The following is a 66245-nucleotide window of genomic DNA, read 5'->3' on the forward strand; positions in this document are numbered from 1 at the left end:
GTCTCTGTCTCAAAAAAATGAAAAAGAAGAATTCTATGCATTGGGAAGAATTAACAAGCTAAGTGTACACAGCAACACGGAGGGATCACCCAAACAGAGTGTAGATGAAGAAACAGAATGAGATTTGCAACATGCTACTATTTATGCATATTTAAAACACAGCTCAAACTGTGCTAAGGACACACCAATAGATAGATATACATACATACACACACACACACACACACACACCCCTCACATACATAAACACAGACATATCTAAGAACAGATATCAAATACATCATGGTGGGTGCCTGCTGGGGAGAGGGCAATGGGAGAGGAGATTAAGGATAAAGGGGGAGAATAAAATAATGCCTGGCACGGAAGGGCTTTGCACAGACTGATAACTGCACCAAGAACAGAAACGTGGTCAGCTTCCTCTTCTGCTCCTGCAGTCCAGCACAAGATAAGGCAATGCAAAACCAGCCCATGAACCTGTGCAAAGCCTGACTGCATGGGCACGGTGATTTCATTCCATTCATTTCAGGGAACTTACAAATGACTCCAACCCAATTTCCCACTTTTGGGTTAAGTAACTCAGGGCCCAGAGAGGGCACGTGAGTTGCCCCAGTCACACGGCTCCTTGGTGGCAGGAGGAGAAGGTTCTAGGCCCCAGCTGGCACTCTATGTTCCATGCTCTGCCTGGTTCCATTTTCTGACCGCTCTGCCTAACATTTCCACAGTGCTTGTTTAAAGGGCTTGGCCATGTTTATCTTAGCACATGGGCGCCAGCTCTGAAGTAATGCACTGGCATTAGCTGGCCTTTCCTATGTGAAGTTCAAGGTGAAGGCCTCCCAGGGGGCGGGACGCTCAGGTACTACTTTGTTTGTTGTTTAGTGTTTTTTCTCTTTCCAAGACAACCGCCTGAAACCTCAGATGAGCTCATCGACTCACCTGGGCAGGTAAGCGCAGAACCTGGACAGGCTGTAAAGGGCGCGCATGCTGGCTGGAGGAAATGACATCGCTGTGGGGCTGAGGGCCTTTAGAGGCCCCATCTTACCACAGCCTGTTCAGCATTCGCTCCGAGCACAACCTGTCCAGAAGCCCCTGCACAGGGTGGGGTATGCTGTGTTGAGGTCAACAGTTTTGCTGGAACCCATGGACCCATAAAGCTGCTGGCAAGAAAATTGAACAGCGTATTAATGTGGGCAGCTGGTCAAGGATGATGACAGGACTTTTCCTGAAGTGAGGGTCTGAATGCCTCTCAAAGAAGCAGCCTACAGAATGCGTTTCCATCATGACTGCCCCCAAATCCTGCATGGCCCTATTGTGTTTTTGTTTGTTTGTTTTTGTTTTTTGGAGATGGAGTCTTGCTCTGTCTCCAGGCTGGAGTGCAGTGGCGTAATCTTGGCTCACTGCAGCCTCTGTCTCCCAGGTTCAAGTGACTCTCCTGACTCAGCCTTCCGAGTAGCTGAGACTACAGGCGTGCACCACCACGCCCAGCTAATTTTTGTACTTTTAGTAGAGATGGGGTTTCACCATGTTGGCCAGGCTGGTCTCGATCTCTTGACCTTGTGATCCATCCACTTCAGCCTCCCAAAGTGCTGGGATTACAGGCGTGAGTCACTGTACCCAGCCGTGTGTGTGTGTGTGTGTGTGTGTGTATGTGTGTGTTTTAAATTAAACCATTGTATATATACATAGAAAAAATACTGTACATATTGTAAGGATGAAGTTTCATGAATTGCACATGCCGAAGTAATCAGCACCCAGGTCGTGACACAAAACATTCCAGACCACAGAACCCCTCCCCCCACATCCCTCTTTCCCTGCCCTGTGTTCTTTTCAGGTCGCCACCTGCCCTCCTGACTTCTAACAGCTCCGATGAGTTTTGCATTCCTAGTTTGAACTCCCTGGACACCAGGGTCAGTAGACGTCAGCAGACAAGAAAACCTGTGCTACCTGATGTAGCTCCAAATGTTTGGGGTTCCAACTGACTCGGAGTCTGAAGCTCTAGAAATTCCATCCTGACATGGATGGGTCATGCCACCAGTTCTACTGGTTACTAGACTGAGTTGGAATTGAGGGCTTGGAAAATTTCTCAGGGAGGCCAATTTATCAACCAGCAGAATGAAGAAGGAAACAACTCGGTAGGCTGGGCGCAGTGGCTCACGCCTGTAATCCCAGCAGTTTGGGAGGCCGAGGCAGGTGGATCACCTGAGGTGAGGTCAGGAGTTTGAGACCAGCCTGGCCAATATGGGGAAACACCATCTCTACTAAAAATACAAAAAAATTAGCTGGCATGGTGGTGCTCACCTGTAATCCCAGTTACTCTGGAGGCTGAGACAAGAGAATCCTGTGAACCTGGGAGGCAGAGGTTGGAGTGAGCCGAGATTGTGCCATTGCACTCCAACCTGGGCAACAAGAGCAAGGCTCTGTCTCAAAAAAAAAAAAAAAGAAACAACCTTTTTTCCTGATGGCTGTGTTTATATTCAGGTTTATAAACGTCTGAGCATATGTTTATAAATATATGCTATAAACATATAAATATCTGAATAATGTTATTTTGAATCTACAGCAAAATAACATTCAGGGTTAGCTCCTAGAAAGAATATTATATGGTTAAAACCACTATTCAGTTCCAATATGTCACCTGTCACTCAAGATTAAAGCCCTTTTAAAACAAGTTCCCTTGATCCTACTACACTCTAGTGAGATAGGCAGGTGACGAGCTGTCTTTCCATTCTGGGCTGCAGAGGCACAAAGGGGACAAGTGGCCTGCTTAGTCACTAAGTCCCAGAATGACTTAGCAGAAACCTGGACAATCAGCCAGGAACCCAGGCTGGCTCCCAGCTCACCCTGCACCATCTGACGTCTGTGAGCAGCATCCACAGGCTGAAGCTCTAGGCTGAGCCACCCAAGCCATGCTGGCGGGGCTGCAGTTTTGAAACATCATAGAGGTCCCTGGGAGATCCCTGGCCCTTTTCTCCAAGAGACCTCCGTGGTGACAAGCCTTAGAGACATGTTTGATTGTTAGGAACAGCCAAACAGTGAAGCTCCATGTGAGAAGCCATGGTCTGGTATGCTCCAAGTGCTTGGAGAATTTCTCTTTTGGAAATTCCTCTGGTGTCAGATGATAAGCCATCATTATTTTACCTACAGCTGTATCTCATTTGTGATGGAACAGGGGTGTAAGCCTGTTTGACTACCCACCATTTTTCTGATATGTGTCCCCATCAGGGAACAAAGCACCAGCCATTGTCATGAAGCATTCAGGAAATAGTCACAGAACAGACTTCCTTAATAATTCAATTAACCGTTTATTGAGCACCTCCTATGCACTTAACCACCCCAAAAGGTAGGCATGGTTTTTACTATTTTACAGATGAGAACTTGTGACTCCCCAAGATAACCCCGTCAGTAGGTGCAAAGTTGAGATTTGAACCACGTCTGTCTGGTTCTAAAGCTCATGCTGTCACCCATCAGTATTCCCAAGTCCTCAAAGGGGTCCTAGGGTTCTGGGAGGGACCACAAAGATCAGCAAGGGGAGGGCTCTTTGAGCCCCTTCTAGGAGACGGGTGGAGGCTACTGCCGTAAGCTTTAAGCCCTGGAGCAGAGTGGTGGGCTGCGGTGTGGGTCAACATCCCAATACTCTTAAAAAGAACTGTGCCATGAGAATCAAAGCCCTGATGCGAACTTGGGCATTGAGCCCACCTCCCATGGAGGAACGAGGAAACAGACACTCAGAGAGCATGTGTGACTGCCCAGGTCTGCCCAGGACAAGGCCAGGAGGTTTCATGAACTCCAGGCCTCTGCTCCTTCCCTAACATCTTGTGGCCTCTTTGCTAGTGTTCTTCAGTCTCTGGGGCACTGGATGTCTCCTCCTCTCCTGCCTGGTCTTCTTCACAGCTAGGGTGGCAGTGTCAGCGTGGGCAGAGGACACACCAGTGCAGGTGGTGTCTGGGAAGCAGGTAATGCCAAGGTGAAGTCAGGGAAGAGAGTCCTGGGGCCCAGAGACAGAGCCTCCTTGTTCTTCCTGCTTCTGCTGGGCTTTGTTGACCTTAAGAGAGAACTCTGGGCGCAGTGCGTTCCCTTGACCTTTTCTTGAAGGGACACGGTGCCTGCTGCTATGTAGTTAGCACCTTCCATTCTTATAAGTGTTGGGCAAACATTCTCCGGGAGGGAGGGATGCCAGGAGTCCTAGATGGGAGGGACTCCCACCTGAAGCCTGAAGACTTTGGCCTTGAAGATGAGATCATGGGCTTTGGAAACAGATGCATTTTATAGATCCAATAAATTAGACACAATCTGGCTATTTATATGCTGTCAGGTGTCATGGAACCCTGCCTTGCTTTCTCCAGTGGAGGAGGAAGCAGAAATAGAGGCATAGCTGGGTTCAGTGACCTACCTGAGGTCACCAAGCAGATAGGGGTGACATCAAGGCATCCAAGGTCATTGCCCTGAGTCATCAGGCGGCTGTGACTCCCCACCTGATGCACACGAGTCTCTGCAGCCATTTCTCTCTGGCAGGCAGAACTCCAGGGGCCCCTTTCCAAATGAGAAGCTGCCATGCCTGGGCTACGACCTGGAAGAGTGAGAATGGCAAACACTTATACTATTTCAACACATTTAGTCATTTAACCCTGTCAGTTGCTCTGAGATTATATACAGCTATGGTTCCCAAGCAGAGATGTTCAGCAATTTGCCCAAGGCCAAATAGCTAATAAATGGCTAAGCTGGTCCTACCTAGCTGCTGGTAGAGGGCAGGCACCCAGCTTGTCCATTTCCCAATATCCCCTGGAATATATTGAGCCCTCTGCAAACCAGGGATGTAGGACAGGCCTTGAAATGCACGATGGCTGCTCCTTGCTGCTCAGGGCCTGAGGGTGTGGCGTCCAGGCATTCAGAACAGGTGGAGGCAGCCGCCTGCAGTGGGGCTGTGGCTATTCCCACTGCCTCCTGACAAGCCTGAGGGTTTCTGGGATGCCATGAGTTTGCCATTCCTCTCCGTGTAAAGCCTAGGTCAGGTGCCTGGGGCACTCGGTTCTCTCTTTATCTTTACTCTTGTTCCTTTTCTAGCCTCTAAGAACCCTCCTCTACCAGAATCCTTTTTTTCCCTCTGTGGGACCTTTCACCAGAAGCCCTGGGTGCTGTCACCTTTTCCTGCCAAGGCCAAGCCCAGGCAGAGGCAGAGATCTGATCTTTGGGCAGTGGGTCTTGATCCTGTGTTCCCCCAGGGCCAGGGAGATCCCAGCATCTTCCTTTTGTTTATTTAATTCCATCAGCCTGCACATGGTGAGCACCCAGTTAATGCTGGCCCTCACTGGGTCCTGGAGGGCTCCACAGATGAAAAAATAGACCCCTTAAACACACACGCCCTGAGGAGGTCACTGCCCAGTTCAGCAGCCAAACAAACAAGAACAGTTGAGCCAGGCAAGTGGGGATCAGTGGAATGACCCCAGGTGCTACAAGAGCTCAAGAGAGGGGAAGATCTATTTCAAGGCCAGTGGTCAGAGGAAGGTTGATGGGGGGAAGCATTTGAGTTGGTGGATGGTTTTAATGTTGCTTCTTTGCGCTTTCACTTGTCATTATTGTAAAATGTCATTATAAGAGTCCATGCTTTCTTACAATCTAATTCATTGTGTTTGTAATTGCCAGTTTCAGTTGGCTTTAAAAAACCACACCATCCATTTTTTTTTGTAAATGCGCGGCTCCCCTGGGCCCTCGCTACTAACGAGTTGCATTTTGTTAATGCCATTTTTAACATTATTTCTATTCTCCAACTTTTAAAAATTAAACTGTAGTTCTCATAAGAACCTGTGGTAAGTAGAGACAGTTCTGTGTTTTTGTTGCTTTCATTATTGGTGTCTAGATTCTTTACAGATCATTTTCTTTGGTGTTTGCATCTACTGATTATGAAACTAATTATTTAGTTTGCTTCCATCTTTGGTTGTTGCTATTATAACCAAATGTGGTAATATTTAAAGCAGAAGTTGTTTTCATGTGTATAATATACTTTTTTCTTTTTCTTTTTTTTTGTGGGAGGCGGATGCAGTCTCACTCTGTTACCCAGGCTGGAGTGTAGTGGTGCGGCCTCAGCTCACTGCAACCACTACCTCCCAAGCTCAAGCAACTCTCCTGCCTCAGCCTCCTGAGTAGCTAGGACTACAGTAGCACACCACCACACCCAGTAATTTTTTTTTTTTTTTTTTTAAGTAGAGATAGGGTTTCACCTTGTTGGTCAGGCTGGTCTCAAACTCCTGACCTCAAATGATCCACCCGCCTCGGCCTCCCAAAGTGCTGGGATAACAGGTGTGCGTCACCACGCCTGGCCTTCATTTGTATCAGGCATGAGAACGTAATGCTGCTTTATTTGCATACACTCTAAGTTTTTTCAAATTAAGATTTGTAGTCTTAGAAAATTATAGACTCACATACATGAAGCTGCAAGAAATAGTACACAGAGTCTGTGCACCCTTCACCTAGTTTCCCCCAGTGGTAACATATTGCAAAACCAGAGTACAATCTTATAATCGGGATGTTGGTGTTGACGTAGTCAAGCTACGGAACATTTCCATCAATACAAGGATCCATCATGTCGCCCTTTTATAGCCACTACTTTGTTCTCCATTTCTATAATTTTGTCATTTTAAGGATGCTATATAAATGGAATTATGCAGTATGTAACTTCTTGCCATTGGCTTTTTTTCACTTAGCATAATTCTGTGGAAATTAACCCAGATGTTTGCATGTATCCACAGTTCATTTCTTGCTATTGCTGAGTAGTATTCCATTATATGAATATACCACAGTTTATTTACCCATTCACCTGTTGTAGGACTTCTGGATTGTTTCCTGTTATTAGCTATTATGAATAAATTTGCTATAAAAGTGTACATGCTTTTGCATGAACTTAGATCTTCATTTCTCTAGCATAAATGCCAAGTAGAAAAATTGCTGTGTTTTATAGTTGCATATAAGAAATTGTCTTGATTTGCAGTACCTTTGAAATAATAATAATAAAGAAATTGTCAAACTGCTGTTCAGAGAGGCTCTTTCATTTTAAATTCCCACCAGCCAATGTATAAGTGATCCTGTTTTTCTTTACCTTCTCCAACATTTGATGCTGTCCCTGTTTTTTTGTTTTGTTTTGGTTTGCTTTGGTTTGGTTTTTTTGAGATGCAGTCTTGCTCCGTCGCCCAGGCTGGAGTTCAGTAGCGTGATCTGGGCTCACCGCAACCTCTGCTGCCTAGGTTCAAGTGCTCCTCCCACCTCAGCCTCCTGAGTAGCAGGGACTACAGGTGTGTACCGCCATGCCCGGCTAATTGTTGTATTTTTTGGTAGAGATGGGGTTTCTCTATCTTGGCCAAACAGGTCTCCAATCCCTGGACTCAAGTGATCCGCTCACCTTGGCCTCCCAAGGCGCCGGCTGTGGGAGGCGTGAACCACCATGCCCTGCCTCTCATTGTTTTTTTTTAGCCATTCTGATAGATGTATGATGCTATCTGATTGTGATTTTAATTTGCATTTCCCCAATGACTAATGACCAGGAGCTTCTTATCATGTGCTTATTTGCTGTCCATATCTCCTCTTTGGTGAAATGATACTTCTCTACTTTTATGTATCTTCAAATTTCTCCTCAATAAAATGTTTAAAAATTTTAAAAAAAGTATTCAAGCTGGGATGGAGGAAGTATTCAAGCTGGGATGGAGGAAGTATTCAAGCAAGCTGGGATGGAGGAAGTATTCAAGCTGGGATGGAGGAAGTATTCAAGCTGGGATGGAGGAAGTATTCAAGCTGGGATGGAGGAAGTATTCAAGCTGGCATGGAGGAAGTATTCAAGCTGGGATGGAGGAAGAAGTATTCAAGCTGGGATGGAGGAAGTATTCAAGCTGGGATGGAGGAAGTATTCAAGCTGGGATGGAGGAAGTATTCAAGCTGGGATGGAGGAAGAAGTATTCAAGCTGGGATGGAGGAAGTGTTCAAGCTGGGATGGAGGAAGTGTTCAAGCTGGGATGGAGGAAGTATTCAAGCTGGGATGGAGGAAGAAGTATTCAAACTGGGATGGAGGAAGTATTCAAGCTGGGATGGAGGAAGTGTTCAAGCTGGGATGGAGGAAGTATTCAAGCTGGGATGGAGGAAGAAGTATTCAAGCTGGGATGGAGGAAGAAGTATTCAAGCTGGGATGGAGGAAGTATTCAAGCTGGGATGGAGGAAGTATTCAAGCTGGGATGGAGGAAGTATTCAAGCTGGGATGGAGGAAGTATTCAAGCTGGGATGGAGGAAGAAGTATTCAAGCTGGGATGGAGGAAGTATTCAAGCTGGGATGGAGGAAGTATTCAAGCTGGGATGGAGGAAGAAGTATTCAAGCTGGGATGGAGGAAGAAGTATTCAAGCTGGGATGGAGGAAGTATTCAAGCTGGGATGGAGGAAGTATTCAAGCTGGGATGGAGGAAGTATTCAAGCTGGGATGGAGGAAGTATTCAAGCTGGGATGGAGGAAGTATTCAAGCTGGGATGGAGGAAGTATTCAAGCTGGGATGGAGGAAGTATTCAAGCTGGGACTCTGAGGAGCCATCAGGCAACATATACCTGAGCACTCCATTTCCAGAATCCCTGCAAAACTCAGTGCTTCCCGGAGTCACACACTTTCCTGAACTCCCATTACAAATCTGTTATAAGGTGACAGTCCTTGTGCTCCAGAGCCCTGCCTTGTGGGTGAATCCAAAAGGAATATACAAATGCTGTTCAAGGTGACAGTGGGCCCTACACCTAGGAACTGCTCAAGAAACACTTTTGGGCCAGGCCGGTGGCTCACACCTGTAATCCCAACACTTTGGGATTACAGGCCAAGGTGGGCAGATCACCTGAGGTCAGGAGTTCGAGACCAGCCTGACCAACATGGTAAAAACCCATCTCTACTAAAAACACAAAAATTACCTGGGCGTGATGGTAGGTGGCTGTGATCCCAGCTACTCAGGAGGCTGAGGCAGAAGAATCACTTGAACCCAGGAGGCAGAGGCTGCAATGAGCCAAGATTGCACCACTGTACTCCAGCCTGGGAGACAGAGTGAGACATCATCTCAAAAAAAAAAAGAGAAGTGCTTTCGCTTTTGATGTGATGATGATGATGGTAACAGCCAGGAGGCTTCTTCTCATGGCATGCTAAGGTGCAGCTGGCCCTCCTAGGAGGTGACCCCACAAAGGGCAAGTGTCCTTCAGGGCCTACTTGATCACCACAGCAACTGAGTTTGGGCAGTCATTTCACAAGTTCAAGTCTCCCAGTGGAAGGGACTTTGAGGCCTCCAGCCTAGGAAGGTGGGTAGATGTGCAGCTTTGGTGTGAGCTCATCCTGACCCTGAGGATTTATTTTTGTTGTGTTTTGGAACAATTCACAACAAGAATAAGATTAGTTCTACCACCAGGTTCTTATTAGCCTTTTTTAAGCTTAAATGGTCTCGGCAGCCTCAGCTCCTCCTCCTCAAGCATGGCGCCCACACACTGACTGCCTGGTCATTCTTCTCCGTCTTACTCCAGCTCATCAGGTTCCTCCTGAAAGGGAAGTTCCAGGGCCAAGGACAGTGTCCAGAGACCAGGTGGGCCTCATTCTGGTGCTGGCATTCCAGGAACATGGTCAATGGTAGCCACATGGAACCACTGGCTCACAAGCTTCCCCTTCACATCTCCTGGAAGGGATTCCTCCACTGACAAGTGGGGATGATGTTTACAAGTGGTAATGACCTTTTGTCTCCTGCTTGGACACTGGGAATGTGGTGAGTAACTGTGCAAAGACACGCTCTAGCCAGAGTTCAACCCATTGTGAGCTGGTTGAGAAAAGCAGGGGCTTGAGAAAGAGCTGAGAACAATTAGGCACTTTACCCCACTGCTTATCCAGTGACTCCTCGTTCTATTGTATTGGAATCAATCTTGAACTTGGGAGTAGGAGGCCCTATGGGGGTGGGGAGGCTGTTCTGCTGCCTCTGTGTCTCAGCAGTGGTGAAGAAGCCTGCCCAAAGGCAGCCCACCTCTTTCCTCTCCTCCCTGGGGATGAATCAGCTGGTGGGAACCTCTCGTGCCTTGGGAAAGAAGGAAATACAGCCAATAGTAAGCAGATGGCTTCACTCAGCCATACCTGAATGGAGGCACTGTTCTTTCTGCTGAGGCAGCTTCCAAAGCTGAATCATCATTTTCTTTTTTCTTTTAGATGGGGTCTCACTAGGTTTCCCAGGCTGGTCGCAAACTCCTGGGTTCCAAGTAGCTAGGATTACAGGCATGTTCACTGAGGCTGGCTGAGCCATTGTTTTCATTTAAATATAGCTCAAACCCTTCTTTAGCACTTGGGTAGACTGGCAAAATATTCTTGAAAGTAACAAGACTGTCTAGATTCTTCTAACAACCTTCACAGACTGATGAGCAGCCATTCACAGCACAGAAGTGGGGAAACGATCAGTTCGTCTATGCTGGCCACTTTGGAAAGAACCAGGCTCAGTCCTCTTTCCAGGGAGGGTTTCCATATCCCAAAATGGGAAGGGAGGCTGGCTTCCTGCGTCCCTTCTTCTGCCTGCATTCTGAGTCAGCACCCTGGAGAGCTGCACCCCACCCCCTTCCTGACCGGTGAGGTCAGTGCAGATGCCCGCCCGCCTGGCCCCAGCACAGAGCAAGAGGGAAGGAACTGCAGCCGCTAGACGAGGCTCCCGAGGCCCGAGTTGAAGTGATCCTCGTGAAGGCTGTGGAAAGCTCCAAGATCCAAAAGGTCCAGAGAACAGGGTTCCAAAGAATAGCTTTGCTGACAAATACTGTGGGTACTCAGACAGGGGTGTGGCATTGTTCAGCACTTATTAGTAAAACGCTTCACACACACTAAATTATAATCTATCTAAAGGGCAGCTGTGGCAAGATGCTAGTCAAGTGTCACTTCCAATGTTGCCCCCAGGAGCTGTTGTTATGGAAGCTCTAACACTGTGTGACTGAGAGCTCCAGACTCAGAGTGGCCATGCATACGACTGGAAGTCCTTATGTTTTAAGATCTAAGTTAGATCAGCTCCTCAGGCTCCTTCGAGGCAGCTCTCCCCTTAATCAGGTGCTGAGCTCAGAGTAAATGCCTGTCTCGCTTGCTCAGAGTGAAACACACCTACAAGGCCCAGACACAGGCTCCAAGAGGGGCCCAGCATGGGGAATAGCTCATGAGCCCGCATGGGAATCCCGGAATTCTTACCGGTCTGCCTTCTTGCCTCTCTCCAGCCCAGTGGGTCTCAACAGCATGTTGGAAAATGAACCAGTGCAAATCTGGGGGCTCATCAGAAAGATCCTGGCTTGTAAGTCTGGGATGGGACTAGGAATCACCACACCTGAGTAATTCCGCTGCGCACAGGACCACTCCATGCTGTGGTGCCGCTGGATGCTGCAACACTGTCAAGTTAGGAGCACCGAGGGAGCTCACCCCTGCAGTGAACATCCTGGCTCTCACCAAGGAGGCTCACTTGCCCAGCTACCAGCTGGCCTTGGCTCATGGGCCCACGGCCCTGGCCACACCTGTGGCCTCCCCACAGCCTCTGCTGTCTTCCCATTAGTTGTCTAGCAGACTAGGGCTGAATCCAGTCTCCCACCCAGAAAATGAAAGCAGAGGGCATGCACCCTTCTGTTGGCCCAGTGTGCCCTCTATTAGGAAGAACAGTCAAAAGACAATTACAGATGGGAAATGACCCATGTTTCCTGGAGTTGGCCTGGGAGATGGAAACTCCTGTGTCTGCCTCTGCACTCAGCTTGACCTCTAGAGCAGAGAGGTCTTTTCTTCTCTAGCAGTGGAGAGTGGACATCACTCCTCCGGTCACCAATGTCCTGAAGCCGCAGTGCCTTGGCCTCCACTTGATGGCATGAAGTAGAAGAGAAATGTTCCTGGCACTCCTGGCCTTTTCCCTCAGGAATGCTGCTGTGAGTGAGCTTCTCTTCTGTAGAAATTCTGGTGCCGCAGTCTACCCACACATGGTGTCTGAGGCTGCTCGGGCTGCTGTACAGAATACCACAGACCTAAGGTCTTACGAACAACAGAAATGTATTTCTCACAGTTCTGGAGGCTGGGAAGCTTAAGATCGGAGAACCAACAAATCCAGTGTTTGGTGAGAACCCGTTCATAGACGGTACCTTCTTAATGTGTCCTCACATGGTGGAAGGAATGCACGCACATCCTCAGGCCTTTTTTTTTTTTTTTTGAAAGAGAGCCTCCCTCTGTCACCCAAGCTGGACTGCAATGGCATGATCTCGGCTCACTGCAACCTCTGCCTCCCGCTTCAAGCAATTCTCCTGCCTCAACCTCCTGAGTAGCTGGGAATACAGGCACGACCACCATGCCCAGCTAATTTTTGTATTTTTAGTAAAGACAGGGTTTTTCCATGTTGGTCAGGCTGGACTAGAACTCCTGACATCATGATACACCCGCCTTGGCCTCCCAAAGTGCTGGGATTACAGGTGTGAGCCACATGCCCAGCCCTCGGGCCTTCTTTATTAGGGCATTAATCCCATTCATGAGGGCTCCAGGCTCAGGACCTAATCACTCCCCAAAAGCCCCCTCTCCTAATCCTACCTCCTTGGATTTAGGATTTCAACACAAAAATTTGAGAGGGGACAAACATGTAGACCACAGCAGATGGGCTAAATAGTTTTCTAATGTGCTACCCTGAAAACATACCCGTAATGCATGACATGGCTGCTCTGGGAAAGTGCATTCTTCTGAAATCCTCACATCTCACTGCAAGCAAACTTGGGGAACATCTTCTGCTTGTGAGCTGCGGACCGCCTGCATGACTCGGCCCATTAGTATGTTTCTGAGGCAGACAGGGGAAAGCCCAGGACCCGACTCCAAGAGCCTGACATGATTCCATCAGTGGGCACCTGGAACGGGCATCCTCACTGAAAGGCTCCGGTGCCTCCCTCCACAGTTTGCAGTCAGGGATGTCAGGCTCCCGGTGGGCGCTTGGTAAAGGGTCTGTAAATAAACATCTGTGAATGCTGCTTGGGCCAGTCCAATTGTCCTACCTACCAATCAGGAAGCCAAAAGCCCCATGGCAGGGCTCTGACCCAGCAGACAGAAGAGCCGTTTTCTTCAACTCTTGTCTTCACTGACGTGATCTAGTGTGCTGTGGGACGTCCAAACCAGGAGATATTTGTGGATGAAAAGCCCCAGGGAACAGGTGCTCTGGGTTATGTTTTCAATCCTGCCACAGATTGAGCTATGCATTCTTACCCCACAGACGCTGAGCAGAGTGCTTTCACAGAGACCCCGGTGCCCCAGTTCATGTATGATGCTCATTGCCCAAATTATTTTACACAGCACTTAATGAGTGGTCAGACGCAGTGTCCCTTATTCAAATTTGGTTTATACATTGTGATGCTTATATGTGTTTGGGGACTTACACCAAAAAAAAATCTCTCTTTTTTGACAGGGTTGGAGCATGCAGCAAAAATATAATGAAGAATTAAGTTTCAATGGAAAATTCTGCAAAATTGCAAAATGTCATCATTGCCATATGGGAGGAGGTAAGGATACTGCACCCTTAGAGGCAGAAGTTCACGAATGTACACACCCCGAAAGGTGAATTAATAGTTCTACCAAAGTCTTCTGGGGTCCCTCACCGTAGCACATAAATATGCAGAGTCTTGAGTGAACAATTAGGAAATGGTGGCCCCTTTAATTTAATGAATTTCTTTAGAAGACTGGGACCACAGGTTTTTTATGAAAGCCATAAAAGGGAAGAAGAAACAGAAAATTACTTGAGACCTATTAGAAAAATAAAAAGCTTTCTTGGGGGGTGGGGGCATGCATGTCAGTAATCCCTTGAACAGCAGCACTGAAGGTTGAGAGAGGAGTCTGGTGTCCCAAACCGCTTACAACACAGACAAGACCGGCTCCTAAATGTCCAGGGAGCAAGCAGCAACACCCAACAAGAACATCATCTACTCTCATCTACTGATGTCTGACCCAGGGATGTCCCTCTAACTCACTTGAGTTAAAGCAGGAGAGTAGCTAGGACTGAAACATGACATCATTTGAGGTATGAGGTGCATCTGAGGCACAATCCCAGTTCCTTTTCAAATATGCACAACGCTGGTCATATAAAGCCATCTCCTCTCTGCTCACTCCTGAGTCAGCCATGAGATGAGTTGTGATTTCCTAATGGTGTCCTGAACCAAAATGCAGGAGGACACCCAGGACACCATCTAGACTTGCCAGGCCCACAGAGATGACATAAAACCCAGCTTGGCATGAAATAATGTGAGCCGTGCACTCCACTCACAAGCTGTGTGTCAGAGGCGGGCGGCATTTCATCCCCACTGCCTGGGGCAAGGCTCACTCCCTAAGCCCTCAGTTATGAGCAGGTTCTGTGCTAGCAAGAAGACACACAGTCAACAGCCTCATTTGGGCTCTTGAGCCTTTGGAGGACAAGTCAGCTGCATCCCAACGCTCCCTCCCCTCCTGGATCCTTGCTTCTCTCTGGGCCGGAAATCAAATGCTCTCCCAGCAAGATCACACAAGCACATCCATGGAAGAAGCTGAGATGAAACACAACTCTCATAAACAGGAACTTTATTAAACTACATGTTACATAAAAGAACATATAAATGGACCATTAAATACATTCAGTTTACCTTAAACAAATTTACATAGAAACTTATTTACATTTCTCCAATGTATTCTTAAATTAATTTTCCAAGCTTACTACCGACAAAAGGCAATAGAATGATCATCTGCTCACACAGATGCATACAGAATGTCCACAGGGCTAAGAAAAGCACCACCTCCCAGGAAATGCAGCTTATTAGATCTTCCAGCAACAACTCATGCTGAAGGTGCTTTCTTCTGAGCAGCCCTTGAAGTGAGGCCATTGCTTGAGAGATGCCAGGGGTGGGTTCTGAGAAGCTGATCCGGGACAGAGATGGGTCCTTGGTGATTGACCTGACTTGGACGCATAGAGTTGGAAGGACTCGTGGAGACCATCATCAAGGCCATGGCCCCTTATCTGTGAACTGGCAAACAGGCTTGGGAAGAGGTGGTGACTTGCCAGTCACCCAGCATCCATGATAGACAAGGGTCCTGGGAGCTCGGAACCCAGGGTCCCTCCCAGAAGTCCCGACCTCTCTGCTATCCACAAATCCACAAACTTAGGATCATGTTCATCCATTTGCCACCACCATGGACCTTATGCTTTAAACTTTTTTGTCTACCTGATTAAATATATAACTTCTTAGGCTTCATGAGATGGTGAAAAGCTGCTCAGGATTCCCATAAGCATCTTTGTGGAGCCCGGGAAATACCTACTCAGGGCCATTTCTACAAGAGGTTTTGTGGTCAGGTGCTTTACTACTTCAGGCATAATATTTACCTTTAAAACTCAGCTGACTTATGGAAGCTCAGCATTTCCAATTAATTTAGATGAAAGGCAACACTCTGCAGAAGGGAGGCTCTAACGTCAACCATGCATTACAACATGGGATTCTCCACAAATGCATCATATTTGCCTAGATCCATGTATCTACCAACGTCAGATCTAAAATGGGGTTTCACTAATAAGTGACCCAAAATTTAAAAAAAAAAAGTTTCTTTAAAAAAAAGTTCCAAGAATTTTCCCATTTCCCAACTAGTCTCAGAGAAGTCATGAAATGGGCATTGGGTAGAAAAAGTACATGTTTTTAACTCTTTCTTTTGAATAAAGCTTGATTCCCCCCACCCCCAAATTTTTCCTGATGATATACTTTCTTCTTAAAGCAATTTCATGCTTTTGGTCTGCTTGAAAATTGATTTGGTTCTTCTCAGGATTTAAAAACCATTGTATCAACAAAGAGATGTCAATGTTAAAAACTATTATTAAGAGACAGAGACAAGGAGAGAGAGAAACTCTCTCCGGGCCATGTTAGAGAAGAAGGAAGTGCTGGGAGCACACGAAGAGAGAAGCAAGGCTGGGAGACAGAATGGTTTGCACCTCCCTGTAACCTGAGTGAACACAGGTCATAGCAGCCTTCACTCAGTTTTATAACAGACACACGGATGGAGGAACACGGGACTGGAAAGACACACACTGTCAAATAGCCCTGATGCCTTTCCACTAAAATATGGCACTTCAAGATTCCAGAGAAATCCAGCCTTCTACCAGGGGCTGCCACCCATCTGCAGGGAAGCCTGCCCTGCAGCCATGAGGCCCCCGAGGTTCACACCCCGCTGCTCACGATGCACGCCCTGAATATATGGGCACATCTGATTTCTGTCCAACTTTCCCTCCTGTTCCTATAAAGACTCATACCCAGAGTCATGCACGGAGAAATGGGCAAGCCAGACAGTCTTCAGGAAGACAGAGCCCATTACAGGATACGCAAGACTTGTGGGGAAGTCCAGTTGCCTGCAACGGACAATGTGTGGGCAGGTGGAACTCTGAGGCCAGGGAACATAGGAAGATAAAAATATCTTCATTATTGAGGATATACTGGCCAGGTGTGGTGGCTCACACCTAATTCCAGCACTTTGGGAGGCTGAAGTGGGAGCATCACTTGAGCTCTGGAGTTCAAGATCAGCCTGAGCAACATAGTGAGATCCCATCTCTACAAAAGATAAATTTTAAAAAACAATTAGCCAAGCATGGTGGTGCATGCCTGTAGTCCCAGCTCCTAGGGAGGCTGAGGTGGGAGGGTCACTTGAGCCTGGGAGGTCAAGGCTGCAGTGAGCTATGATTACACTACTGCACTCCAGCCTGGGAGACAGAGTAAGACCCTGTCTCAAAAAGAAAAAAAAAAATTCCTGGAAGCCATTTCACTATGCAAAAGGAACCCAAACTAAAACATTTCATTTTCATTTTGTTTTCTTTTGAGACAGGGTCTCACTCTGTCACCCAGGCTGGAGTACGGTGGTAGGGTCCCGGGCTCAAGCGATTTTCCCATCTCAGCCTTCGGTGTGGCTGGGGCCACCAACATGTGCCACCACACTCAGCTAATTAATGTATTTCTGATAGAGACGGGGTTTCACCATGTTTCCTAGGCTGGTCTCGAACTCCTAGGCTCAAGCTATCCACCCCTCTTGGCCTCCCAAAGTGTTGAGATTACTCACGTGAGCCACTGCACCTAGCTAATTTTTATATTAAAAAGTAAGTCTTTGATATATAAAAACTGGCCAGAAAAAATCTTTGTTGATTTGTTTCATAAGAATGTCACCTTATATTCCTATTAAGTCTTTCTCAAGATCCGGGCTTTGCGGGAGGGTAGGGTGCCCAGGGGAGGTGTGGCCGTCACAGTCAGGAACATCTGTCCATCTGGACATCAGACTGCACCACGGCTCAGCACTGCAGGCTGCAATCAACAGGTCTCCTGAACTAACCATCCCGACAGTATCACTAGCAGTGGCACCAGTGGCTGCTTTATCTGTAACAAAGCCATGCTGCCTCTTTCCCCATCCTCATCCCAGAAGTCAGTCTGCACCGTCTGAATCCCAGGAGGCTGGAGAGGATGGACACCCATCACTTCCGTAACGGATTGAGGATTCTCCCCAGTGTGGTCCGACTGGAGTCCTTCTGACGGAGAGAAGCCCTTTCCCCAGCCCCTCTGGCCTTCAGAGGGGCCTCTGTGTTGGCACTGGGACTCTCAGTAGACTCTGGACCCTTCTTGGGGACCTGGGCACTGCTGGCTCTCCTGAAAGTACTGCTGTCCTTGGGAGCAGCATCCTCGGGGTCCCCTTTCACCCTCAGCTGCCGCTGCGACACTGTCCTAGTGATGCTGGGGACTTTGGCCGTGGGAGGGAGATCCGTTTTCAAGCTTCGAGAGGATGAGGCCACCGTGTTTCGGGCAAAGCTTGGGACACGGGGTAGTTCATGGGGGATGCTGGGAACCGGAGGGGTCTTGGGCTCCTCTTTGGGATTCTCAGGGCCCTGGGAGTGGGTGCGGCAGGTTTTATTTTCCTCAGGCTTCTGTCTGGGGAGGTTCCTGAGTGGTTTGGCGCTGGGCTTCTTGAGAGAGCCCCTAGGCTGCAGGGGGGTGTCCCTCCCTGGACGGGTGCTGCTGGAGCTGCTGCTCCCCCGCGGCAGCCTCTGCTCCTCTGCACTGGTGGAGGCCCTCCGCATGGAGTTCCGGCGTGACCACACAGTATCTGTGCTGCTGGGGGGATTCTGGGAGGGCCCCCGGGATGGGAGCTCTGGTCGCCTCCAGCCAGCACCTCTGCTGGACCTGCTGATGGGCATGACCTTGCGCATGCTCTCACTCTCCGAGGCCGTCAGGGTCCGCACGGGCTTGGGCGCTGGCCCCTGGCTCCGCCGGGCACTCCCAGGCTTGGAGGCCCCAGGAGATGCCTCTTTGAGGGAGCTTCTCTTTGGTGCTATAACATCCTTCCTTTTGGTGGGTCTGTCCCCGGGCAGGCCACCCTTGCAGCTGGGCTCACTATCCACAGAGACGGGGGCAGGAGCCTCCCCAGGGGAGCTGGATGCAGGGTTGGAGGAGACTTGGCTGTCCCCCATTTCTCCAACCCCAGAGGACATGGAGCCATCCCCTTCCCCGCCTTCCTCCAGGTCCCCACCTCTGGGTCTGGAGTCGGTTCCCTCTGAGCAGTCCAGGGTCAGTGAGCAGTCGGTGGTGTCCGAGATGTAGATCAGAGGCCCGGGATCTTTGTTCTCAGGGTCGCTGCTACCCACAGATCCCAAAGCCACACTTCCAGGCTCAACAGGGGCAGCCTTGCCGTCCTCCAGGGCTGGGCTGAGACTCCCCAGGGCATTTCCGTCCATGGGTGTCAGGTTGCTGCTGCCGGCACTGGGGGAATGTGGGCCCTCATCCTCCACAGACTCCAGCTTCATCGGGCTGAAGTCACTCAGGGTCAGCTGGGACACCCCCTCCATGCCTTGAGAACCCTGGAGGTTGAACTGGGCCAGCCCTGTCACCAGCTCATGTTCCTTAATCCCCAGAGCCAATGGCGAGAGAGGAGGAGACCATGCTGAGCCCAGGCTCACCGGCTCACTGTTCCTCTTTCGGAGGATGCTGATGCCATGGCGCCGAGCGCTGGGGAAGGCAGAGGCAGGGTCCTCAGGCCGGGCAGCTGGAAGCTGGTGTCCCTGTGCTGAGGGTGGGTTGGGGGCCTCCTCCTGGCCCCTCGAGGCCTGAGGTTTCTGTGCAAAGCTGGAGTCCCCATGCCTTGCCTCTGCAGGCTGCAGGCAGGCTATCGTGGGCCGGGCCTGCCGGGGGCTGCTCCGGGGCAGGCTGTGGAACTTGTTGGGCTCCTCAGGAATGCCGGTAGAGCTCTCCAAGAAGGTCAGCAGCTCCCGGTCAGCAGAGAGACCCAGGGAGAGGCGGGAGCGGCGGGTGTTAGGGGGCCGGTAGGAGGGGCTGGAGGGACTGATGGGCCTAGGGTGCAGGAAAGGGGGCAGGCCCTCCACACCCTTCTTAGCCAGCAGCTCCACATCGTTCTCACTGCTGCTCCGGCCAAAGGCTCCCAGCTCCCCAGCTGCCCAGGAGCGCTGCTTCTGCTCCTGCTCCTTTAGCCGCTGCAGCTGCCTCAGCTCCTGCGCCTCCCGGTCATGGTTGTCCTGAGGGAAGGAGAGAAGCCGTAAGATGCATGAGACAAGTGGGACCAATGTGCAGTTCCAGAGCCACCTACCCTAAGAGCCAAAGAAAGATACAGGCATGGAGGGGAGCTCTGGGTCATGCCCCACGCTGAGAAAGAGACCGTGTGTGTGTGGATGCGCGCGTGTGTGTGTGTGTGTGTCTATGTGTAGAGGGAGGGTGAGGCTCTCCAAAGCTACTGGGGATCTGGCCAGAGCAGGGGAACACAGTAGGACTGGCCCCAACAATCTACCTACAGTTTTTATCTGATTCTTGGGCCCAACTTCTAGCTTTCCAGCCGAGGCACTATTCGCTCAGTGGAGGCTGCCATTCCACATATACAAGTAACCTCAACTCCCAGAAAGCTGACTCTGAGCAGTACAAGACAGAGGACTTCCAGGAAAGTGCTACACAGTCAATAACAGACAGAAAAATGCTGTGGCCGTTTAAAGAGTGAGCCTCAAATTGTACTTCTGTGGAGTGTGGATCTGTGCTACAGATTCATGTGTAGCACATTCTACTTGACAATGATTTGGATGTATTCATGTGCAGCCATGACATTAAGAGATGCTATTCAACTCTGTTCCCTGACAGCTCCTGGTAAAGCAACACCACACACAGCATGGCGGCTCTGCCAGCTGCAGCCTGCAGCACACAGCTCTGCCCCTCACGCCCTTGCCTGTTCCCACAATCAGAGAAGAGGAAGAGGAGCAGGTGTGCTTTACAAATCCTTCAACCCTTCACCCTGCTCCAGAGTACCCAGCCCTTCCCATCGAAACTGAACCAGAACAAGCATACATACCAAAGTACACTCTACCACCTGGCTGTGCACTTTAAATAGATTTATGTCATGTAAATACGTGGATCCCACAGCCCAAATGTGTTATCGTTAGCAGTTTTACTTGACAATCAAATTCCTCCAATGATGGCCTTTCCCTTCCAAGTTTCTGTGAGGCTCTAGCTGGGGACTCCTGGCTCCTCCTGCAGCTCTGGCCTCAGCCTCCTCCCTCGTCCCCAAGTCTCTCGGGCCTTCTTTTAAGGTTGCCTGCGGTGGGGGTGGGGCCGGTGCCTGGCTCTCAGGACAGTCCGTTGAGAGCATCACACAGGTGGCCTCACAGGCCTGTGGAATTCCTGGGAGTGAGGGCCTCATTAAGAGCCAACTTGGCCTTGACACCCATCACTGCCTCCCACAGCTGAGCTCACTTCTTGGCCAGAGGAGCACAAACGTGGCCACAGGCTGAGCCTCCTTCTCTTAGCTGGATAGAGAAAGGAGGGGTTGAGAACACAAAGCAGTTCTGGGCTTGCGAGAAATCTGACCAATCCCTCAAAGAAATTCAGCTATGGACAAAGCTGCATTCCAGCTGGAGGGGGAGAGATGACTTACGAGCCTTTGCTTCCTCACCACCACCCGAAATGAAGGGATGTGAGTGGCCGGTTTGCTTTAAATTGACGGATTAAAGTTTTACGTGTAAAGCCAAGCAACCCAGAGAGTTTTCTGGCTTCTACATTAAACCCAGAGATGACTGGAATTGGTGGTTGAAGGGCAAGAAATGTAGCTGTTGTGCTCAGCACAGCAACAGGCTTTGTGGTTATCTGGGGAATCTTGAAGACCGCTCTGGGGAGGACAACGTGGTTGCCCTGGTGCCAATCCTACAGTGATGGCGGTCGGCTTGGAAGAGGCGAAAGGGGAGGCCATTCCATCATCCCACCACCACAGAAGGCTCCCTGAAAGAGAACATTCTCTTCTGGGAGAGGGTAAGAAAGACATTCAGGATCTTCAAGACTTTTAAATGGTATGACTGCCATCAGGGAGGAACTTTACTAACAAAACGTTCTCAAGGCATTACTGTGAGCGTCAGGCAGCCTGAGGGTCAAAGTAGCAGAGGCAGTCAAATGCCCTCCGATCTATGCAAGTCCTCAGGGCTGGGATGGCAGAGCCACTCCTGGCACTCCCAGCCGAAAGCCTGGCAACACCACCTGGGCCAGACGGTCTTGAAACTGTGGAGATGCTGAACTGCCTTTCTGCAGTGAGCAGAGGACTAGGTCCAGAAGAAGGAAAATAAAAATCCAAGCAGCCCCAAGACACAGATGCTGCCAGCCATACCTTAACTGCCTTGTTGAATTTGGTACAGAAGTCTCTAAATATCTGAAAGCATTCATCCAGCTTCATGGTTTTCTTGTCTTCACAGAAAAAATCTATAAGGGTGTGGGCCTCATCCTGGAGCTCTTGTTTCCAGCATTCCAGTTCCCTCAGCTTTTCTATGGCAAACTGCGGAAAAACAAGTGAACATACACTGAGGTAAACGTGGTCGGCTGATGCAGCGCCAGGCACTGCATCTGGGGCCCAGGAAGACACACTCGGGGGCTTCATTTCAGGTCTTGGAAAAGGAAAGCTTATTGCAAGGCCAGTGCACTTGGAGCCAAAAGGAAAATAATTCAACCCACACCAAACCTCGGGGAAAGCAAGGTGAACTCCTGTGTGAGACCCAGACTAAGCAACAAGACAGATTTAAGGGCTTAAACCTGCAGATCATCACTAACAAAATGTTCACTTTTAATACTGAAAAAAATTACACAGGTAACTCCTCGAGACCAGCCTGGGCAACACAGTGAAACCCCATCTCTACTAAAACACAAAAAATTAGCTGGGCGTGGTGGCGGATGTCTATAATCCCAGCTACTCGGGAGGTTGAGGCGGGAGAATCACTTGAACCCGAGAGGCAGAGGTTGCAGTGAGCCAAGATTGCACCACTGCACTCTAGCCTGGGCGAAGGAGAGAGACTCCGTCTCCAAAAAAAAAAAAAATTGAGTCTTACACTGGCCAAGAGTTTACTTTAAAGTCCCTGAAGCTACTGGCTGTATTGATGCATTATCGATTTTGCCCCATTGAGAGGGAGTTTAAACTTAATACCCACTGAGCTCTGTGAGGGTCAGGGTCACCCCCACAGGACCAAAGCCCTTGTACGTAAACTGGGGGTGCTGATCCAAGTCAGCTGGGAAGCTTGGCAACAGGCCACGCCTGCATCTGTCCCATTCAATTTCACAGGTTTGGGGTGGACTCAACACTGTATTTTATGAAAGCACCACCTCAGGAGATTCTGATGGGTCCTGATGGCTAGGCATTACTGTCCTTTACAAATCCATCCTCTTCACTTCATCATTTTCTCCTAATTCTTCTAAGACAAGTAAGTCTCTGAAGCCCCTATTCTGGTACTGTCTCAACACAGTGATGGGAAGGAAGGAAGCCTGTTTTCCTCCAATGAGTCCCAAGCCCTTCAGCATGGAATCTGCCATGTCCAAGGTATGACTGATGGCAGTTCAGTGACAACATAGGGAGCTGCATGAGGAAGCAGTATGGTGCAGGGAAGAAGGGCTCCACAGCAGCCACAGCCCACGCAGAATGAACATTTGGAATCACACTGAAGTCTTATGTTGAGACATAAGGCTCCATTTCCCAGGCTGGCTGGAGTACAGTGGTGTGATCATGGCTCACTGCAGCTTCGATCTCCTGGACTCAAGCAATCCTCCCACCTGGCCCTGTGAGTAGCTGGGACTATAGCTATACACCACCACACCCAGTGAATATTTAAATTTTTTTTGTAGAGACAGGGTTTCCCTATGTTTCCCAGGCAGGCCTCAAGCCATCCTCCCACCTCTGCCTCTCTTAAGTGCTGGGATTACAGAGGTAAGCCATTGCGCCTAGCCTATGTTGCTTCCTTGTTTACTGGGAAATAATGATTACATAAAGAAGGAATGCATGAAGTGTGTTACTTTATGAAATCACCTGTTATCATGTTTTTAAAAAAGGTCATATTTGAGAGCTTTTTTTTGAGTGAAGCGGGAGTGGGCTGGGAAATGGTAAAGCAGAAGCTGTCCACTCAAGGAGGGAGCTGCTGTTTGAACCTGCTTGGAGAGCTACAGAACCTACAGAGAAATTCTGTGAAGACGCCACTTCCTACCCACTCCAACCCACTTTCGCCCTTCAAAGCCCTTCTCTTAAACCAAACACACTCAAGAGGTAGTAGGAAACCAAAACTATGTAGGAAACCAAATACCAGAGAAAGTAACCATCTGAGTCAGTAGCCCAAGGCAGTGTGTGCATTCGTGCTGTATTTTTCTTTATGGAGGAATGGTATTAATGAAAGGATAAATCTTTGCCTGTCATTCTTCTACAGGGGGAAAGATAGATTCCAGCCAAGAACGGCTCAACTGCAGAAAAATAGGCCTCCTAACAAGAATCTACATGGGAGCTCAGCTCCACCTCGTATGTTTCATCTCTAGGTCCTGTGAGGATTGACAGAGTACCAGGAAGGAAAAACTTATAAACACACTGAAGTCTCCCTTTGGACTTGGGAAAATGAAACATTCTGAATGTGGATCTGAACAGTAACCATACTTGGAGTTATCTGCCATGAGTTCTACATGATTAGTGCAAGAAATAGAGAAGTTCAAAGCTACACTGGCAAAGCAAGAATGACAACAGGTTAGCAGCTGTACTGTCAAATTCAACTTTACATCTCTAACTTGCCTGCTACAAACCAAAGTTTCAAACAAATTTACTCAGTATCTCTTGCCCCAAGGGTGAAAATGCTGAACTAGATCAGCAAAAATGTGTTCCTGTGATTTTTCTGCTCCGAATCCTTGAAGACTTCTCCACTTCTTAGAGCATGGAGTCTGAGTCCAGCATTCAGACTGGTGTCCAGAGACTCGCGTGGCCTGACTCTGACCTACCTTGAAGAATTTTATCTCACCTATTCAAAAGAAAGTTGCATTTAAGACAGAAAAATACATAGCTATATAAAATGTTTTACTTATAGAGATAAAACTGACAGCCAGAAAGAAGTGTAAAGGGTTAAAACAAGATGGACTGTGAAAAGCAGTCTAGAGGTAAGGCTAAGTCAAAGCTGTTCTTCATCCGAAGCATCTCCATATGAATACTGAGTATGAGACGGTAATAGTTAATACGAGAACCTAGAGGAATAAAACATCCAGAATTTTAATCTTGATGTGCGATGGTCTTTATTCTTGAATTTCTGGATTTAATGTATTTGTTTACTGTTTTAGTATTTTTGTGGTGGTGGTGTTTGCTTTGTTGTTGCACTTTGATAAAAATCTGTGCCCTTCAACAAGAAAATTAATTTGGTTTTACTTGAAAGAAAATATAGGGCACATGTTTAATAATAAAAATAAACTCACAGCAGAGCCAAACAAAATCAAGCATCTGCTGAAGGTCATAATATTCTGAAGTAGCTGAATTAAGAAGCGAAGGTTTCAGCTGGCACAACCTCAGGAGCACGCCATTCCTCCCCAGAGCCAAGGGCAGCCCTGCCACACAATTCCACCTCACAGGTCTCAAAGCGCTAACAGCACTTCAGGTAGCACAGCCTTTCGCTTAAGACTAAAAGCATGAGATGGTGACTTTTTTTTTAAATAAGGAAGATAAAAGAAGTATGTCAGACTATATGATTAGTGAGTCACAATGAGCTGTCACAAACATGTCCACTCCGCTGTTTTTTGTTGATGTTATTTGGAGCAGCTCCCGACACACCCTGTGGGCCCTGTGTACTCCTGGTGTTGACGGGCATACCTCTCGTGTGTTCTGCTGTTCTCATTATAAAACATGCCAAAACCCAGCTTGTTTCTTCAGTGTAAACAAGTGAGGAAATGACAGCCCAAGTTCTATGGCATCTTGATTTCTGTGGAACTTCCTTCTGTTATCCAAAAGTTTAACTGTTCTAGAAACAAAACTTGAGTTGCCAGGCAGAGCCCAAGTGCAGCTCCATTGCTGATACCAGTTCATCACAGTAAAGTGCAATTGTTCAAACTGAGCAGTGAGTAACAGGAGCCTCACAGAAGCACCGTCACTAAACAAATACATCAGGCTTAGGCTGGGCGCAGTGGCTCACGCCTGTAATCCCAGCACTTTGGGAGTCCCAGTGGGGGCAGATCACCTGAGGTCAAGAGTCTGCGACCAGCCTGGCCAACATGGCAAAACCCTGTCTCTACTAAAAAAGTACAAAAATTAGCCAGGTGTGGTGGTGCACATCTGTAATCCCAGCTACTCAGGAGGCTGAGGCAGGAGAATTGCTTGAACCTGGGAGGCAGAGGTTGCAATGAGCTGAGATTGCACCATTATATTCCAGCCTGGGCAACAGAGCAAGACTCCATCTCAAAACAAAACAAAACAAACAAACAAAAACAAACACATCAGGCTTAGATCACATTTAACATCCTCTGCAAAGAATGGGCATGGAAATACCAAGTTCCTTTTACTAACTTGGAGAAAAAAATATGAATGGGAACTGCTGCTTCCACAAATACAGCCATGCAAATTTAACCAGCCCCAGGGTGCTGCTGGGAGATGAGATTAGAGGGACTGACTTGAGTCACCTACAAACCTGAAGAAAATCTTCCATCTGCTGACAAAGTTCACCATCCTGCTGGATGTTTTCTTTTAGTGATCTCGTCCTGACAAACAGCAAGTGCAGTTCTGCTTCTGTGTTATCCAGAGATAATCTAAAAGAAGAAAGGGGAGAGTGGGCAGCTGGAACAAGGAAGCCATGTGTCATGTGGGTATATTAAATAAGACTGTCGCTCAACCTTGGAAAAAGAAGGGGAGAGCTACTGTGCTGACCTTTACCTACCTCTTCTGTATTTAGATCTTGTGCATTTCTGTTTTAAGAGGTGACTCCTTTCTAAAGACATACACTGGTTCAAAGAGAACACGCTGTAACTGTGCTCTTGATGGTGAGATAACCAAAACCATGAGACCTGTATGCCTTTTCATAAACTAGCTCCAATGAGCATTACAAACTAAAAGCCAGCAGGATTCCAGGATTCATATGCTTTCCATGGGTCACTAAACACAAATATGAAACTAACCTACAAGAAGCAAGGCAATGTATGTTGATAGCCCTAACACTAAAGGTAACATCGAGAGAATAGCAGATTGCATGTTCTTCACCACAGGTGGCCAGAGCAAGCTTTCTGTTTTACAGAGAACTAAAACACAGCTAACAAATCTGCAACTTTGTTTTTTTTGAGACACAGTCTCTCTCTGTTGCCCAGGCTGGATTGCAGTGACCTGATCTTGGCTCCCTGCAACCTCTGCCTCCTGGATTCAAGCAATTCTCATGCCTTAGCCTCCAGAGTAGTTGGGATTATAGGCATGTGCCATCATGCCCATAACTTTTGTCTTTTTAGTAGAGATGAGGTTTCACCATGTTGGTCAGGCTGGTTTAAAACTCCTGAGCTCAAGTGATATGCCCACCTCGGCCTCCCAAAGGGCTAGGATTACAGGGGTGAGCCACTAGGCCCGGCCATTTTTTTTTTAAAGATACAGTCTCACTCTGTTGCCCAAGTTAAAGTGCAGTGGAAAGATCATGGCTCACTGCAGCATTGACCTCCTAGGCTCAGGCAGTCCTCTCACCTCAGCCTTCCGAGTAATTGGGACCACAGGTGTGCATCATCACACCCAGCTAATTTTTAAATGTTTTGTAGAGACGGGTCTTACTATGTTGCCACTGGTCTCAAACTACTGGGCTCAAGCAATCTTCCTGCACTGGCCTCCCAAAGTGCTGGGATCACAGGCATGAGCCACCACACCCAGCCCTAATTCTGCAAATTAACGGTTGGATTGATTGCAATGCTTTTGTTATATACATCAAATCAAGATAGGCAGAATGTGGGCCGGTCGCGGTGGCTCATGCCTATAATCCCAGCACTTTGGGAGGCCAAGGTGGGTGGATCATGAGATCAGGAGTTCAAGACCAGCCTGGCCAAAATGGTGAAACCCTGTCTCTACTAAAAATATAAAAATTAGCTGGGCGTGGTGGTGGGCACCTGTAATCCCAGCTACTTGGGAGGCTGAGGCAGAGAATTGCTTGAACCTGGGAGGTGGAGGTTGCAGTGAGCAGAGATTGTGCCACTGCACTCGAGCCTGGGTAACAGAGTGAGACTTCATCTCAAAAAAAAAGAACAAACAAAAAAATTAGCCAGCCATGGTAGTGGGTTCCTGTAGTCTCAGCTACTTGGGAGGCTGAGGCAAGAGAATCACTTGAACCTGGGAGGCAGAGGTTGCCGTGAAGCAAGACTGTGCCACTGCACTCCAGCCTGGGTGACACAGCGAGGCTCTGTCTCAAAAAAAAAAAAAAAAAAAAGATAGGTAGAATGTGAATGATGGTTTTGTTTCACTGAGTAGGTGAAACCTAAAATGCATGTGAAACTCAGAAATTAGGATGCATTCATGCTTCCATTGTCAATTCAAATTTTTCTTTGTGCAATAAGTTTTCTACCTTCACTGGTAACTGGCATGTATCTGAGATCTGTTTGTACTTCACAAGTGTATTTCATCTTCCATTTCAAATAAATAAACTTGCTGAAAAGAGTTTTTCTAAGTCAATATCTAGCTCCAATCCAGCTCTGACCAGAAATGCCATTTCAAAAATATAATGCTAATTTCTATCTACATATCTCTTAGGAACATTTTTAAACTAATCAGAGCAAAAATGTTCCCACACAAATTTCTTTCAGTAATTCAAAACCAGAAAAGTTCCTATAAGATGTCCATTCTTTTTGGAGAATAATCTAGAGATCTGTAAACATAAATTATGAACTGTTTACACCTTTGAACTGATAATCCCACTTTGGAAAAGGCATGTCATCTTGGCTAGATGTTCACAGATTCAGTAACTTTGAGATACTAGCCAGTGGCAGAGCTGTGAGCTATGGTTCACTTATTTATACGCATATGTTCACAGATGTCATAGCTGGAAAGAGTCACTCAAATAACAAGTCTATGCTAGGAAATAGACTGACACATGAAGCGGTGTGCTGAACCTGCTCATGAGAACAGCTGTGGGTATCTCTTCCTAATTTGCATTCAGTAGTGCATGTCAGCAGCTTGATATTAGCCATGGTAGCAGTATTTACAACATGGAAATCAGCAAATGCTACAAATCAGGACTTTTTTCTCCAAGAGCTGGTTATTGAACATTTGTCATGGGATGCGAGGATGTAATATAAATTTAAAAACACATATACAAAAGTCAAAATAGCATATACACACACACAGTCTAGCTAGATTAAGATATATATCTGTATTAGGATCAGAAGCAAATTAGAGTGATGTAAATAGAGCCTTATGTTTGGCAGATACCTTCTCTGTATGTGCCTTTCTCTGTGAGTGACTAATGTAAAGTAAAATAGTTTCACAGCTCTTGGTACAGTTCCAACCCCTTTTAATGCAAAGCAAAATAAATGTACCATGTTAGACTCTACAAGGAAACAGTGATATGTGGTCGTGAAAGTCTGATTGATATATACCAACTCCCGAGGTAATAGGCGGTGTTGTTTAAGCTCTATCTCTTGGGTGTGGAGGGATTTAAAATTCTTAATCATATTTTTTGTACTGATGATATTCATTTGAATATACTGAAATAGTTTCTTTAGTTTAAAAATAAAGATTAATTTTTCAAAACCCCCAAATTCCAAAGGTGCCCACACACCTGTGTTAAGCAAATGAAGGACAGTCTGAAAGTTCAATGAAACAAAACTTTTTAGAGTTCAAACTGGAATCTAAAAGTTTTTACCATTTATTAGTTTTCAATAAAAAGGTAAAGAATCTTGAATTTTCACAATTCACTTGCTCACCTAGCAGTCTTCTGAACGTTATGCAATTTTTCTGAAAAGTTTAGAAGAATGGCATCTTTCTTTTGGGCTTCCTGGAACAAAAACAGAATTTTCTCACTATATTGATAAAACTGGAAGGAAATAATTTTCTTAGGGCTTAAAGGAATCTCAAAATCACTGCTCCTGTTTTTAAACTTGATACATTCAAAGCATTTCACACTGAGACATGAACTCTGATACTCATAGATTTGCCAGAACTCTCCTACTCTCAAGATACATTTAACTTTCCAGAGCAATTGATCTTGACAGAAAATACAATTCATGTGCATTAAAACTCAATGGAAGGTGGCGGTGGCTGCAGCTTAGCAGGGCCCCTTGTTTCTGAGAGAATCCAATATATCCTGCTTAAACACCACCCATACCTGTAAGTATGCCTTTAAATGACCGAGATACCTTCACAGCTGTTAAACCAGTTTGCAAACACAGTTTAATCAGAAGGTACACAAGCCATGGCAGTGTTTGGATTCTTCACCTGTTCAGAAGGTGAAAGGAAGGCAGGTGGGAAGGAGGCAATGACTGATTCAGGAGGCTTCCCCACTTGGGCAGAGACCATGTTACCCAGAGCGCCGGGATGCTTGGATCCAAGAGGGCTCTGCCCAAATACTATCTGCAACCTATGATGGGCAAGGAACACATTTTCTTCTTTTAATGCCTGAAAATTCACCTTTCAATCAAGTCCCAAGTTAAACATGACCCTTTGTCTTCTGAAGAATATAGTAATCATGGTGCGTATCGTTATTTATGGAGAGCTCACCACAGGCCAAACATTGAGCTAATATGGAATCAGCTCTTTCAGCACTCTCAACTACCTAGTTTTGGGATAAGTTATCGCTACTGTCACCATTCAATGAAGAAATTGAGGGTCTTCAGGTTTAAGTAACTTGCCTGAGGAAGTACAGCTAGCAAAGGACAGTCGAAACCTCCCAGTCCTGTACCGTTCTGAAGCTCACATTCAAACCAAGACTGCACCATGGTTCCCTCCCCAGGTTAAAGCTACCACTGTGGCACTCATGTCAAAACAACTGACTGATTCAGCAGAGGAAAAGCAAATCAGTTCAATTAGTTGAGATCATTTCAAAACAAAGAGATAATGGTCCTTGGTTGATTTCCACTTTGTACCTAGCTCTTTTGGTGTTACAGAGACCCAGTTAAAAAAAAAAAAGCAATGGATAGGGTCAGACTCCAAACCCTGTGCTAGCAGCAGAGTGTTGAAATGCATCGTTCACAGACAAAGACAGAAGTGACCTTTCTACATATAACTGGGCACAAATCTAGTCAATTCCACATCAGAAATATTTCAATCCTCCATCCTCTATTCTCTGTCCCTATGGCCATTACCCTCCCTCAACGCTTACCAGACAATTACAGCCAACTTCTGCTGAGGTGTATTCCTATTTCTAGTTCTTTCTCTACTCTAACCCAGCCTCCATAGTGCCTTATTTGCCTAAAAACAGAAACAAAAAAGCTCTAATCAAGCTCTTACACTGTGTACAAACTTCCGTTGGTTCTCTACTGCTAAAGCATGAAATCCAAATTCTCTGCCTTTGACACTTGAATCCTTCATAGATGGCTTTACCAGCCTCTCTGCTTCACTCTCCCACTTCCCTTCAGCCCTACAGCCCTAGGAGCAGTACAACTCAAGAATTTGCAAACAGCGCTTCTATAAACAGAACCTTCTTGGAACTTGCCATGCCCTTTCCTAACCCTGTCTAACACCATCTCATGCCTGGGAAAAACTTCACTGCCTCCAAGGGGTATTCATATGCATTCTCTTAAGTCCTAATTATTTCTACATACCTGTGCAACAAAGTGCAGGAGATTCATCCCAGGTTTGTTTGCTTTTGTGTCTGCCAATTTCAGCAAAGAAGACAGTTTAAATCCTACTGCATTGCCAGCATACCCTCCCTGAAGAAGACAAATCAGAAAGAAAAAATTACACATATGTGAAATATATGTATAATTATGTATATATATGTGTGTGTGTATATATATATATATATATATATATATACACACACACACACATACCACACACACAGATACCTTTAGATAGGCAAATAAGGTTGAAAACATAACATTACAATTGTTTTAGATTATTACTTACTGCATTCATGATATTCCCAGCCTGGAGCACCAAGTGTAATATAGAATGTAGCTCTTCACATGACATCAGTTCTATCAAAAATAACACATTACAGCACCTTAGAGAAGCGTTCAGCTTCAAATGCACAAAAGACAGCTACCACATCCAAATTCAAGTCTGTCTGAAGCAAGCTGTGACCTTAAACTGTATATAAAACTGAAAAAACAAAAAAGCAATATATTCTATGGTATACCTAACACGTCATTTGCTACCGGCAATCCATGTCATAGTGTTTACTTGGAAATCAAATAGGTATGACAGCTGAATAGCACACAATCGTTCGATAATAAAAATTTTCAATTAATGAAAAATGCAAAAGCCTAATGCAAAGCAGTATCCCGTGATATAGCAGTTAATTTTATTCTCAGCAGTTATTTAATTTTTCCTTGTATAGCCACTATTCTTTGATACTGCATTTGTGGAATATGAAAACTAACAGCAAGCAACAATTTGCTTAGTCAATGAGTTAGGAAGAGATAAAAAATAAACAAGCTGGGATAACATGTAAATAACTTGCAAAGTACAAACCCCAAGGGCCCAGGCACCCAGGGAATCTTTTCATTTTATTCAAAGCTACACATTTCATTTAGATTGGCTGAAAGTTTTAGAAAGAAACTTATCATGGTAATACATTGGTAAACTAGTTCTTTATTAACACCAAATCCTTTATACACCCATGCAAAGAAACAAAAGTTAAAATTTTTATTACATTTAGAAAGGTAAAAAGAAAACTTGATTATTAAAATTACACTATCAATAAATAATAAAATGTCACTGATATTTTTAAGTTAATATTCTCCATTAAGTCACTAATACTTTCAAAAAATTACAGTTGCATTACTGCCTATATTGTGTTATCTAAGAAGGCCAGTTTTGGAAGGGTGGCCAGATAAGAAATGTTTCTACCATACCCACAAGTTTGCATTGCTCAATACAAAAACATATTCTTCCAGAACAAACCTTCCAAAGTTGTTGCAATAGTGTTAATATAAAAAAAAATTTTAAAGGCCTCTATACTGGAATTTTTAAAAATTCTTTTTCCTTCTAAAATGAAGAAAATATGATGGGCCAAAGAGAAAAATTTTATCTCAAAACAGGCCAGAGCAAGTAAACAGGAAAACCAAATAGGAATAAACAATTTTACAACAATAACTAGAAATCCAGAAAATGACGAAAAGGAAATCAGGCTGGCACTGAAAAATGCTGAAAAGTGTGAGCGTCAGGGAGGGCCAGCGAGTATACCCGGGAGATGAGAAGAAAGCAGTTGCAACTCTGCCGGCATTCTCAGTGCCAAGATGCTAGAAACCAAAGCTATCACCCCTACAGAAGGGGATGCTAGGGCAGCTCTGAGAAGAGGCTGTCCACGCTGGGCAGGCAATAATTTAAAGAATTGTTTAAATAAATGAAGATGGCCTATCTGCCCCTCTCAAATTTAAACAGCACAGCAGAAGTTGGAGTATGGAGGCGTGGGAGATGACACCACAGAACAGAAATGTCAGGAACCCTGGCAGAAGAGTCACACAGTTGACCCCGGGAAAGCAGGTCTGCTTCTGGAAAGGCTGGGTCCCAGCCACCAACAGAGGCCACGACAGGGAGCAGAAAGGCAGCTGGGCCAGGAGCCTGGGCTCTGTGCACATGCACAGCCCACCCCACACATGCACACACCACATACCAACACACACAAAGAAAGCTCATCCAGGAGAGGAACAAGAGCAAGCCATAACCAGCAAGGTTGACTCTGAAGCCTGGGATGAAAGAAACTCCCATCTGTGGGAGGGTTAATATGCAAATTAACATTCATTACAGGAAGAATGTCAGTGGAAATAAACTTTAAGTGCATCCCTAGAAACATCTCATTTCCCTTTTAAGGGTATATCAGAAATTCATGACTTTCATGTTCAATTTCATTTGGCTTTTTAAAAAAACTGCTATGGAAATTAAAGACAAATTCTGCAAAGGATCACATGTCTTACCTTTTATAGCAGTTCTTAAAACTGTTATATCTGTGTATAGAGAAGAACAAGAAGGTAGAAATTCCTTCTTTAGCACCATGGCTTCAATCCGAAGTGAATAGCTGAAAAATAAAAAAGTAAAACTGTAGAATTTGATGTCATTAGTTTAAAAATCTTACTGTGCAAAGACTAATGATCAGTGACTGTATCCTTACTTTGGCACCTGAATTAAGCCGTACAGAAAGGAGTCTGCCAGAGACAGCTTGGACACATCACCACTAAACGCTTTTAATTTCTTTACCTAAAAGACAAATGGAAAGTGGGGTAGATAAAATCACTTATGATTACTTAAGATTATTTAAATTTCACCTTTGAATTCTTCTAAAAAAAATAGGATTTTAGTGCTAAATTCAAATTAATTTAGAAAAGACAGAAAGTGAAATCATCCCATCTGCTATTTTTTTTTTTTTAAAGAAAAATACAAACTCACAAATTTAAAGGTGAGGAGTTAGTGTCACTTATGTAGCTATAGATATATTGTCCTGTGCAAACAGGAGAGCTGGAGCCACTAGAATCCTCAGGAAGGTTACAAAAGGGAGTGACTAAAAAGGGATCAGTTCTAAGTATGAAAATGTTCTGTAAGCAATAATCTGGAAATGAGATCATTATTTGGGAGAAGAAATAAAAGACTACAGAGTCATTATGGTTCTTTAAGTCATAAACAGAAAAAAAAATCTTATTTTGAGTAATTTGTATACAAAATACTTAGACTGAGTAAGATCTAACACGGATTTTCTTTCTGTGGTCAAATCTCACTTCACATATAACAGCTTTAAGGAAGAGACTACTGTATCTTCAGGTGAGTACACACATCTGCTCTTCAGCAGGAAGACAAAAAGGAAAATTGCTTAAAGAACAGGAAGATAATGTTAAGACTGCCCCCAGGGACCCTGGTAGAAGAGTTGTACTGGATGCCTGGAAAGGAGGTCAACTTTTGGAAAAGCAGGGTTCCAGCCTAAAAAGACCAGGCAATAAAATAGTGTGTACAGTAGGATGCCATTTCTATAAATTTTTGAAAAAGGTATCGATTAACCTCCAACCCTCTCATGTACACACCTACATATACAGGAAAAAGATGAAAAAGCCCCACATCTCCAGGTAGTGACTCATGCCTGAAATCTTAGCTCTTTGAGAGGCAGAGGCAGAAGGATCACTTGAGGCCTGGAGTTCGAGACCTGCCTGGGCAACACAGGGAAACCCCTCCCCCAAAAAGCCCCACATATACTAGGCGATAGGATTACGGTTGTCTGCTGTTTTCTCCTGTTGCTCATTTTTATTTTCTAAGATACCTACAATGAACATGATTACTCTTTTTTGTTTATTTATTTTTTGAGACATAGGCTTGCTCTGTCACCCAGGCTGGAGTGCAGTGGCACAATCTCGGCTCACTGCAACCTCCACCTCCCAGGTTCAAGAAATTCTCCTGCCTCAGCCTCCTGAGTAGCTGGGATTACAGGCATGCGCCACCACGCCCGGCTAATTTTTGTATTTTTAGTAGGGACAGGGTTTCACCCTGAAGGTAAGGCTGGTCTTGAACTCCTGACCTTGTAATTCGCCTGCCTCAGCCTCCCAAAGTGCTGGGATTACAAGCATGAGCCTCCATGCCTAGCCCAACTATTTTTTAAAAAATAAACTAAACTAAGTTTTTAAACACAATCAATGATTCCTTCAACCAATACAGGAAAAAGTGAAGAGTTCTTATAACAGGTATATAGCCAAATAGCAAGAAGGTGAGAGTGGAGATGAAAGGAAAGTTTTCAAACAATATTAGATCATAAATCATGTCTTCCCCCCACACAGAACACTGGGCCAATCCCATGGTAACACCACTTCTAAGTCCACTGTTAATAGAGAGTCATCCAACAAAATTCTTTATGGTAAGTAGTGAGTACCTTAATACTGTTAGTGAAGTGTACAGCCTGTCTTTGCAGCTAACTGTTGCCAGTAAGTAGCTAACACTTTGTATTATTCTTTATAAAGCTTATTCTCTTCCATCCCCTTGGTTATAATTAATAACATGATTTTAAGTTCCTTGTGAAATAGGAAATGACAATTCAAAAATATAAAGAAAGGAGTATTTGCAAAGATCCACAAACTGAAACATCTACCTCAATTATTTGAAAATATAAAATGTAACACTTCCAGTTCACACCCTAGTATTAAGTCTGACTCTTAAGACTATCTTCTTTTTTTAGGGCAGAAAATAGTCATTTACATAATTCCATTTCCCTTACTGGTAGAGCCACAAAGTGAATTGACCATTTTTAGCCTTATTAAATTTAAGGGCACATGGCACTGCTGGTTTAAGCCCAAATCAGTCCCTGGCTTCTGCACTGAGAAACCTATACGACGAATTCTAATCCCTTCTGAACTAGAATTTAACAATTCACTATATATGGGCAGGGGCAGAGGGAGGTTGTTTAAGACCATATACATAGCATGTGTGAAGCCTCTGAAAATCACAGCATGGTTTTCAGTCTAAAGTGTAAGACCAGGTCATGCTAAGTAAACTTGGTAAATGTTTCTATTAAACATGTGCTAAACTGTAACTTAGCAATGATTAATCTCCTTCACTTACGTAAAAAGCTAAAAAAAAAGTACGGATTTCAAGAGGATGGTGATAGACCGTATTTGATTTAAACGTCATGTATACAGTTCTTTGTTCCATTTCAAAATGAGATTTATGTTCTTTAAGAGAGATTATTGTATCTTCACAGTGGAAGGAAAGTAAAAAAGAAAGATGAACATACCCTACATTTATTATGCATTCTCATTATCAAAAGAGCATTTATTAAATATTGTTAGGCATAATTTTGTGGGCTGAGCCAAGAGACCCTCATTATGGCCCTGGTTGTGCCTCGTTGCTGTTCTAACAGTGACAGCGGGCTCCTTGAGACTCTCACACTCCAAAGGACATGCCTCCTTCACCCTATTTAATTCCAGTCTCATGGCTTGAAATGGCAAGATTTCCCACAAATATACCCACCCAACAGAAGACCCACGGGCTTCCTGTCATTCCCCTCCCAGCGGCAGAGTCAATGAAGAAGGAGGTAAAGAGAGACCACAAATGTCCAGCAGAAGCAACTCAGCTGCTTCAGGAGAAAAGAAAGTTTCTGCCATGTCTAGCACCAGTCCACAACAGAGGAAGGGCTGGTCAGGCGCTGTGGGGGGTTCCTTGGCTTGGGAACTGGGTGCTGGATAAGAACACACTCCCAGCGTTTCATTTCTGGGCCCACCTTCTTCCTCTGCAAGTGTGAACCACACTTTAGAAGAAAGATGAACAAACAAGCCAGATAAAAGATTTGTGGTGGAGGGCAGAGAAATTCTCAACAACAAATTAACCTTGGCTTCGCTTGGCTTGTCAGCTGAGAAGGCAGGAGAGAAAAGGGCTGTTTCCGTTTGTATTTTTCAGCATGCTGATAAGATTACAGTATTATTCAAGTGACACTTATTCACACCAGTACTTTGTGATAGCAGAGGTGATGAAAAGCGAGGCGGGGTTTTGAAAACCTTTGCCCTTCCTTCCTCCAAGGCAGGCAGTGGAGTGCGGCAGAAAGAACCACACTGGGCTCAGTGGAATCAAGGCTCGAGTCCACCCCGTTGCTCTGTCACCCAGCAATCATGTGACATCAGACAAGGTATAACAAGCCTGTGTGAACCTCAGTTTCTCATCTGTAAAACGACATTGCTGCAAGGATTACATGAAAAATACACAAAAGATTCATAGCTATGATTGATTAACTTTCTATGTGCTAGGCACTAGGCTAAGCGCTTTCAAAACACGATCTCATCTCACTTCATTCTGTCCTGTCCAGTCAGTGCCTGGTACATGGGGTCACTCAATAAAGGTTTAGTCCTTACTTGTGCTAAAAATGAGCACAGAATGTTACACACAAACTGAGTGCCATGTGGTTACGTGCCCACTTACTAATTTATTAGCATATTTCTGACACATTCCTAAACCTCTCTTCTCTGGCCCTGCCTCCTCCTTGGCCTCATCTGCATCCTCCAACCTCCATCCTGAGACCCAAAGATTCCAGGGTTGGCCCTGGGTCTGAGTAGTGCCAGGGGCCACAAAAAAGTTTGTCCTTGCAGTGGGCAGCAGTCGGGGGTGGCTTCCGAGACCCCCTCCCACAGCAATTCCTTTCCCCGAGATCCCCTCCCACAGCACAGTTACCCACAGTGTTTAGAAAGGGGCTCCTGGCAGCTCTGGGGACTGTCAGGGTGTTCCTGCTGAAGGAAGCTCCCAGTTGGGTTCGAAGGGTGTGGTGAGCTGAAGCCCAGAGTCAGTAATGTAAACAAGGAGGCGAAGTGTGACCAAGCGTGCCAGATATTCAGACTGAGGATGACCCCGCAGCAGGAGGTTGTGGGAGAAACAGCTGCTGCCTGGTTCAGTGGCTGGGAAGGCATTTCAGGATCCCAGACCAATGCTTCCATCTCAGCGAGACCCCACCTCCCAGGTTAGCTAACTGGGGGTGAGAAAGTGTCCAGGACTCAGGGTAGTGCCTGGATGGGTTTTCATCATCTCGCCCTCAACAGTCTTCGTTTTGAATTATATCCCCCACACAACCCAAAAATACAAAGTTCTTTTAAATAGGACAGGTTTGACAGCTTAGTTGCTTCTGTGAAAAACCCCTTTGCATTTTCTAATCACCTTTGAATTTTAAATGAGAAATGAAGATATTAAGAAAACTGTATTCAGTTTCCCACCTCACCACTGCATGAAGCTAAGCTGGCAGCCTCCCTTGTGCCTAACTTCATTTAGTTAGCAATGTAGAGCTTTTCAGAGCACTTTCACATGCACTGTCAAATCTGATCCTCACTTAGCAACACGATGAGGTCAGTTAGGAGTGGGCAGCAGAGAGGTCCTAGAGGAGGCTTGAAAACAGCCTAAGCAGGAATAAGGTTTTAAGAGCAAGTGAATCGTTTTAAAACTCAAATTAAATAAAAACTATCTAACCTAACAAGATTTTGGAATTCCCATTCTTTACAGAAAAGATTCAGGACTGTTCAATATGTACAATCCAGGGTAAATTATGATTTAATGTACCTTTCCTTTAAGATTTTAAGACTCTACTATTATTAACATTAATAACTGCCACTAATTAATCTTGGCTTGGGTTAATTATACTTAATGTGCAGACAGAAAACCTGAGGGAGAGAGAGTTCCCAGGTTAACAGGTACACCTAGATGTAACTAGATCTCTAGTTACTCACTCACTAAGATCCTAAATTTGGCATTGTGAGTTTAACACTAATCAATGTAAAAGGAAAAAATACAATTATATCTCTCTTGTTATTAATGACACTAAAGTAAAGCTACATAAATTATGTCTGGAAAGAAGAGTGAGAAAGAGGAGGCAGAAGTCAGAAGTGCCTGTGAAAAGGGTAACATACTAAAAAGTCACCCTTACTTTTTACTTTTAAAAGTTGGCCGGGTGCACGCCTGTAATCCCAGCATTTTGGGAGGCTGAGGCAGGTGGATCACTTGAGGTCAGGAGCTCAAGACCAGCCTGGACAACATGGTGAAACTCCATCTCTAACAAAAGTTATGGGGGTGTGGCAACGTGCACCTGTAATTCCAGCCTACTTGGGAAGCTAAGGCAGGAGAATCGTTTGGACCCAGGAGGTGGAGGTTGCAGTGAGCCGAGATCACTGCACTCCAGCCTGGGCGACAGAGCAAATATGTCTTGAAAAAAAAAGTCATCTATTACTTTTACTTGTAATGTAAAAAACTTGGTAAGAGTCTATAGTATTTAGGTATTTTATAAATATGTATTTGTGTAATTTCTTACTGAAAATTTTCAAGGAATTTTTTCCTTAGAAATAAAGGACAATATCACAATTTCGGAAGGTTTTATACAACTGTTTTTCTGGTTTTTTTTTTCTATCAAGCTCCTAACCATTCAACAATGCAGTTAATTCATTAAGTCCAAACAAAATAAATAAATTTATATCATCGTAGTATGTATTACTATCACAACAATCTCCACCTTTGAGTTAATGATGTAGATAAGATTTTATTAACAGCTCACCTACCTCTCCAAAATTTTAGAGCATCTTTATTCAAAAATGATTGTTTTCATCTATTTTTTTAAAAGTATATGTATTATAAAATAACGTGAGTTTATACTATGCAAAAGTCATCTTTAGATGATAGAAAAGGAATCTTTTTTTTTTTGATGATGATGATGAAAATTTATTGAGCTCCCATGTGCCAAGTACCATGTTAGATGCATAACTAGGGTTTCATCATCTTGACAATCCAATGAAGTCAGCATCATTATCCTCCTTTTATAGGTGAGGAAACTAAAGTTCACAGGAGTTAAGAACCTTGCCCCATTTTCTCAATTAAGTGAACAGCTCAAATCTGAAACTAGATTCTCTGACTCCATAATATCCATGCTCTTTCTACCAGATCACTTTTTACTTTTATGTGAGAAAACTCCGGCTCTGGGTAGGAGAGTGCCCATCCCATGTGAGTTTTGTTTTTGTTTCTGTTTTTGTTTTGAGACAGGCTCTCACTCTTTCACCCAGGCTGGAGTGCAGTAGCATGATCTTGGTTCACTGCAACTTCCATCTCCCGGGTTCAGGCAATTGTCATATCCCAGCCTCCTGAATAGCTGGGATTACAGGTGCATGCTACCACTCTCGGCTAATTTTTGCATTTTTGGTAGAGACAGGGTTTCGTCATGTTGGCCAGGCTGGTCTCAAACTCCTGACCTCTGGTGATTCACCCGCCTCTGCCTCCCAAAGTGCTGGGATTACAGGCGTGAGCCACCGCTCCTAGCCTTCCATGTGAGCTTTGACACACTTAAAATATTAAGCTTTTATGATCACTCCTAACATCTACAACTCATGCGCTGAATTTCTTACCTCTTCTGACTCTGGCAAAAACTTAAGAAATTCTCGCAAGGTCTCTGATCCATAATGCTCACTTTTTCCTTGATGAATATCTTCTACAATGGACCGAGGAGACCTTAAAAAGACAATGAATCACATTCCATTTCACGTTTGCTAGCGTGCCAACAGAGGTGCAAGCCAGTGGAAATTAAAACAAATCTCCTCCACCCTCCTTCCCACCCACCTCCTTCCCAGTCTGGACGGCAGTTTTGTGTGAGTGCTCATAACAGCCCCACTGCCTGGAAACAGGAAACCTCAATACTCTGCTCAAGGTCCCTTCACCCAGAGCACCATCCTTGGGCATCCCTAAAAGGCTGAAAGCGGCAGCAACCACGGGGAGTCTCTTTTGCGGAGAGAAAAATAATCCCCTTTGGTCTCACTAAAACTCCTGCACAACCTTCTCCTTACACTTCAGAACACAGAACTCTAACTGCTACTTGACTCATCAGTTCAACCTCCACTGAAGGAGGGACACTAAATGTGACTCTATAGAGTCCCTGATGGGACAGGCTTGAATGCATGCAGTGGGGCAATTCTCCATCTACTTCAAGCCACTATGTTATGTTTCCATGAAGGAAAACAGCAGAAAGTGACAGTCACTTGCAGACTCATCAAGCCATGTGTCTAAGAAGATTTGAAGGTGTGAGGAATGACTTTCACTCATATTAGAATTTGAATTTCAGCTCAGTCACACCCACAGACTTTGATACTGACAGCAGGGATATGACTAAAGTTTCAAATGTGTGCAAAATCTTACCTCTTAAATTGCTTAAGAAATATCCCAATGTTCATACTCCGTTTTGCATCCAAAACAGTAATCTGGAAAAAAAAAAAATAAGAACACATAGGATTATTAAATTCAAATAAAAAGAATTGGAGAAAGAAGATAATTAAAACCTACCAAATGCAACACTAATTTATAAAAGAATAATTCCCAATATATAAAGCTGGTGATTAACAGATATTCCTAACATAGTTTTACAAATATTAAAAGATTATCATCTCCCCAAACTTTCTACAGTGATATTATATTTTCTTAAATGTAATAACACATACCTATTTTAATATTATATAGCTTTTAATATACAGATGGTGCCAACCAATGATGGTCCATCTTATGATTTTCCAAGTTTACTATGGACTTCTTGGGATATTAAATGCATTTTCTTTCTTTTTCTTTGAGACAGAGTCTTGCTCTGTTGCCCAGGCTGGAGTGCAGTGGCACCATCTGAGCTCACTGCAACCTCTGCCCACTGGGTTCAAGCAATTATCCTGCCTCAGCCTCCAGAGAGTAGCTGGGATTACAGGCATGCACCACCCACCCGGCTAATTTTTTTATTTTTTGTAGAGACGGAGCTTCACCATGTTGTCCAGGCTGGTCTCAAACTACTGACCTCAAGTGATACACCTGCCTCAGCCTCTCAAAGTGCTGAGATTACAGGCGTGAGTCACTATGCCTGGTTACATTTTCAACTTACAATATTTTTGTCTTACAATGGGTTTTTACGATGCAGTCCCATCATAAATTGAGAAACATCTGTAAAAGTCAGTCATCCTTTAGTATCCACAGAGGATTAGTTCCAGGACCCCTGGGGATACCAAAATCTGAGATGTTCAAGTCTTGTATAAAATTGCATAGTACTTTGCATAAAATCTATGCACAACCTCCTGCAAACTTTAAATCATCTCTAGATTACTTCTAATACCTAATTTATTGTAAATTGTGTTATATAAATGGTTGCTATACTATATTTTTAAATGTGTATTATTTTTTATTGTTGTATTGTTATTTTCTATTTTTTTCTGAATATTTTTGATCCATGGTTGGTCGAATTTGAGGATGCAAAATCTGCAGTCATGAAGAAAGGTCTGTATAATATATACTTTAAATGTTTTTAATTTAGCAATTTCCTCTTAGAATAAGATCACCCGCATTTAAAAGCCCCAATTTGGAAATGGATGCTTTGGCCTAATGAGAATCACGTGAGATTTGAACTGAGAAAGTAAAAAACAACTCTGAAAATATTGCAGATTGAGTCCCAACCCTGACTTATGGATGTAAAAGAACCCATGAAGTCATTTTCAGAAACATCAATAAATTAATTTTTTTCTAAAAGAAAAATTTATTTCATTCAAAAAGCTTATATATGTCCAATAGACCTTTTAGGAGGGTGTAAGGTAGTGTCCTACATTTTATTTACTCAAAAATTTAAAAAGAAAAATCTTGTGCTGTATCTATTTCACCAAGGCTAAGATACTTTTATTTTTAATTTTTTTTTATTTTTGCATTTTCCTGATCTCTGGAATCAAGATGTGCCTTATAATATACGGCATCTTTTTATTTAATGACATATGGTACAGCTATTCTGTCAAAACCCAGATTTGGGCTGCAGCAGGTTTTAACTGACCAAAATTTATAATTTCGGAGGGCTTTATCTGACTAGAAATTAGATCTTTTTTTTGGTTGTTAAATACAGAAGGCATTTCTGTCTCTGGATGTAAACATCCAGGTGGCATGGAGGAAAGATAACCTGAAAACTGCTGCATTTTTTTCTCATTTGTTTTTTGGTAAAGGGAGACTAGCTAAAATAAGAATGTTGTTGTAATGATCTTCCTTTCCAAATGTATGTGATTCACTGTGAACAAAAGAGAATCAGGTTTCAGACTAAATTCCTCATCTCTGGGTCTGTTTGGGAGTTTATAACCAGCAGCAAGACTGTTAACCAACGTTAATGTCACTTCCTGACTATAAGGTTAAATTTTTACAAGAGTACGGTTGCCTTCTTTTGAAGACAAATATTTAACAATCACATTATTTACTAACTAGGGGTTTGTTTCATCTTAGCACAATCACCTGCCAGCCATAAAATAAACTCCCAAGCTGAAAGGGCTTCCTCCTTATTGGAATCCTATCCAGCGACTGCAGTTCAAGTTCAGTGTAAAGGGAGGAGAGAGGAGGAGAGAAAGAAAGGGTAAGAATAAAACCTGTCAAACTCAACACCCTTCAAAAGTTCATACCAAAAAAGGAATCCCAATTTATTAAGACAGAAAACTGGGTTTAAAGGGACGGGCGCAGTGGCTCACGCCTGTAATCCCAGAACTTTGGGAGGCCAAGGCGGACAGATCACAAGATCAGGAGCTGGAGACCATCCTGTCCAACATGAAACCCCATCTCTACTTAAAATACTAAAATTAGCCAGGTGTGGTGGTGCAAGCCTGTAGTCCCAGCTACTCAGGAGGCTGAGGCAGGAGAATCACTTGAACCAGGGAGTCAGAGCTTGCAGTGAGCTGAGGTGGCACCACCGCACTCCAGCCTAGCAACAGAGCAAGATTCTGTCTCAAAAAAAAAAAAAAAAACCTGAGTTTATTATAATTCAAAAATTAAAAGGCCACACATAAGAATCTGTCTTATTGATACAGTTACGTAGCATGTCTAAGGAACTTCCTCTGCATTCACCTAGGATGGAGAAATGACTTGTTTTGTATTTCTTTCATTGAAGTACCACCTTCTGCTACATTTAACCCTTGACTGCAGGGCTCTCCTACTCCCCAGGTAAACCAAACCCCACACTCATCAACCCTCTGGGACCCTCTTCACTCAGCCAAGATCCAGAGACATTGCTGCTGGAAAGTGATGGAGAAAATTACTCTTATGATCTCTGCTGGACAGGTAAGGAAACCGAGCCTCATAGACATCATTTTATAACTTTCCCAAAGCAGTGTTGAACTGATACATGAGCCTGGGTCTCTCTGACTCCTTTTCACTCTAGTTTCTGTGAGTCTTCATATTACTGAGCTTCCTACAGAGACGTAGCCATTTCCCCACCAGCATGGTGCTCGCACCGTGAGGTTTCTCCAGGAATGGGGGCAGATGTGTAGGAAGCTATATGTGTGCCTGGCCAAGTCCCTGGTGACCCCAGAGCAGTATCTGAGAGATGATAGATGAGAATCATGTTCTCACCAGGCAAGAGAGCCTCCATGGCCCTGCGCCCTGGCCCTGTGACAGGAGTAGCCCATGGTGCCCCAACACAGGGGCAGCCCAGGTGTGGAAGCAGGCGTCTCTACAGCTAGCTGAGTTTCAGAAACAAAGAGAATTCGGTGATATTCCTAAGGGAAAACCTGGGCTGGCTGTGACTGAGCACCTTACAGGAAAAACAGAGCAGAGCCCAGCACTTCACCCAAACAACATGAAAATGGAGACAACTGATAGCATTCGGGGGCAGTCCCACACGCTCCTGGCATCCTCAGATTTGCCTGGTGCCTGAGGAGTCTCTTTCTCTACTTTATCGCATTGGAGCCTTTCAAAGCAGTGTTATAAGAGTGATTGTTGAAGTTCTTTAAAGAGGGTTATCACTACATATGTAAATTAGCTTATCTCACTTCCCAAATGCCTGCTGTCTCAAAGCCGGGCCATTCAGAAACAAAGCCGTGTCCGGTTGGGTAGTGTTTTGGAATCATTCAGAGCAGTAGAATCTGCACATGGGATCCCAGTGGGACTCACTGGGCACAAGCTGACAAGTCAGAGGCAAGAACTGCCCAAAAAAGAGGGATAAACAAACCCAGCCAATGAGTGAGCTCCATCTTTCCCTCCCTCCCACCAGCTCCAATCAACTGGTAATCACTCCTCCGGTCACACCAGGACTTGGAGGCAGGACTGCCAGTGAAGTCAGTGCCACAGGTACAGTCAGCGTACTGCACAGTTCATTAGCTCTTCCTCTAAAATTCCTAGCAAAGAATGGCAAACAAGGCAGCTAGAAATGTAAGGTAATGAGGTAATTAATGCACTCAACCCATTTTAAGGATTTCCTACTAGGATGCGAAGGGGGCCTGGGCTCTACTCACAGTTTCCCCACAATTGCCAGGTGGCCAGGGTTGTTCTGATACCCACTGAAACAGCACCACTATGCCACTCAGTGAGGCATGCAAATGGCTACACGATCACTCTTGCTAAAACCTCCAAATCAGCTCTCCTAGTTTATTCCACTATAACTTTTGCCGTTGCAATTCACTTCATCAATCCACTACAAACTCTGCCTTCTATACCCTTTGAAGGAAGAAGAAACTTTTTTCCAGTTGTGGTAAAATACAAATAACCATTTCCATCATAACTTTTTTTTTTTTTAAGAGACAGGGTCTTGCTCTGTCACCTAGGCTGGAGTGAGGTGGTGTGATCATAGCTCACTGCACCCTCAAACTCCTGGGCTCAAGCAATCCTCCTGTATCAGCCTCCTGAGTAGCTGGGACTATGGGTGCATGCTATCACACCTGGATAAATTTTAAGACTTTTTTTTTTTTGTGGAGATGAGGTCTCACTATGTTGGCCAGGCTAGTGTTGAATTTCTGACCTCAAGCTATCCTCCTGTCTTGACCTCCAGAGGGGCTGAGATTACAGGTTTGAGTCACCGAGCCTGGTCCACAACATTATTATTATCATTATCGAGACAGGGTTTTGCTCTGTTGCCCAGGCTGCAGTGCAGTGACACTATCTTAGCTCACTGCAATCTCCACCTCCTGGGCTAAAGGACCCTTCCTGCATCAACTTCCTGAGTAATGGGGACTATAGGCATGCGCCACCGTGTCTGGCTAATTTTTAAGTTTTCTGTAGAGATGGGGGGGTTCTCACTAAATTGCCCAGGCTCCATAACAACTTTTAAGAATACAGTTCAGTGGCATTCAGGACACACACACTGTTACATAACCACCACCACCTTCCATCCTCACAGCACTTCATCTTGCAAAACTGAAACTCTGTACCCATTAAACAACTCTCGGCCCAGTGTGGTGGCTCACATCTGTCACCCCAGCACACTGGGAGGCTGAGATGGGAGAATCACTTGAGGTCAGGAGTCCAAGACCAGCCTGGCCAGCATGATGAAACACTGTCTCTACTAAAAAATAAAAAAAAAAAACTTAGCCAGGCATGGTGGCATAGTGCCTGTGGTCCCAGCTACTTGGGAGGCTGAGATACAAGAATCACTTGAAACCAGGAGGCGGAGGTTGCAGTAAGCTGAGATCATGCCACTGCACTCCAGCCTGGGTGACAGAGGGAGACTCCATCTCAAAACAACAACAACCACAACAACAAACAATTAACTCCCCATTCCCCTCTCATTCCCTGGCAACCACCATTCTACTTTCTGTCTCTATAAATCTGGCTAGTTTAGGTACCACCTATGAGTGGAATCATACAGTATTTTTCCTTTGTGACTGGCTTATTTAGCATAAAGTCTTCAAGGTGAAGGAAGAAACCTTTAAACCAGTTTTGTTTTTTATGTCAAAGGGGGCTTCTTTACCTACTTAAGTAACACTACATAGTAGCTATTTCCATCCCACTTCAAGTCCTAGAAAACAAAAATGTAAAGATCTTCCTCTGTCCTCCAATATGGACCTAGCTTTTGGGTTTTGATGTTTTTCATGTTTGGTTGGGTATCAGTTGGAAATTGTTCTTCTTCCCAGCTTTTGGGAAAAAAAATGAAAACCCAGTTGAAGCATATTTTTTTCTAAATGTATTTCAAATACTCTATCTAGTTCTATGGTTCTGGATTGTGAGCATATCCCAAAATTCTAGAACATACCAGGATCATAATAAAAGGTGAGAATGAAAGCTGAATTACAGTGTGGGAGAATAAAGTATTTCATATTACTTGTCATAAATTTAGAAAAATTCCTTCCATCCTTTCTCTCTCTCTCTCCTACCACCCCCCCCGCCCCCGCCACCCCTCCATCTCCTCTTCTCCTCTGTGGTCTTCTTTTTCTAATTAGCCATTTTGGTGATTTCCTAGATAGTCAATGTTATATCGCTACAGACATCACAGTGAATGACCTCAGGTGTTTGAATATTTGTGTTTTCTTTGTGAACCCCAATATCTGCTAATGGCTCATAAGTTGATCCCTTTGCACTCTTGGTTCAGTTCTGTCCAGTTCAGTAACCTTCTGTTTCCTTTGGAGGATACCAAATGGCTAAGATATAGCTCTCCCAATAAGAGCTGGTCAAACTGTAGAGGGAGACACGCACACCCTCAACTAACACTGGTGAAAGACCTCCAGGAGGCCTGAGGAATGTCAGTAATAGAGGGACAGGAAATTACAGAGCTTCTCAGGGGATGGAATTGTACAACTCTGAGAAGAAGATGAGTTTGAGCTGCATCTCTCTATTCTCGTCCCCAGTAATATATCTTTATTTCTAATTGTTTTATTATAGTTTAATAGCTTAATTATTATTATACCATCATATCTGCAGTCTCTCTAATTTTTAGTTAACAAAGATACAAGGATAGTAATATTTCACAAATTCCCATACTAATTTTTTTTTTGAGACCGTCTCGCTCCGTCACCCAGACTGGAATGCAATGGTGCAATCTTGGCTCACTGCAACCTCCACTGCCTGGGTTTAAGCGATTCTCATGCCTCATCTGCCTGAGTAGCTGGGATTACAGGCGTATAACATCATGCCTGGCTAATATTTCTATTTTTAGTAGAGATGGGATTTCACCATGTTGACCAGGCTGGTCTTGAACTCCTGACCTCAAGTGATCTGCCTGCCTTGGCCTCCCACAGTGCTGGGATTACAGGCGTGAGCCACCGTACCCAGTCCCATACTAAATGCTCTAACTTACTATTTTTTTTCTTTTCCTTTTTTTTTTTAAAGACAGGGTTTCACCATGTTGGTCAGGCTGGTCTTGAACTCCTAACCTCAGGTGATCCATCCGCCTCGGCCTCCCAAAGTACTGAGATTACAGGCTTGAGCCACCATGCCCGGCCTCTAATTTACTATTTAAGCATTTTTCCTTCTAAGTTCAGCCATCCTCCAACCTTCCCTATCTTCCAGCAAATTCTTCCTTGCAAGTACAGTGGAACTTATTAGTAATGATGTGTAAGGCTTTAAAGTATAAGTCAATCACATAATGTTGGGCTATTTCTGTAGGAGGTTATGTATTTCAAGGGTCATAATCTGCCTGGGCAAGTTGGAACCTCCAGAACTGCAGCCTGTGTTGTAGTGTGGTGATGCTGTGGCTCCGGGCTTAGGAGCAGTCCCTCTGCTGAATAAGCTGTTGAGGGAATTCTACAGTCCACACAGACAGACGGTGAGGACTATTACTTTTGACCCTGGACTCTCTACTTACTGCAAAGTGAGCTGGAAGATTTATTACTGATCTTTGTTAGACAATAACCCTGCTGAGTTCTAACTTCTACAGAAGAAAACTGAAAGAAGGAAGAACATAGCATGTACCATATTCTTTTACTGCAAAAAAGTACATATAATACTTCTAGCCATGCTACAGATAACATGAAAAACTGAAAATAATTCTGGATAATCTCTGTTATGTGACAGCATTACCTCATGTACTTAAATGGATCAATGTCAAGTACTTATCATACCTGAATACTGAAGAGTTGCAGAGTTAGATTATCTTATGATACACATGGTGATTTAATTTTTCTTTCTAGTATGTTGTCTGTCAGACTAATATCTACAAGTGTTCAAGCAAAGTTTTTTTGTTTTTGTTTTTGTTTTTTTTATGAGACAAAGTTTCGCTCTTATTGCTCAGGCTGGAGTGCAATGGCATGATCTTGGCTCATTGCAACCTCCTCCTCCCGGGCTCAAGTGATTCTCCTGTCTCGGCCTCCCGAGTAGCTGGGATTACAGGCATGCGCCACCACACCCAGCTAATTTTTGTATTTTTATTAGAGACGGGGTTTCACGATGTTGGCCAGCATGGTCTCGATCTTCTGACCTCGTGATCCACCAGCCTCGGCCTCCCAAAGTGCTGGGATTACAGGTGTGAGCCACTGTACTCAGTCAAAAGCAAAGATTTTTGTATACCCATGTACACGGCGGTGTTATTCACAAGAGCCAAAAGGTGGTAGCAACCCACTGTCCATCGACAGATGAGTGGATAAACAAATGTGGTCTGTATATACAGTGGAATATTATTCAGCTTTAAAATTCTGGCACATGCTACAACATGGATGAACCTTGAGGACATTATGCTAAATGAAATAAATTAGTCACAGAAAAGACAAATACTGTATGATTCCACCTACAGGAGGTACCTAAAGAAGTCCAGCTTATAGAAACAGGAAGTAGAATGGTGGCTGCCAGGGGCTAGGGAAAGAGGGAAACAGTTCTGATTTAACAGGTACAGAGTGTCAGTTCTGCAGGATGAAAAGTGTTCTAGAGAAGGAAGGTGGTGATGGCTGCATAACAACGTGCATGTACTTAATGTCAACAAACTGTTTAAAAATGGTTAGGCCGGGCACAGTGGTTCATGCCTGTGATCCCAGCACTTTGGGAGGCCGAGGTGGGAGGATCGCTTGAGGTTAGGAGTTCGACGCCAGCCAGGCCCAAATGGTGAAACCCCGTATCTACTAAAAAGACAAAAATTAGCCAGGTGTGGTAGCGCACACCTGTAATCCCAGATACTCAGGAGGCTGAGGCACGAGCATCACTTGATCCCAGAAAGTGAAAGTTGCATTGAGCCAGAGTGCGTCGCTGTACTCCAGCCTGGTTGACAGAATGAGACTCTGACTCAAAAAAAATAAATAAATAATTTTTAAAAATGGTTAAGATGCTAAATTTTATGTTATATATTATTTCACCACAATTAAAAATAATTTTAAAACCATTTAAAAAATAATTCCTTTTTTTTTTTTGAGACAGAGTTTCGCTCTTGTTACCCAGGTTGGAGTGCAATGGCGCGATCTCGGCTCACCACAACCTCTGACTCTTGGGTTCAGGCAATTCTCCTGCCTCAGCCTCCTGAGTAGCTGGGACTACAGGCATGTGCCACCGTGCCCAGCTAATTTTTTGTATTTTTAGTAGAGACAGGGTTTCACCATGTTGACCAGGATGGTCTTGATCTCTTGACCTCGTGATCCACCCACCTCGGCCTCCCAAAGTGCTGGGATTACAAGCGTGAGCCACTGCGCCTGGCCCTAAAAAATAATTCTTAAAAAAAATAAGTTAAAGACAAAAGCGTAAAAATCTGCTTAGGCTACAGGAGTGGAGGGAGGCAAGAAGAGATTATTTTTTTTCCCTGAATTTCGAAGCTGGTCTAGATATGGACATCACTGCTTCTATAAGAGTTGAGAATAGATGCCACACCCCTGCCACTTTCCTCTCTCTCTCTCTGAGTGGCTCTTAACCTCTCTTTAATTTGCAAATGTAAAGTAGCACGTTCCCTGTAGCCTCTTGAAATTTTCCCAATTCACAAACGATGCCACCTACTCTAGCCTGACAGCCGCTTCCCCAGGGACATGGTAAGCTAGCCCTCTTCTGTTACAAGCGCTTTGCTGAGACACAGGCCTCATTTCCACTTGTGCCCACCCAATAATTACTTCAGTATTCTTGAATTTCAGTAAAGAGAGCTGGGAGACAATAGTGAGAAATGACCTACCGTACAATAAAGAACCTCTGTTGGGAGCTGGGGCAAAGGCCAGGGTACTAAGGAAATGACTGCTTGCTCCTTCCAATATTGAAAGGCTACTCCAGCAAATAAAACGACTTTGTATAATAGGAAGAGACAGGCGAGCCTGTGTTCAGCACTGACAGCACTAAGGGTTCTCATGAAGATTTCCTTCTCAAATTTATGTCACTGTTTACACTTCAAGAATTCTAACCCCAGTGTTTTCTGCATTCATTTCATAACAAATAGACTCCTGGCTATTTCCACAGGAGATCACACAATCAGCTTTAAGGGCACCCCAGTGAATCAGTGGAGAGAAGGAGTTAACATGTTCCTGAGCCAGAACAAGAAAAGAGGTCAATATTGTTGGCTCAAGAATTCAATAACACATGGATCTGCTACTCTATCCCAGGGCCCTGCCCACTCTCTTATCTAATCAATGCCATCTCTGACCTGTTTTCTCTGCTCCTTTGTGACAGATTTCTAAGTGATGAATTTCTGTTGTCTCTGTTTGTTTTTTTGTTGTGCTTTGTGTGTGGGGGGGGGCAGCATTCTTTCCTTTTAATTTTATTTATATTTATATTTTCTAGCAGGTAGAGGTTTCTTAATTTACTTGCAGATTTCTAAACTGACAATATTTATATATGTAATTTTCGATGCAGTTTCTGTAATACATGGTGATCTACAGCTCTAGGGTCATGCTTTTAGTTAACTTCCTATAACTTCATAGCTTTATTTTTTCTCAAAGTAACACATCCAGTGTTAACTGGAAACATTCTTCCTGTACAATCTCTCTGAAAACAGCTTTATGCTTTGGCCCTCTGGAAGCCTCTGTTCCCCAATGGCCATAATCTAGTTCAGAGATCTGAGGAATGAAGGCCATCTCGAAATACTTGTTAAATAAAAACTAGAGGGGAAAATAAGGGTAAAATCCTAAGGAAGGATGTCAGCCAATGATGTTATTTAACAAAAGGTAGTCTGCCCAAGTCAGTTCCAGTTCACTCAAGATAACCAATTTTAGAAACTCAGTTTTTGTTTCAACAGAGACTAACGATCCTGGACTTGAGCAAAATTCTCCAACAGGGAACCTTCAGCAGATGTGCTAGAGATAGGGGCATTGATCCCAAATAGCATGTTCTCTGCATGAGGTCATAATCCACCAGGGTGTCTGGGAGGATACGGCATGCACGCTTCTTACACTTTCTCAATACTCAGCTCAAGCTCATCGTAAAGACCCTGCTTATCATTTCCAAGGCACATTCACTTGTATTATCTCATTTCTTAGGGATGTCTAGCAATTGTTTGAAATGTATGCACATCCCAAAACACAAAACAATGCACTGTGTGGAGGATTTGCCTTCCCCCTTGCAGTCTTACCTCTTCTCGAGCTTCTCTGAAGGAGGAATTTAAAGTTCTTCCTCTCCTAGGAAGGGAAGACTTGGTGGTGTCTTCTTGCTGCCCAAAGAGCTCCTCGATGGTCTTTGTATCGATCTGGTAGTGATGCTCCTGCCTGGCTGCCAAGGTCCAGATGTTGGTTTTGCCCCGAACTTGCTCCTCTGGAATAGTTTTCCAAAAAAAGCTTCTCATCCGCTTTTTCTTACCAAGGTGGCTGTAGCCATTCACGTGAGAAGTTGGGGGTAGACCTGGTGGGGGAGGTGGGATGGGAGGTTCCCCAGGAAGTGGAGGTGGTGGGGGTGGAGGAGGGGAGGAAGGACACTCTTCCCTTGAATATGAACATGTTGGAGATGGAGGGGGTGGAGGAAGAGGTGGAGGAGGTGCTGGAGGCGGTGTCTGCCCAATCATGAATCCAGGTGCTGTGGCAATATTCCCATTTTCTTTATCACTGACCAAGGAGACACAATTCATAACATGCATAGTACTGTTGCCTCCAGTGGAGATAATTTCTTGGCCTTGGAGAATAAGACACAAACATCAAACTCATGTAGCTATCTGCCGCCAGAAGAAAGGGCCAGTGTCCTCTTCCAAACCTATCAAGATAAAACAAATATAAAATCAGTTACAGGCAAACAGTTTCACATTAGCATTTCCCTTCAGAGGCTAGTATCAATCCTCTCACTTTAGTTGGATATGAAAATCAATGAGGGACAATGCATCCCAAGGTGCATTACAAGGAACCAATTCTTTTCTAAATGTGAATCAAATTTTACTACCTGGAAATTCTGCCAAAGAAATAGCAACAAATCCAATTGGAAACCTCACATTAATCAACATAGCACATATATACTGAGAGCCTGCTATAGGCTCAGCAAGTATTGCTCACTTTATGAATAAACTACTTGTTTACTAGCTAGTTCGTTCTCTTAGGACAGTGGTTGCCCAACCCCTAGGGAAACTGCCCAAATTGCTGAAGCATTAGGCATTAGTGACCCTACCTTTTTCCAGTCTGGACTTGTCTCCTACCAATCAGTGGGTCAAAAAAGGCATCTTGCACCTTGGACGGATAAGGCAAGGCATTTGGAGATGACAAAATAATGGCCTAACTCATTTTCCCTGGAGTCAGGGCTACCATATTTCTGCTCTACTTGGTGATGTGGCTTTTCCTCAAATAGAGAAAAGAACAGCAGATGTGAAAAATGAGATTCCAGCTCTAAATCAAGCTTTACTGCTTACAGTTTGAGACAAGTCACTTCACCTCACTAGACCTCAGTTTTCTCATTAGGGGAAAATTAGGACAACACATGAAATGACCTCTATCATCTTGGATTCTAGTTAAGCTACTCTTTGGAAACCATCATCTACCTCTTCTGCTTCTGATACTTTTAGCAAAGAAGAGATACACCCAAGGACATGCTGCCCATGTCACATGTCATACATGTCACATTTGCCACATGTCCCTTATACAGAGTCACCAACTTACTTTGGTGGGCTCTATTTTTATGGAACTTTAAATGTTTGTTTTTGATGCTGGGCTGTTACTGATCTGATGTGAAAGAGAGGTCAAGACAAATTTCTTCAGATACAAGAACAGGTAAGTGGAGGTATAGAAAGGGCCCCACGCAGGCTATCGAGTGAGCACCCCAACTAGATGGGAGTGTGGAAAGGGGACTATTTCCTCCAGATCACAAAGGGCCATACACAATGGCTTTTTACAATGAACCTCGGGGTGTAATTATCTTTTTACAGCACCACTGTCAAAGCCCATACTTAAAAACACAAGTTGTTCAGATAATTTTAGATTACACAGAAGTAAACAATCTGGTATCACAAATTCAAATATTATAAAATGATTCACACAGAACCATATCCAAAAGGCAGGACTGCCTTGGGAATAACAGTGGAGATTCTAGGAACAGACTCCTTTTTCTCAGAAAGTTCTGCTACTTTCAAGATGTGCAGCGTGAGCTGTGGTCAGTCACTTCACCTACATTTCAGCATCTTCATCTACAATATGAGGAAATATTTGTTCCATTGGTTTGTATAAAAATTAAGAGCTAATGTGTATGGTCCTTACCAAGGTGCCTGGTACATAGTTAGCTATTATTTTTAACAGTAACAAATTGTTATCATATGTGCATAAGATTTCCCTTTATTTTCACAGGCATTACACTTGCTTTAAAAGATGTATTGGGTTCATAGATAAAATGCCAAGTTACCCCTGGCTGCTAGGTACAAACTCATAATATTTCCATTCTTTGCTAGCAAAGTTTACAAAATATGTCCTTTCTCAATGCTCAGTGATTATTTATTAAATTGTCTCCATATTACAAAAGCAAATATTTTAATGAAACATTTGAATATTGGAGTTCTGAAAATTGCCTCTATATGGGTAGAAAATGGCACTTCCAGTTATTAATTGGATACTTTAAAAATCACTTTAACCATTTGAAGTGTGCAATTTCGTGGCATTAAGTACATTCAAAGTGTCACGCAGCCATCACCGCCGAATAATTTTTAAATAAGTAAAATAGAAAATATTTCTCCAAGCTGACATACAGCTCACTTGAGATGCAACTGGCTTCTAGAAGGAGTTTTCATAATTATCATTAGGGGCATAACTAGGCTGTTTTCACAGTTGGCACCCTTAAAGCAAATGACTCATTGTCAATTATAGTTTATAGTTATATTTGAACTCTTCTTTTTCAAGACTGTGCAGGCAATTTTGGCAATTTATCCTTACATATTTTAAAATACTTATGTACATAAAATATCTCATGTATAGAAGAGCTGTTAATCCTCCCATTCACCTCCAGTTCCAGAGATGCTGACTTGTTTATAGATTATCCCTCTTAAGAATGGTGATAAGCTTAGAAAGTCTCCAATCTAGAAAGCAATAACTCATTCAGTGCTGTATATATACAGATGTGCCACTAAACCTCACAAAGCAAACATAGAGATACTGACAAAGAGTAAGGAAGACTAAATACTCCAAGGTTGTGCAACATCACTGTCTCCCAACAACAAAGCCAGAAAGGTACATTTTTACTTTTTTATTTTTTGCCCACCTGCAACTGTCTTGATATGAGTTATAAAAAGGTGCATTTTTTAGTACTGTGCTTTGCACAGACGAAGTACCAGATAGAAGATTGTCAAAGTAAAAAGTGACACAGCTATGCATTGGGATGATTCTAACTAATGCCCCATGTAAAAGAATGTTATTTTTAAAAGTTAAAGGAACAAAAGAAAATGTACAATGCTGTCCCTGGTATGTTGTCTGACTAATTTTTTCCCAGGGTAACAGACAAGGATCCTAGGCCCTCAACAGCTTCTAATGAGTAAGTTTGTCAGCAATGATTAGCTAAGACGCTAATGCTTTTACTACCCTAACTTCAATAGGGTTTCCCCCTGGGCCAGGATGTCCAGTGTGAAAGAGGTGGCAGGAAAAGCAGAGTGCAGACAGAATTCTAACCCTTTCCACAGCCACGTGGAAATTAAAATAGAGAATACACAAAAGAACGCTGGATTTGCTGCAGTACTGCCCACAGCAGAGATGCAAACACACTCTCCAGGTACACTAGGAGAACGCAGGTGATGCTTGAAGCCCTAACAGACCACACTGGCTGTCTGTTTCTCACAGCTGACACTGCCAGTGGGGACAATGGGATCAGCCCCCACACGGTCTGGAAAATGCTAAGTAGTCCCATCAATCTCCTGGGGCAGACAGAGACAGGCTTGTGTGTAAGATCTCAGCTATAGGTTGGAGAACTCAGCAGCAGGATGAGAATAACTACGAAGGCTGACAAGTGCCCAGCTCTGAGTAAAATGCAGAGCTGTCATGGCTGGGCTCTGAAGACAGGAATGTCTCTTCAAGTCCCCTGAGTGCTACTCATGACCCATCAGAGTTGCGTTTGAGTGATGGACTCTCCCAAGGAGGCTGCAGCTCAGTTGAGCATCTTTTAACTACGTGAAATTTCAATAAAGTGGTGCTGTGATTATGTACTTTTAGTTAACTGGCAGGCAAAAAAATCTTAGAATGTTCATGAAGGGTCTTCAAAGATGCCCCCCGCCCCCTCCTAACTTCTCTTGCCTAAAGAGCCCGCTGTACTTTTTCCTTGGTGTCAGAAACATCCCAAAGAAGTTCTAGGCTCTTGAAGGGAGTGGGCGAGAGTCAAGAAAAAGTGTATGTAGGCTTTATCTCACAGTGTATTTAAGAGAAGAGCATGTTCCCTTGACGTCAGTTTGGAGCTCAGGGCTTTCCTGAAAGAGGACAAGTGGGGCCTTGGTGCTCAGCTGGTCACTCACTCCTTTGGTCAACAATAATCAAAAGGAACATCAAGGAAAACCTGCCAGAAAACCTTTCCCCTTGACTCCTGGCATGTGTCACAGATGAGGTGGGGGCAGGAAGGGCTGGCCCAATGCTTCTGATGACAAACCAGGACAAAGCAAGCGAGTTTGGAGAGCAGAGGTAGAGAAACACACAGCCCTATTTTATTGTATTTGGGGGAGAAGAAAAGGATGGGGAAAGTACGGGCAATTCTAAACTATGGAATTTTTGCTCTCACTCCACTCATTCGGGAAGAGCCTCCTCCACCACCATTTATCTTTCAAACCCTTTCTTGATTATTAAACAGAATGTCAGTCGGTACGACTACACAGTCGGGCCAGAGCCGGACCGTCCAACTCTTCTGTTTGTTCCGTCTGTGTTCCGTCTGCCTGTGCTCCAGTCAGTAGAACCGAGGGCAACGCGTTTCCAGTCAGTGCCTTCAAACTGCAGAACAATGTAAACATTCACAGACTGCCGGAGAGCAGCACCCGAGAGCTGAGGAAGAACGCCTATATTTGAATGTACATTTTCAGTTTCTCTCACTGTCTCAAAACCAAGGAAGAAAAAAAAAGCACAGGCGTGTCAAAGGATGCTCTAGAGAGAGGGAAGGAAGCACTGGCTGCTCATTCCAGGAAGACACTGAGTCAGTAGAAGGGGGTCACAGACGGCCGAACCCCGGGGGTAGTTTCTGTGCACACAGAAGTTTGAAAACCGACCACTAAGTCTGGAAGAAATTCGGCCTAAGGGGCCCTAGGGCACTACTTCTTTCCAATTTAGATATATAAATAGTACCTTACTAGATCTTCGCATTGGCCAGAGGTCGCCAGCCTCCTTCCATCCCCAACTCCGCACCCCGCGCCCCGCACAAGCCACTCACCAACTAGCCACCGGCTCTGCCGCGAATCCCCAGAGAGCCGCGCTCTCCCCCCGGGGCAGCAAGCTGCACGCGAGTGGGCGGCCCCGCGGGCCGCGCGGAGCCCCAGTCGCGTCCTTATCAGCGTCGGGCAGGAGCCCGTCGCGGCGGCGAGGGTGGAGCGCCGGTGCGCGCGGAGATCGACGCCCCCACGCGCCACGCCAGCTCTGCGGCGGGGAGAGAGGCCGCGGCCTGCAGGGCGGGTGCCCAGCGCGGGCGGCGCAGGACCCTCGGCCTTCCCGAGCGCCAACCGCTCTCCAGTTCGGCGTCTGGAGCTACGGGGTCGCCTGCCCCGCCAGGTCGCCTATTCCCGGCCCCTCTCGTCGGGTTGGGGTCTCGGCCCCGCCCCCTCGCCCCGAGGGGCCCCGGCTAGAAAGCCCACGCCCCCGCGCCACGCCCCCCGCGGCGCCCGCCCCTCTGCGGGGCTCCGCTCGCTGCGCCCAGAAGTGGGGTGGGAGACGGCTAACTAGGGGAAGTGTCTGTGTGATTGAAGCGAAAGCGGGGTCTTCCGGCTCGCAGACACCTGGTCTGCGGCGGCCGCCCGCTCCCACCCCACCCCAAGTCTCCGCCGCGACATCTTCCCACATCCCCCGTCGGGGTCGCAGGCGCGAGGGGGAAAGCCTCACGGCCGCACTGCGACTCTGTCAAAAGGGAGTAGGGACGAGCCGGTGAGAAAAACAGAGGGGAGACTCCTGGCGCTTGAAACCGGTCAGAGGACTAAACCGAGAATCCGCTCTCCAAGAACTGGGGTCACCCCGAGTCTGGAGGCTGACCCGCCAGCCCACCCGCCTCCTCTCCCTCCCCACACTCCTGCAGGCGCGGGGCGCAACTTCTAACCTGAACTTCGCGCGGCCGGAGCAAAGGCGAGAAGCGCCAAGTCCTCGGCCCGCACCGCCGCACTGGGTCCCCGCCACCACCGCACCGCTGTCCCAGGGGCCAGGCGTGGCTCCTGGCTGGGGAGGGAGCAGAGCGCGGCGCCGCGGCTGCGCTTTTTGTGCGGGACGCCGCTGTCTCCCGCGGGCCGGGATAAACTAGGGGCCGACTGATCTCAAAGTCTTAGCCATGGCTCAGTCAACGGCCCAGATGCGACCCAAGGCAGCCCGGTGATACAGCTCGTTCTCCAGACGCGGCACCGGCGCGTCTTCGCCTCCAGGGACCGGTCGTCGTCCCCCGCGGCTGGGTAAGAGCAGTCGCCAAAGTCACCCCGGTGGATGTGGAGGGAGCTGTAACCTCCTCTCCAGCTTTCCCGGTGAGGCTCGGAGGGAGCCGAGACCCGGCGCCCATAGGCCGCGCTTCTCGGCGCCACAGCCTCGAGTCCGGGCCGATAGCCCGACCCCGACCCTCCCGAGCGGGGGGGCTCCAGCTCCCCTTGCCCCGCGCTGCGGTCGCCGCCGCCTCGGCCGCCCGACCCGCACTCACCCACTGCCAGCGTCCCCTGCAGCCGCTGCGCAAACCGCCGCAGCCTCCTGCCGCGTTGTCGGCGCCTCCGCCTCCTCCCGGGTCACTGCAGGCCCCGCCTGCGCGAGGGGGCAGGGTGGGGCGGGGGGCAGCGGCGGCCTCAGGTAACAATGCTGCGGTCCCGCAGCTACCGGCCCGCCGCGAAGGGCAGCGCGCCCTTTCCTGCTCCGCCCCTCAATCCCCGCTCCCCCTTCCTCCCTCCGCTCGCCGCCGTCGCCGCCACGCGCTCACCTTCACCTGCGCGGGGCCCCGGGGGCCTGGAGGCGCCGCAGGGCACACTCCTACCCGCCCCAAAGGCTGGCGCGGGGCAGGGCCGGGGCCCACCGAGAGAAGTAGGGGCGGCAGAAGACGAAGATAACTGGGCTGCCCAGAAGAGCCAAGTGTCCTCGGGGAACGGGTGAGAGGAGGCGCCAAGCTGGCTTCTGAAGCGGCAAGTGCCTTCCACAAAGGAGCCTGTGCGGCCGCCTCCCTAGCACCCTCTCTTGTGCACACGGGCGCGCACACACTCTTATATACACGCGCGCACACACACGCACACCCCCGCACACGCCCCCCTACGCACGCGCCGGACAACCCTCTGCCCCACACTTGCTTCTCCCTGGAGACCTAGCAGCATTCGGAGAACTGTCCCAGCCCCTGCAGCCGAAACCTGGCGGGGCTAGAGTTTCCCAAAGGTCAGCTCCTCCCTGGGGCCTCCCAACCTGTAGGTTTGTTACTGTTGTTTGTTTTGTTTTTGTTTTCAATACTCAATGAAAATGGTAACAGGAACCTTTAAGTTGTATTAAATTGTAAAAAGACCCCTCAAAAATTTATGCCAGGTCTGATCGAATGAACGCACGCTGTCTGGGAAACGCACACTCCTCACAGAAAGAAACAGGGGAATCGATTTAATCACATCTTTTTTTTTTTTTCCAAAGTGACTTGGGGCGCCAAGCAGTGAGAAGCAAACAGTCAAAGAAAACATCCCGGGCAAACCGGCTGATCGAAAATGCACTGCCGGGATAGGGAGGCGCCCTCTGCGGCAGATGAAGTCATCGCTACCTTTGACTCGATCCTAGATAACCGACCAGCCTAATATCTGACGCCTTTCTGACGCCTTTCTCTTTTTCAGCCTAATATCTGACGCCTTTCTCTTCCTCCACCCTGGTCCTCAGTCCCTGAACTCCTAGGACAGAATTCTTGACCTCCATATGCAAGCCTTGGATCGAGAAAGAGAAACTGTTAGTGTAAACAAACCAACAAAAACCAGAACTGTGCCTGCCTATAGCCCATTTCTTGGCCATTGATCAAGCGTGAAGAGAAATTGATCCAATTAAGAAAATCTTAAGGAATAAGAAAATGCAATAAAGAGAAGACAATGCCATGTTCAGGGAGCTAATATTAATCCCAAAGGTATATTGATTGTTCAGGCTCAAGTTAAATTACAGAAGATCGAAAGTGTTTCTTCTTACTGTCCACCTTGTCAGATGGAGAGTCCACACCCCCTACCTACTCCTCACTCCTCAACCCCGTGACATGACAGTGGGCCTCCCCCACAACTGTACTGAGCATGCGGTCTAAAAACAGTTACTTTTTGAGAAGTCAAGTCTGGCGACCCATCCTCAGCCCCTCGTGCCTTTGATCTCCTTGGCAGCATCCTACCCTCAGGCCTTCTCTGTGCTTCTCTGGCCTTCTCTGCTGACCCTTCTTTTCCTTTGAGGACAGTAACAAGTTTCTTCCAACTCTTGATCTCCCATTATCTCATAGAAATAACTTCTGATTTCTAACTGAATCCATCCAGGTGCCCTTGGGCCTGAAGCTTGTATAACTTGGGAGCGAGCTTCTTAAAGGAAAGCAATAAAACTTACAAACATAATACTAGATCTGTATGCTTGGGAGGGCCCAGGGAAAATGAGGGGCTTGGAAACTTGAGCTTCAAGGTGCACTCCTGGTTTCTCTTCAGTTTCAGGGACTGTTGAATCCATATGGTCTTTGTAAAATTTCAAGTTCAAATTCAATATCCAAAAGTCAACTTGTCTTTCCCTCAAACTAGTACTCTTCCCAAACCCATCACCTCCTCCTCTTTATCTAAGACCTGGTTTTTCCGTTTGAAATCGTAGCTTTTCCTTTGCTTCGTCTGTCTTAAATTCCTTAAAATTCAACTATTTGCTAAGTTTGCTGCTGTTTCCCAAGTAATCTGTCTTACATCTGTACCCTACATCCACCATCACCACAGTAACCCCAAGTAGTGGAAGAGGGAACCAGTATTTATCTGCTGTTGGCCACATATCAGGCACTACACTTGATTCTCACCATGATCCTATAAGCATTCTGATTTCCTAGCTGAGAGAGGTTAAACTGGATGCCCGCATCCACTACCTCAGTATTATTTCAGCTTCTCTCTTCTTCCTAAATCCCTCCCAAAACTGCTGTCGGGTCACTGTTTTTAAAGTGTGATTTCATCACATTACTTGCCTTTTCAAAACCTTCTGCAGATTCCCAGGTGTGCCTCCAGGAAGAAGGCAGCATTCTTCAGTGTGACAATCTGGCAGCATCCTAAATTTATCTCCCACAATTTGATGTGTCCCATTTCACTCAAGCAGTGGGACGTGCTGCCCCTAATACTTATTTTGACTCTTTTTTTTTTTAGATGGAGTCTCACTCTGTCACCAGGCTGGAGTGCAGTGGTGTGATCTTAGCTCACTGCAACTTCCACCTCCCAGGTTCAAGAGTTTCTCCTGCCTCAGCCTCACAAGTAGCTGGGATTACAAGAGCAGGCCACCACGCCCAGCTAATTTTTGTATTTTTAGTAGAGACGGGGTTTTACCATGTTGGCCAGGATGGTCTCGATCTCTTGACCTTGTGATCCACCCACCTTGCCCTCCCAAAGTGCAGGGATTACAGGCATGAGCCACCGCGCCTGGCCTATTTTGACTCTTATTTTTCAAATTGTACATAGTAGATGGTCAAAAAGTACTTGAATGAAACATGGCACAACTTTCAAATAGAATTCATATCTTGATGGATTGGATCTAAAGCTGAAAATCTAGAAGATTATTTATTCTTCATCTATTAATATGGTGATTGTCCATCTGTATCCCCCAAATGTGCCAACCGGCATTTGAGTAAGTCTGGAAAGGCTCCTGAAGCCCAGTGTGCCCAAAGTCTGCCCAGCCATTGGCATTCGTGGTTGGAGGTGGCGGCTGCTGCCACTACAGGGATCTTGATAGTGTGACCAGCTGTCACTTTTCCAACCAAACCAAACCTCCCAGAAGAACTCAATGTGGCCCACAAAATGGGTCTGTACCAACCCAAATCTGTTTAACTATAATGTGGGCAGAGTTTGTTTCTTTCTGCAGGTTCCTGACCATGTTTCCTTCAAAGGGTGGCAAGTGTAAAATAAAATCAGCAGCATTGTTATTGTTACTATAAATGCAAATTTGTATCAAATACCTTATCAGCAATTTTCTTTTTTTCTTTTTTTCTTTTTTTTAGGATGGGGTTTCACCATATTGGTCAGGCTGGTCTCGAACTTCTGACCTCAGGTGATCCGCCCACCTCGGCCTCCCAAAGTGCTGGGATTACAGGTGTGAGCCACCGTGCCCGGCTGGCAATTTTCTAAATAACCTTTTTTTTTTTTTTTGAGATAGGGTCTCACCCTGTTGCCCAGGCTGGAATCCAGTGACACAAACATCCTCCCACCTTAGCCTCCCAAAGTGCTGTGGTTACAGGCATGAGCCTCTATGCCTGGCCCCAAACAACTTTTGAACTGAAAAAAATAATACTTTATTTTTTATTTTATTATTATTTTTTGAGACAGAGTCTTTCTCTGTCGCCCAGGCTGGAGTGCAGTGGCACGATCTCAGCTCACTGCAACCTCTACCTCCCATGTTCAAGTGATTCTCCTACCTCAGCCTCCCAAGTGGCTGGGACTCCAGGCACCCACCACCACACCCAGCTAATTTTGTATTTTTAGTAGAGATGGGGTTTCACTATGTTGGCCAGGATAGCCTTGAACTCCTGACCTCGTGATCTGCCGGCCTAGGCCTCCCAAAGTGCTGGGATTATAGGCTTGAGCCACCACGCCTAGCCTATTTTTTATTTTTTAATTTATTTTTTAAACAGAGGCAGGGTTTCACTATGTTGCCCAGGCTGGTCTCTAACTTCTGGCCTCAAGCAATTCTCCTGCCTTGGCCTCCCAAAGTGCTGGGATTACAGGCATTAGCCACCACACCCAGCCAATATTTCAGTTTTGAAGGCTAAGAAATTTAAATAGCAAATTGCCTTTAAATACTGTAAGTAGCCGGATGCAGTGGCCCACGCCTGTAATCCCAGCGCTTTGGGAGGCCAAGGTGGGCGGATCACGAGGTCAAGAGATCGAGACCGTCCTGGCCAACATAGTGAAACACCGTCTCTACTAAAAAAATACAAAAATTAGCTGGGCATGGTGGCATGTGCCTGTAGTCACAACTACTCAGGAGGCTGAGGCAGGAGAATTGCTTGAACCTGGGAGGAGGAGCTTGCAGTGAGCCAAGATTGTGCCACTGCACTCCAGCCTGGCACCTGGTGACAGAGCGAGACTCTGTCTCAAAAAAAAAAAATACTGTAAGTAATGACTAGGCTCTGATTATTAAGAGGAAGAAAAACATTTTTCTGAATGCTAAGAAGTGATTTTTGAAGTTTCTGTTTTTTCTTTTTTTTTTTTTTGAGACAGGGTCTCGCTCCATCACCCAGGCTGGCGTACAGTGGCATGGTCACTGCTCACTGCAGTCTCAATCTCCTGGACTCAAGTGATCCTCCCAGTTCAGCCTCCCAAGTAGGTGGGACTACAGGCACGTGCCACCACCCCCGGCTCATTTTTGTATTTTTTGTAAACATAGGTTTGAAAGTTTAAAATAGAAAATGCTTCCACATGTGATGTTAGTATCTAGAGTAGCATCAATGACATTTGCCTTGCCAGAAGTAAATAGGGGTATTTTGTCAACAATAGCAACTGATTTGTTTGAAGGTAGGAGAGATTAAAGAGAACCTTTACCCAACATATAGGAATGAGGTAGTAAGATACGTGCTGACTCTCATGCCTGCCTGTCTATACTATATTTCCTTAAAGCAGATTATCCATTTGTTTTTCGTGTGTGTGTGTGTGTGTGTGTGTGTGTGTGTGTGTGTGTGTGTGTGTGTTTGATTCTGATTTTGGAGGCTGGAGATGGAAGAGGAGACTAAGAAAAAAAACCTGTAGATATGACTGAGCTTTCACTCAGAAAACCTCCAGCTAGAGCTCTTTTTAGTTTACAGCTGATTCAGTGCTTAGAAAACTGGTTAGTGTTTGTGTAGGGTCTGGCTGTTATAACATTCAAACCTTGAGGAAAAAAAATAGGTGTAAAATATAACATCAAAACCTATCATTTCTTTCCATTATTTATTTATCACCAGAAACAAGTATGTGAGTCTTAATAAGAGGAATTAAGTTAAAGAGTATGTCAGATGCCTGTTTCTTTTGCTATGGGTTTAAACTGTTTTCAAATTGTTTACCCTTCTAGGAAGTTAGGAGAGCAAACAGTAATCTGAAACCATAACACACAGTTTAAGCAGTCCCCAAACAAACCCAATGAATCAACAATATTGGAGTGTGTGTGTGTTTCCCTGGGGAAATACTGTGTGCACATCCCATGTAAGTATTTGCAGGACATAGAAAGATGGGCAAAGGGACGTGTTGGTGACTTAGCAAATGGAAAATCCCTGTCTGCTCCCCTTGGAAATCGAGCATGTGCTTAGTTTAGTGGACTAGCTCTGGTCAATTCTTTGCACTAAGCTTGTATTTTTAATAAGAAGGTAAATACTTCGGGTTTGGGAGCAAATAATAAACCAGTTCACAACAATCAGAATCTTAATAATCCTCAAGTAGATTTATAAAAATAATTAAAATGGACCGCTATGGAGAAAGCAAAGGGGGCAAGCTTTTTTTGGAAATATTGTTATTCAAGTTTTGACTGGCCTTGGACACAAAAGGATCCCTGTCAGACACTTAGCATCAAAATCAGCTGACATCTACATCTCTTTGTGGGCCTGACCTGGCTAAAATTGAAGGCAGGTCTTTTGGGGTTAAATCTAGGACTCCTTTTATCTTAATTCCTAACGTGCAGGCCTCCTGCTAAAAAACAAAGATCTGGTATTTAACTCAGAAGACTTGGTATTAAATATTCAACCTTTTATCTAGTGTTTTGTGCCTTTGATCAACTTTTGTACATTAGATATTAAATTGTAAATCACATGGTAAAAAAGAGGAAAAAATTTAACTGTACAGTACAATGTATCCAACTGGTGGTGATTTCTCAAAACTAGGCTAGAGAAAATAGCGAATAAGTTTACACTTAAATTGTCTTGAAATGTTGCTGGTTTTCCAAGTAAAACCCTAGGCTTGCTACCTACCCCACCTCTGTGTGGAAGGCACAGGTGAACAAGTTTCTGCATTTTGGGGTTTTGAATTGTGCCCTACTTCCTGGAGGTGATTGATGGGCAGTGTCACCACAGGCGTCTGTTTCACACGGTGAGGGGCAGGGAGGGGGTGCAGGGTAAGCACACAGCTAAGCACAGGACAGTTTATAATGTCAAATGGAATTGTTTTCAGGGTGGAAACGGCTTCACAAAAACAAGATGCAATTTTTCTTCTCAGGAGAATTGAACATTTTGAAGGACCACAGAGAAGGGAAAGCAGAGAAAATACTAGATGTCCACATAGCTTCATTTCTCCCTCCACGCTCCCCATGACAGATTTGAACATATTTGCTAGCTTTGCATTCCCTCCTTTGTGGCATGCCTTCTTCACAGTTTATCTTATTCGATAAGGACACCAATATCCGAGGGTGGCTACTTGCCTGCAGAGCACAATCAGGTTAAACCTTGTCTGTGGCAGGGGAAGAAGGCAGAGAAATTAATCTTACCCCAGCAGTTCCACTGCACAGCAACTCATAAAAAGGGGGTCTCTGGTGATCCCCGTGCCCATGTACAGCGTCTGAAGTCCCTTGATGTTGTGAAAGGAAAAGAAATCTTGGGACCCCCAAATCACTAAGCCAAAGGGGAAAGTCAAACTGGGAACTGCGGTGTTGGGCAAACCTGTCTTCCATTCTGTTTCTAAATGAGATGGCTACAAAGACTAAAAAGCTACATACCTCCCTCACAGTTTGCACACAAGGAAATTCCTTGTGGACAAAGGACAGACAGAACTCAAAGTCATCCCTCTGCTCATGTGAGACAAATGTGTCTCTCGGCTTCCTTTGCCTTATTGTTTCCCTAAGCCAGACGAAGGTGTAAGTGACTACTCCTCTATGCCCCCTCTCACACGTAAATTGTGTATTCAGTAAAAGGTTAATCAAAGACTCAAAAGAATGCAACCATTTGTCTCTTATCTACCTCCGACCTGGAAGCTCCTCCCTGCTTTGTGTTGTCCCACTTTTCTGGACTAAGCCAATGTACATCTTAAG

The 66245-nt window shown here is 45.3% G+C and overlaps 1 protein-coding gene across 2 annotated transcripts; it reads right to left on the reverse strand.

Annotated features, from left to right (window-relative positions):
* Positions 1 to 14542: 14542 nt before the first annotated feature.
* Positions 14543 to 58833, reverse strand: FHDC1 (FH2 domain containing 1). 2 transcript variants are annotated; one of them, XM_064383811.1, is made up of 12 exons: positions 58747 to 58833; positions 52070 to 52680; positions 41044 to 41105; positions 40260 to 40362; positions 33539 to 33624; positions 33345 to 33445; positions 31333 to 31403; positions 31026 to 31133; positions 29190 to 29260; positions 25937 to 26054; positions 21643 to 21807; positions 14543 to 19522 (listed from the first exon to the last, which is right to left on the reverse strand). In XM_064383811.1, exons 2-12 carry the CDS (start codon positions 52565 to 52567, stop codon positions 17474 to 17476), a joined length of 3432 nt encoding a protein of 1143 aa, XP_064239881.1. In that variant the 5' UTR covers positions 52568 to 52680; positions 58747 to 58833; the 3' UTR covers positions 14543 to 17473. The 2 variants fall into 2 exon arrangements, with proteins under 2 accessions (XP_064239881.1, XP_012303968.2); XM_012448545.2 differs by lacking the exon at positions 58747 to 58833 and adding an exon at positions 57292 to 57329.
* Positions 58834 to 66245: the final 7412 nt, after the last annotated feature.

The sequence above is a fragment of the Aotus nancymaae genome, unplaced genomic scaffold, assembly GCF_030222135.1.
Source record: "Aotus nancymaae isolate 86718 unplaced genomic scaffold, 86718_ANA_hifiasm-v0.15.2.pri h1tg000033l, whole genome shotgun sequence".
NCBI classification, from domain to species: domain Eukaryota; kingdom Metazoa; phylum Chordata; class Mammalia; order Primates; family Aotidae; genus Aotus; species Aotus nancymaae.

Coding starts and splice junctions, on each gene's coding strand:
- FHDC1 (XM_064383811.1), bottom strand. CDS start 52,567: ATGCATGTTATGAATTGTGTCTCCTTGGTCAGTGATAAAGAAAATGGG. Junction 41,106..52,069: donor TCAGAGAAGCTCGAGAAGAG/GTAAGACTGCAA, acceptor TTTTTTTTCCAG/ATTACTGTTTTGGATGCAAA. Junction 21,808..25,936: donor AGATGGAAGATTTTCTTCAG/GTTTGTAGGTGA, acceptor GTTTTTCCGCAG/TTTGCCATAGAAAAGCTGAG.